We start from the raw sequence: 72089 nt of genomic DNA, 5'->3' as shown, positions 1-72089 counted from the left end.
ACTCCATGGACTTGAACACGTCAGGCTTCCCTGTCCATCCCCAACTCCCAGAATTTACTCAAACTCATGTCCATTGAGTTGGTGATGCCATCCAACCATTTCTTCTTCTGTCGTCCCTGTCTCCTTGAAGATATTTATAGCTTTTCTTTTTATAAATCTAGAGGTAAGGAATAGATAATTCAGCACACAGCAAAACTGGAGAGTAAAATGTTTCCCTTTTCCTTATCTGGTCCTTTTCTCCATTATCAAATACAAGGGCATTTATTTTTCCTTATATTGGAGTCTTGCACTCTGCCCACCTCCCACGAAAAAAATGACACTCTTTCCATTAAAACTTTTATGATCTGTCTTTTTTCCCCCTCTTCCTGTAGTTTGTACTTCCCAAATATGTCTGAAAATCTGTCACAGTGTATTGATGGCTAGTGGTGTTTTTAGCTGTTATCCTTTCCATGAGGAAATTTTATTAGGAGCATTTGGAATTTTAATCTAAATATGAGACAAATAAAAATATATTTGATTGTGAATGTTTGTAATTCTCTGATTGCTAAGGAGGAGTCTTCTTGCTTGAAGGTTAAGACCCCAAAAGTTTTACGTTCTCTGGTACCTGGGAATGAGGGGAAAATAAATATTGAAAAAGGCAGAGACTACATGGATCTATATAATAAAGAGCCAAGCCAGAGAGGATAGAGATAAGGGACTCTGGAGAAACTTACAGTAGAGCAGAGTGGTTGCCTGCAAAAGATTCAAAAGCAGAGAGAGAAGTCAGAGGGAGAAAGAGAAAGGGGGGAGAGAGAGAGAGGACGGGAGAGAGAGAGAAGACTATCAGGAATCAAAGAGAGGTTATCAGGGCAGATCCTTTAGACATTAAATAATGATAATGAAAAATTGTGAACAATTTTATGCCAATAATTTTGACCTCTGCATTTCTGTGGATATGTACTTAGTAGGAGAAATGCTGAGCCATGTTTTTAGCTTTATTATGGAGGCACAGTAATTTTATTAAGTTGATATACTTTTTACATGTTCATAAGCTGCATATGATAGTTCTACTTCTATACATCCTTCCCAAAAGTTAGTGTTGTTAATATCTCTAATAATACCCATTCTGATGGATGTGTACAGGTATAGAATTTTGACTTGAATTTCTGCTTCCCTGGTATTAATGAAGTTGAGCACCCTTTTGTACATTTATTGGTAATTTGGATAGTTTTTCCTATGATGTGCTAATTTTTGTCTCCTGCCCATTGTCTAATAGGATGCCTGTCTTCTCTTTACTGATTCATACAAGTCTTACTCATAGTCTTCATACAAGTTATTTGTGAATTATATTCACTATTAAAAATATCCTTTCTAACTCTGTGTATTGCCTTTTCATTCTCTAAATCCTGTCTTATGATGAATAATGTTCCTAATTTATTTTTTATTTAATGATTTTATTTATAGTTATTAAATTTCATATGCTGTTTGGGAACCTTGGCATATCACAAGGTCATGAACATCTTTTAAATTAAAAAAATTAACTTTAAAACCCATATTGAATTAATTTGGTTTATGATATGAAGAAGGAGCCAATATTAGTATTTTATCCATATTAATTAGACTTTCCTTTTCTGACTGCTCTGTGAGGCTATCATCACAAGAACATGAATGCTGATGTATATACGAAATTATTTCTGAACTCCTTATTTTGTTTCATTAGTCTGTGTTTCTGTTATTGTTTTTCAGTCACTCAGTCATGTCTAACTTTTTGTGACCCCATGGACTGCAGCATGCCAGGATGCTTTGTCCTTCACCATCACCCAGAGCTTTTCAAATCCATGTCCATTGAGTCAGTGATGCCATCCAACCATCTCGTCCTCTGTTTTCCCCTTATCCTCCTGATTTCAATCTTTCCCAGAATCTGGGTCTTTTCCAGTGAGTTGGCTCTTTGCATCAGGTGGCCCAAGTATTACAGATTCAGCTTCAGTCCTTCCAATGAATATTCAGGGTTGATTACCTTTAGATCAACTGATTTGATCTCCTTAATGTCCAGTGGACTCTCTAGATTCTTCTCCAACACCACAATTCAAAAGCATCAATTCTTTGGTGTTCAGCCTTCTTTATTGTCTAGCTCTCACATCCATACATGACTACAGGGAAAACCTTTGTTGGCAAAGTAATGTCTCTGCTTTTTAGTATGCTGTCTAGGTTGTCATAGCTTTTCTTCCAAGGAGCAAGCATCTTTTATGTCATGGCTGCAGCCACCATCTGCAGTGATTTTGCAGCCCAAGAAAGTAAAGTCTGTTACTGTTTGCATTATTTTCCCATCTCTTTGCCAAGAACTGATGGGACCGGATGCTATGATCTTAGTTTTTTGAATGTTGAATTTTAAGCCAGCTATTTCACTCTCCTCTTAAACCTTCCTCAAGAGGCTTTATAGTTCCCCTTTGCTTTCTGCCATAAGGGTGATGTCTTCTGTATATCTGAGGTTATTTGTTATCATATGTTTAAAATAAAACCTTATATTGGGTAGTTTGTGCTTGAGAAATCTGTATGCAGGTCAGGAAGCAACAGTTAGAACTGGACATGGAACAAAAGACTGGTTCCAAATAGGAAAAGGAGTATGTCAAGGCTGTATATTGTCACCCTGCTTATTTAACTTATATGCAGAGTACATCATGAGAAACACTGGACTGGAAGAAGCACAAGCTGGAATCAAGATTTCTGGGAGGAATATCAATATCCTCAGATATGCAGATGACACCACCCTTATGGCAGAAAGTGAAGAAGAACTAAAGAGCCTCTTGATGAAAGTGAAAGTGGAGAGTGAAAAAGTTGGCTTAAAGCTCAACATTCAGAAAATGAAGATCATGGCATCTGGTCCCATCACTTCATGGGAAATAGATGGGGAAACAGTGGAAATGGTGTCAGACTTTGTTTTTTTGGGCTCCAAAATCACTGCAGCTGGTGATTGCAGCCATGAAATTAAAAGATGCTTACTCCTTGGAAGGAAAGTTATGACCAACCTAGATAGCATATTTCAAAAGCAGAGACATTACTTTGCCAACAAAGGTCCATCTAGTCAAGGCTATGGTATTTCCAGTGGTCATGTATGGATGTGAGAGTTGGACTGTGAAGAAGGCTGAGAGCAGAAGAATTGATGCTTTTGAACTGTGGTGCTGGAGAAGACTCTTGAGAGTCCCTTGGACTGCAAGGACATCCAACCAGTCCATTCTGAAGGAGATCAGCCCTGGGATTTCTTTGGAAGGAATGATGCTAAAGCTGAAACTCCAGTACTTGGCCACCTCATGCGAAGAGTTGACTCATTGGAAAAGACTCTGATGCTGGGAGGGATTGGGGGCAGGAGGAGAAGGGGACGACAGAGGATGAGATGCCTGGATGGCATCACTGACTCGATGGACATGAGTCTGAGTGAACTCCAGGGGTTGTTGGTGGACAGGGAGGCCTGGAGTGCTGCGATTCATGGGGTCGAAAAGAGTCAGACACGACTGAGCTACTGAACTGAACCGGGCTACAACTTTCTATATTCTTTAAAATTATCTTGACTGTTGTTTCCATAATTTTATATAAATCTAAGAACTAGCTTTTCAATTTTTCTAAAAAAAAAAAAAAAAGAGAGAGAATAAACAGGATTTTTTTTTTTTCTTTTAGAATTGCATTTCATTAACAGATCAAATTTGGGGAAAGAAAAATCTTTTTGTGATACTAAAAGTTCTGATTCTTAAATATTATATTTTCCCTCCATTTATTTAGTGTTATCCAAACTTTAAGTGATGTTTTATAATAATTACCTGACACCTCTTTTGGTAGAATTATTCTAGTTATTTAATCAGGGATTATAATAGCCTCCTAGAAGAACTGAATTATTGAGAAGCCAAAAGGTATGAGTCGGAGAAGACAATGGCACCCCACTCCAGTACTCTTGCCTGGAAAATCCCATGGATGGAGGAGCCTGGTAGGCTGCAATCCATGGGGTCGCTAAGAGTTGGACACAACTAAGCGACTTCACTTTCACTTTTCACTTTCATGCATTGGAGAAGGTAATGGCAACCCACTCCAATGTTCTTGCCTGGAGAATCCCAGGGATGGGGGAGCCTGGTGGCTGCCGTCTATGGGGTCACACAGAGTCAGACACGACTGAAGTGACTTAGCAGCAGCAGCAGCAAGGTATGAGTAAAAGGTAGCTGAATAATGGATGGAGAAAGACAAGGTGATATGGGAGGGATTCAAACCACTGATAGAGTTTGAAGAAAAACAGATTGTCAGAAAATGGGCATGCTTCAGTATCACTCAGAAGTAATTTAGTATGATTAGCTATACTAATACACATTATTTGGATATAATTATTCAAATTTTTGTGATTATTTCTTGACATAATAACTGTTATGTTAGAAAGCATGATAATAATCTTTATTATCCTCCATGTTTAATTTATTCTGTGAAAGATATTTTTTACTAAGAAATATATTTAGGCATTTTTCTTTTTATAAAACAAGAAAAATAAAAGAATGTATTACTAAATTAAAAGTAACTTTCAGTTCAGTTCAGTCGCTCAGTTGTGTCCAACTCTTTGCGAGCCCATGAACCGAAGCACGCCAGGTCTCCCTGTCCACCCCAACTCCCGGAGTCCACCCAAAACCATTTCCATTGAGTTGGTGATGCCATCCAGCCATCCTCTGTCGTCCCCTTCTCCTCCTGCTCACAATCTTTCCCAGCATCAGGGTCTTTTCAAAGGAGTCATCTCTACGCATCAGGTGGCCAAAGTATTGGAATTTCAGCCTCAACATCATTCCTACCAATGAACACCCAGGACTGATCTCCTTTAGGATGGACTGGTTGGATCTCCTTGCAGTCCAAAGGACTCTCAAGAATCTTCTCCAACACCACAGTTCAAAAGCATCAATTCGTCAGCGTTAAGCTTTCTTTATAGTCCAACTCTCACATCCATACATGACCACTGGAAAATTGATAGCCTTGACTAGATGTACCTTTGTTGACAAAGTAATGTCTCTGATTTTGAATATATATCTAGGTTGGTCATAACTTTCCTTCCAAGGAGTAATTGGCTTTTAATTTCATGGCTGCAATCACCATCTGCAGTGATTTTGGAGCCCAGAAAAATAAAGTCTGACACTGATTCCCCACCTATTTGGCATGAAGTGATGGGACCAGATGCCATGAACTTAGTTTTCTGAATGTTGAGTTTTAAGCCAACTTTTCCCTCTCCTTTATAACTTTTATCAAGAGGCCCTTTAGTTCTTCACTTTCTGCCATAAGGGTGGTGTCATCTGCATATCTGAGGTTATTGATATTTCTCCTGGCAGTCTTGATTCCAGCTTGTGCTTCATCCAGCCCAGCATTTCTCATGATGTACTCTGCATATAGTTAAATAAGCATGGTGACAGTATACAGCCTTGATGTACTCTTTTTCCTATTTGGAACCAGTCTGTTGTTCCATGTCTAGTTCTAACTGTTGCTTCCTGACCTGCGTACAGGTTTCTCAAGTAACTTTATAAGCCTGGATTTGGCTAGTGTATTTTTCTAGCACTTAATTGATTATGAAAGAGATTCTGGGCCTCGTAATAAGAGACTCTCTAACTTAATATCATATGATTGGTGTATTCAGAGTACTTGCAAAATATATATATCTGAAGATTAGCTGCATTAATAAAGACATAATGCAAAGCCCTTAAAGCTATATATCATAAAATATCCTTTGCACTATATTTAATAAACACAGAGTACACTAAGAAGTTTGTACTAGATTGAAAACTTGAATTAATTATAATGGTGAGAAAATGCTAAACTCTCACTCTGAGTGTAAGCTCTAAAACTTATGTGACATAACTGCTTGTTTCTTCAATACTTTGAAAAATAAGGAAATAATGGTTTCCTGCTAAATAAGAACTATTGATGAAAACTAGATATAGATCCAGGAAGATAAGAATGATGCTCCAAGTGATTTGACATATTAGAAAATTAAAAACAAAAATAAAAACAAAACACTGCCTTAGTCTTCAGTGTGAAAGCAAACAATTGCAGGAAGCTAAATCACATATATGAGAAGGGGCATGAGGAGCTGGCCTGCATCCTTGTTTGGTGATAAAAGATACATAAAGAAAGCAAGGTTGAAATATCTTATATTGAAAAATCCTTAAAATATAATAAATAATAAAAACATTTTTGCATATATATTCAAAATGAAATATAAAATATCTTGGTGATAAGTTTGTGAGGTGTGGACTGCTACTACTTACTATTTTTGGAAAGCATTTGGTATCATATTCTTTGACTTAATAGCACAGGATCACTGGGTTGAATTCACACAGGTCAACAGGCACTGAATGGCATTAGGGTTATTCTAGAACTTGTGCATTGCTTAAACATCTGGCATACACTTTTCATCAAATACTCTAAGCAGGTGGCTGTATCATTTGATGAAATACAATGGACCTGGGGTAAGGAGAGGAATTCCAGTGCCAGTTCTGCCACAGATAAGTTGCCTGGATTTAGGTAGGCTACATGGGCTTACGGGATACTCTTGTGGCTCAGAGGGTAAAGAGTCTGCCCACCATGTGTGAGACCTGAATTCGAACCCTGGGTCAGGAAGATCCACTGGAGAAGAAAATGGTAACCCACTCCAGTACTCTTGCCTGGAAAATCCCATAGACAGAGAAGGGTGGAGGGCAACGGTCCATAGGATCATGAAGAGTCAGACACGATGGAGTATCTTTACTTTCTCATGGATTTACTGGACTTTTTAAAAATATATATTTTTAGTTACTTTTTTATTGAAGGATAATTGCTTTACAGAATACTGTTTTCTGTCAAACCTGAACATAAATCAGCCATAGGTATACATATATCCCCTCCCTTTTGAACCTCTCCCTGTCTCCCACCCCATCCCACCCCTCTAGATTGATAGAGTCCCTTTTTTAGTTTCCTGAGCAATACAGCAAATTCCCATTGGCTATATCTATTTTACATATGGTAATGTAACTTTCCATGTTACTCTTTCTATACATCTCACCCTATCCTCCTCTCTCCCCATGTCCATAACTCTATTCTCCGTGTCTGTTTCTCCATTCAGTTCAGTTCAGTTCAGTCACTCAGTCATGTCCAACTCTTTGAGACCCCATGAATCGCAGCACGCCAGGACTCCCTGTCCATCACCAACTCCTGGAGTTTACTCAAACTCATGTCCATTGAGTCAGTTGTGCCATCCAGCCATTTCATCCTCTGTTGTCCCCTTCTCCTCCTGCCCCAAATCCCTACCAGCATCAAGGTCTTTTCCATGAGTCAACTCTTCACATGAGATGGCCAAAGTATTGGAGTTTCAGCTTTAGCATCAGTCCTTCCAATAAACACCCAGGACTGATCTCCCTTAGAATGAACTGGTTGGATCTCTTCACAGTCCAAGGGACTCTCAAGAGACTTCTCCAACACCACAGTTCAAAAGCATCAATTCTTCGGCGTTCAGCTTTCTTCACAGTCCAACTCTCACATCCATACATGACCACTGGAAAAACCATAGCCTTGACTAGATGGACCCTTGTTGGCAAAGTAATGTCTCTGCTTTTTAATGTGCTATCTAGATTGGTCATAACTTTCCTTCCAAGGAGTAAGCATCTTTTAATTTCATGGCTGCAATCACCATCTGCAGTGACTTTGGAGCCCCCAAAAAAGTGTTTCCACTCTTTCCCCATCTATTTGGCATGAAGTGATGGGAACAGATGCCATGATCTTAGGTTTCTGAATGTTGAGTTTTAAAGCCAACTTTTTCACTCTCCTCTTTCACTTTCATCAAGACGCTCTTTAGTTCTTCTTCACTTTCTGCCATAAGGGTGGTGTCATCTGCATATCTGAGGTTATTGATATTTCTCCCGGCAATGTTGATTCCAGCTTGTGCTTCTTCCAGCCCAGCGTTTCTCATGAAGGACTCTGCATATAAGTTAAATAAGCAGGATGACAATATACAGACTTGACGTACTCCTTTTCCTATTTGGAACCGGTCTGTTGTTCCATGTCCACTTCTAACTGTTGCTTCCTGACCTGCATATAGGTTTCTCAAGAGGCAGATCAGGTGGTCTGGTATGCCCATCTCTTTCAGAATTTTCCACAGTTTATTGTGATCCATGCAGTCAAAGGCTTTGGCATAGTCAATAAAACAGAAATAGATGTTTTTCACTCTCTTGCCCTCTTGATGATCCAGCAGATGTTGGAAACTTGATCTCTGGTTCCTCTGCCTTTTCTAAAACAAGCTTGAACATCTGGAAGTTCACTGTTCACATATTGCTGAAGCCTGGCTTGGAGAATTTTGAGCATTACTTGACTAGTGTGTGAGATGAGTGCAATTGTGTGGTAGTTTGAGCATTCTTTGGCATTGCCTTTCTTTGGGATTGGAATGAAAACTGACCTTTTCCAGTCCTGTGGCCACTGCTGAGTTTTCCAAATTTGCTGGCATATTGAATGCAGCACTTTCACAGCATCATCTTTTATGATTTGATATAACTCAACTGGAATTCCTTCACCTCCACTAGCTTTGTTTGTAGTGATGCTTCCTAAGGCCTATTTGACTTCACATTCCAAGATGTCTGGCTCTAGGTGAGTGATCACACCATCATGATTATCTGGGTTGTGAAGATTTTTTTGTGTAGTTCTTGTGTGTATTCTTGCCACCTCTTCTTAGTATCTTCTGCTTCTGTTAGGTCCCTACCATTTCTGTCCCTCATTGAGCCCATGTTTGCATGAAATATTCCCTTGGTATCTCTAATTTTCTTGAAGAGATCTCTAGTCTTTCCCATTCTATTTTCCCCTCTATTTCTTTCCATTGATTATTGAGGAAGGCTTTCTTGTCTTTCCTTGCTATTCTTTGGAACTCTGCTTTCAAATGCATATATCTTTCCTTTTCTCCTTTGCTTTTCACTTCCCTTATTTTCACAGCTATTTGTAAGGCCTCCTCAGGCAGCCATTTTGCTTTTATACATTTCTTTTCTGGGGATGGTCTTGATTCCTGTCTCCTGTACAATGTCACAAACCTCCGTCCATAGTTCATCAGGCACTCTGTTTATCAGATCTAGTCCCTTAAATCTATTTCTCACTTCCATTGTATCGTTGTAAGGGATTTGGTTTAGGTTAAAGTTAGAAAAAATGAAAAGAAAAAAGTAAAGGAAAACTCCACAGAACTGCAAAAGCCCAACATAGATGCAGAGGTTTATAACAGCAATAAAAAATATGCTTGAAAAAGAAAATAAAACTTAAATGCTTAGTTAGATTTCATAGTGCCAATAAGATCAACTGCATCAGAGGGGGGCGGGGGGGGGGGGAGAAAAAAAAATCCAAGAGTCTACAGAGCACGTCAAAGCATAAGAATAATAAATGTTTTTCTTGAGTAATTGCTGTTAGAGTCGTTCCCCTTGCTGGGAGTCACAGTTTACCTCACCTCCCTAGGATGCCCTCCAACACTGTGCTGATCTCTGGACCTGTTCTAAGAGCAGCTCAGATTCTAATCTGATCCTACTTCTATGTGTTCTTGCCTCTAATGTCCACAGCTGTCAGAACTAGTGTGCTTTCTTTTGTGGGAGCTCTCAGTGACCTTTTATATATTCCATAGACACAGAGTCTACCTGGTTGATCATGTGGGTTTAATCTGCAGCTTATACAGCTGGTGGGAAGGTTTGGGGACTTGTTCCATAGGCTCACTGCCTCTGGGTTTCAATTGTGGTTTTATTTCCACCTCTCCCTGTGGTCGTCCACTGAGGTTTGTTCCTGAGGCTGTCCTGGAGGACTTGGGTTTGCCCTTGTGAGGGTCATGTGTGGAGGTAGTGCAGCTGCTTGGGTCGCAGGGTTTCTGGAAGCACCAGGTACTCAGGGGAGTTGGCAGCCAGGGCAGCAGGAAATATAGTGCTCTAGAAGTGTATGGCAACCAGTATTGGCCACTACACTCCAGTATTTTTGCCTGGAGAACCCCTTCCCTGACAGAGAAGCCTAGCAGGCCACAGTCTACAGGGTCGCAAAGAGTTGGACACTAATGAAGCGACCATGTGCATATAGACACAAGATTATTTTTGCCTGTGGCAACCCTGCCCCAGTGAGAGTTAAGAGTGAAAGTGCTGCAACCACTTGGCTTGAGGGGAACCTAGTGGTGTCAAGTGTGCTGGGACATGGACTGCCTCTGCTGTAGGAGGTATGGCTTTATCACACTCTTTTTGTTGAGCCTCTTGTAGCTGGTGATCAGAAGGCCTCTTAGGCCAGTCTTTCCCTATAGCTTCACCCATCCAGGAACTTAGAGGGTTCCCTTGCCTGGGGTCCTTCTCTGTTGCTCCATGCGTCAGGCACATAGGACCCCCTGGATAGGATCCTACTCTGTAGATTGGCACATTAGGCACTTAAAGGGGCACCCTGAGTGGGGTCCTGCTCTGTAGTTGGTGCCTCAGGCCTTTGATGGGCCAGCCCCTCTATTGTTCAGCTGCTGATGCTGGCATGTGGGGAGAGAGAGGCTACGGTGATGGCACCACCCCCTACACGTGACTGAGCAATATTGCCTTGCTTCCATGGCTGCTGGACGTTCCTTCACAGGCATTTCCCATCACAATCTCCTCCCCCACCTCTCCTGGATCTCTCTCTCCACAGTCAACAGCAGCCCTTGCCCTGGGATTGCTCCACACTCCCCAAACTCCAGCTCCCAGCCACTGCACCTTCCAGGGGACCCTTGTCCCTATTGGGGTATGTATGGCTGTGGCAAGGACTCATTCCATTTAGGCTGCCACAGATCAGCTGTTTCACTCTCAGCCTTTAATGTTTCTCCTCTGACTCAGACAATTGCCTTGATGTGGGGATTGGACCTTTGCTTCAGTTCCCCCACCTGCTGAGGGCAGTCTAGTCCTACTAACACTCCTGTTTTTCCAACTAGTTCTTTCATCCTAGCAAGTTTTGTGTGGGCCTATATATTCTTTTCCTCTGGCCAGGTACTCCTGTCTGCTCTCAGCTGGTGTTCTTCATGCACTTCTGTGTCTGAAGGTGTATTCCTGATGTATCCGTGGAGACAGATGTACTCCAAATTCACCTACTCCTCTGCCATCTTGTTCTCTGGAATTTTCTTAATCATGAAATGAAGAAGTTTCTTGTAAATTTCCAAGTGTATGATTAAAAAACCTGATTGCAAATTGTATTTGTTTGTGTACATTGTATAATTGTGTATGTTGTATAAGGAATTAGTTGCAATCTCAGACTACTCTCTTTACAATACATGTTGGTTGACATCCTTCCTCTATTAAGTAGATTGAGGAAGAACAAATGAGAAAACCACACATTTTGGAGCAACAAACTGCCTTGGTGAGTACAGTATTACATGACAAGTCTTAGCTGAAGATTGATGAAGTCTTTCTGGTTTTAAATTTTTTTCTCATCACCAAAAAACTGGTGATTTCAGCATTTCATCATTTGAGTCCAACTCATATTTGTAATTCAAAAAGCCTTCAAATTCGTGGCCTATTCTATCCTGATGTACATCTTACACTGCTTATATGAGCCAAACACATGGAGTGTAGACAAAGGTTCAGGCTCAGCTGGAACCAGAAGCCAGCCCTTCACAGGATATGGAGTGAGATCATCCTCAGTTTGTCAGCCTATCTTTCACAATAGAAATATGCTAGTAATACTTATTTCTACTTAATTGTCACTCCTTTCACACTCTGCTGGTTCTATTTTCTAGTCAAAACAGCTTTATTGCCTAGACTCTCTAATTAAAAACTGATCACTAAAATGGATTCTTCTAGAGTGAATTATTTAATTTTTAGTCTATTTTAGGACATGAGGGCTCATGGTGGAAAGGAAGGACTACCTTTCTCTCATTGTGGAGAGTCACAATTTAATTGTAAATCTTATGAGGAGAACCACTTGATACAGAAAAGGCCTTCAGAATAAACCACTGAGAGATTAAATAAAAACAATATTGAAAAGAAGTAGAAAAATATGCTATAAAAAGTTATTTCACATTATTTCTAGTCAAGGTAAACAGCTGATCTTCATAGCTTACATGAGAAGCATTAACTCAGTGTCTTCTATAAGATAATAAAAATTGTGTTCATTTCTACATACAAAACAATATATATTATTTTCAGTCTTACACTGGGTTTCTCAAAAATACTACTGAAGTTACTGAAGTAATCCATCTCAGAAAACATAATCAAAGACACTTCAAAGTGGCATTTGCCAAATTTGGAAAACTCAGCAGTGGCCACAGGACTGGAAAAGGCCAGTTTTCATTCCAATAACAAAGGGCAGTGCCGAAGAATGTTCCAACTACAGCACAATTGTCCTCATTTCACATGCGAGCAAGGTAATGCTCAAAATCCTTCAAGCTAGGTTTCAACAGTACATGAACCAGGAAATTCCAGATGTACAAGCTAGATTTAGAAAAGATAGTGGGGGAGGCGCCAAGATGGCAGAGGAGTAGGACGGGGAAAACACTTTCTCCCCCACAAATTCATCAAAAGAGCATTTAAACGTCGAGTAAATTCCACAAAACAACTTCTGAATGCCGGCAGGGGACATCAGGCACCCAGAAAAGCAACCCAACTCTTTGAAAGGAGGTAGGAAAAAATATTAAAGACAATAAAAGAGACAAAAGAGGGAGGGACGGAGTTCCGTCCCGGGAAGAGAGTCTTAAAAAGAGAGAAGTTTCCAAACACCAGGAAACCTTCTCACTGCCGAATCCGTGCCGAGCTTTGGAAGCACAGAGGGTAACATAACAGGGAGAAAAAATAAATAAACAATTAAAACTCGCAGATTGCGAGCCCTACGGTAACTCCCCCAGCGGAGAAGCAGCGCAGACGCCTGCATCCGCCATTAGCAAGCGGGGGCTGGGCAGGGAGGCACGGCGTGGGCTGCATCGCTGAGAGTGGGAGTCTGGCCTGAATACCCTGAGCACTATCTGAGCAAAATAATTTGGGCTAGCAAACCAGACTGTGGGATATCTACCATGCGAAAAGCCGGCCCTAACCTAGGACACCGCCAGCCCGCGCACGGAGCAAAGAACTGAACAGAGATAGCTGGCTGTGGACCTTCCCCCTCCGGTGACAGGCAGCCAGAGTCGGAGGGGGGCAATCGCAGCCCCAGAGAGACATTATCTATAAAACTGGCTTCTTTGCTAACTAAAATTTATTGGGGGTCTGGACGGTCAACATCTGCCTGAGAAGGTGCGCCGGTTTTACACCCAGATAACCGAGTGGCGGGGAGGCGATAAGTCGCTGCATTGGCGCTCGCCAAATACCTCATCATCTGAGCTGCTCGGACCTGGGAAGAACACAAAACGCAGGCCCAACTGAGTCTGCGCCTCTGAGGACTACCTGAGTGCCTGAACCTGAGCGGCTTGGACCTGGGAGGTGCATGCAACCCAGGCCCAGCCTCGGATTGTTCCCGGCGGAACAACCTAGAGCCCGAGCAGTGTGGGCAGGGAGGCTACACGCGCCATGAGCGGGGGCAGACCCAGTGTGGCTGAGGCACTGCGGGCGCACGCCAGTGTCATTTGTTTGCAGCATCCCTCCCTCCCTGCCCACAGCGCGACTGAACAAAGAGAAGAAACACAGCTCCACCCACCAGAACACCAATACAAGCTTCCCTAACCAGGAAACCTTGACAAGCCACCTGTACAAACCCACACACAGCGAGGAAACGCCACAATAAAGAGAACTCCACAAACTGCCAGAATACAGAAAGGACTCCCAAACTCAGCAATTTAAACAAGATGAAGAGACAGAGGAATACCCAGCAGATAAAGGAACAGGATAAATGCCCACCAAACCAAAAAAAAGAGGAAGAGATAGGGAATCTACCTGATAAAGAATTCCAAATAATGATAGTGAAATTGATCCAAAATCTTGAAATTAAAATGGAATCACAGATAAATAGCCTGGAGACAAGGATTGAGAAGATGCAAGAAAGGTTTAACAAGGACCTAGAAGAAATAAAAAAGAGTCAATATATAATGAATACTGCAATAAATGAAATTAAAAACACTCTGGAGGCAACAAATAGTAGAATAACAGAGGTAGAAGACAGGATTAGTGAATTAGAAGATAGAATGGTAGAAATAAATGAATCAGAGAGGATAAAAGAAAAACGAATTGAAAGAAATGAGGACAATCTCAGAGACCTCCAGGACAATATTAAACGCTACAACATTCGAATCATAGGGGTTCCAGAAGAAGAAGACAAAAAGAAAGACCATGAGAAAATACTTGAGGAGATAATAGTTGAAAACTTTCCTAAAATGGGGAAGGAAATAATCACCCAAGTCCAAGAAACCCAGAGAGTCCCAAACAGGATAAACCCAAGGAGAAACACCCCAAGACACATATTAATCAAATTAACAAAGATCAAACACAAAGAACAAATATTAAAAGCAGCAAGGGAAAAACAACAAATAACACACAAGGGAATTCCCATAAGGATAACAGCTGATCTTTCAATAGAAACTCTACAAGCCAGGAGGGAATGGCAAGACATACTTAAAATGATGAAAGAAAATAACCTACAGCCCAGATTATTGTACCCAGCAAGGATCTCATTCAAGTATGAAGGAGAAATCAAAAGCTTTTCAGACAAGCAAAAGCTGAGAGAATTCTGCACCACCAAACCAGCTCTCCAACAAATACTAAAGGACATTCTCTAGACAGGAAACACAAAAATGGTGTATAAACTCGAACCCAAAACAATAAAGTAAATGGCAACGGGATCATACTTATCAGTAATTACCTTAAACATAAATGGGTTGAATGTCCCAACCAAAAGACAAAGACTGGCTGAATGGATACAAAAACAAGACCCCTACATATGTTGTCTACAAGAGACCCACCTCAAAACAGGGGACACATACAGACTGAAAGTGAAGGGCTGGAAAAAGATTTTCCATGCAAATAGGGACCAAAAGAAAGCAGGAGTCACAATACTCGTATCAGATAAATTAGACTTTAAAACAAAGGCTGTGAAAAGAGACAAAGAAGGTCACTACATAATGATCAAAGGATCAATCCAAGAAGAAGATGTAACAATTATAAATATATATGCACCCAACACGGGAGCAACACAGTATGTAAGACAAATGCTAACAAGTATGAAAGGAGAAATTAACAATAACACAATAATAGTGGGAGACTTTAATACCCCACTCACACCTTTGGATAGATCAACTAAACAGAAAATTAACAAGGAAACACAAACTTTAAATGATACAATAGACCAGTTAGACCTAATTGATATCTATAGGACATTTCATCCCAAAACAATGAATTTCACCTTTTTCTCAAGCGCACATGGAACCTTCTCCAGGATAGATCACATCCTGGGCCATAAAGCTAGTCTTGGTAAATTCAAAAAAATAGAAATCATTCCAAGCATCTTTTCTGACCACAATGCAGTAAGATTAGATCTCAATAACAGGAGAAAAACTATTAAAAATTCCAACATATGGAGGCTGAACAACACGCTGCTGAATAACCAACAAATCACAGAAGAAATAAAAAAAGAAATCAAAATTTGCATAGAAACGAATGAAAATGAAAACACAACAACCCAAAATCTGTGGGTCACGGTAAAAGCAGTCCTAAGGGGAAAGTTCATAGCAATACAGGCACACCTCAAGAAACAAGAAAAAAGTCAAATAAATAACCTAACTCTACACCTAAAGCAACTAGAAAAGGAAGAAATGAAGAACCCCAGGGTTAGTAGAAGGAAAGAAATCTTAAAAATTAGAGCAGAAATAAATGCAAAAGAAACAAAAGAGACCATAGCAAAAATCAACAAAACCAAAAGCTGGTTCTTTGAAAGGATAAATAAAATTGACAAACCATTAGCCAGACTCATCAAGAAACAAAGGGACAAAAATCAAATCAATAAAATTAGAAATGAAAATGGAGAGATCACAACAGACAACACAGAAATATAAAGGATCATAAGAGACTACTATCAACAATTATATGCCAATAAAATGGACAACTTGGAAGAAATGGACAAATTCTTAGAAAAGTACAACTTCCCAAAACTGGACCAGGAAGAAATAGAAAATCTTAACAGACCCATCACAAGCACGGAAATTGAAACTGTAATCAAGAATCTTCCAGCAAACAAAAGCCCAGGTCCAGACGGCTTCACAGCTGAATTCTACCAAAAAATTTAGAGAAGAGCTAACACCTATCCTGCTCAAACTCGTCCAAAAAATTGCAGAGGAAGGTAAACTTCCAAACTCATTCTATGAGGCCACCATCACCCTAATACCAAAACCTGACAAAGATCCCACAAAAAAAGAAAACTACAGGCCAATATCACTGATGAACATAGATGCAAAAATCCTTAACAAAATTCTAGCAATCAGAATCCAACAACACATTAAAAAGATTATACACCATGACCAAGTGGGCTTTATCCCAAGGATGCAAGGATTCTTCAATATCCGCAAATCAATCAATGTAATACACCACATTAACAACAACAACAACAAAAAAAACTATAAGGGACTTAAAACAACTGCAGGCATGAGCAGTTGGTGCAAAAAAAAAAAAGAAAAGATAGTGGAACCAGAGATCAAATTGCCAAAATTCCATTGGATCATAGAAAAAGCAAGATAATTCCAGAAAAAAAATTCTACTTCTGCTTTATTGACTATGCTAAAGCCTTGGACTGTGTGGATCAAAAAAACTGTGGAAAATTCTTAAAGAGATGGGATTACTAGACCACCTTACCCTACCTCCTGAGAAACCTATATGCAGCTTAAGAAGCAATAGTTAGAACCAGACATGGAACAGCACACTGCTTCCAAATTGGGAAAGGACTATGCCAGGGCTGTATATTGTCACCTTGTTCATTTAACTTATGTGCAGAGTATATCATGCAAAATGCTGGGCTGGATAAATCACAAGCTAGAATCAATATTGCCAAGTGAAATATCAATAACCTCAGATATGCAGAAGACACCACCCTATATCTGGGCCTGTCACTCCATGGCAAATAAGTGGGGGAAAAAATGGAAACAGTGACAGAATTTATTTTCTTGGGCAGACAGTGACTGCAGCCATGAAATTAAAGGACATTTTCTCCTTGGAAGAAAAGCTATGACAAACCTAGACAGTGTATCAAAAAGCAGAGATATCACTTTGCCAACAAAGGTCTGTATAGTGAAAGCTATGGTTTTTTCAATAGTCATACATGGATGTGAGAGTTGGACCATAAAGCAGGCTAAGTGCTGAAGAATTGATGCTTTCAAATTGTGATGTTGGAGAAGACTCTTGAGAGTCCCTTGGACTGCAAGGAGATCCAACCAGTCTATCCTAAAGGAAATCAACCCTGAATATTCATTGAAAGGACTGATGCCAAAGCTGAAGCTCAAATACTTTGGCCACCTGATGTGAAGAGCCAACTCACTGGAAAAGACCCTGATGCTGGGAAAGTTTGAAGGCAGGAGGAGAAGGAGGCAACAGAGGATAAGATGGTTGGGTGTCAGGATTCACTCAATGGACATGAGTTTGAGGAAACTCCAGGAGATAGTGAAAGAAAGGGAAACCTGGCGTGCTGCCGTCCATGAGGTTGATAAGAGTTGAACACGACTGAGTGACTGAACAACATCCTTGATATACCTTTCAACAAATTTTTGAAAATGTGTATAGATGTGACAAAAGGCCAGAAGTGGAAAAACAGCAAGCAAGACAGGTTATATGCAATTTCTCTTTACACATCCATAACTTTTTTTTTTCTTATGAGATACAGAGTTGCTGAAGATCCATATCTCTGTAGTTCTCTGTAATGGAGAAATCTTAGATTCTGTTTGGAGAAGGAAATGGCAAACCAATCCAGTATTCTTGCCTTGGAAATCCCATGGACAGTGGAACCTGGCAGGCTGCAGTCCTTGGGGCTGAAATCTGACATAACTGACCAACTGAGCATGTATGCATGCAAGATCCTATTAGTTGTACTTAAATATCTTCCTACACAATCTTGCCCATTTGTTTCTTACCTTTCACATTCTCTGAGCAATGTCAAATTTAGTGTAGACTTTGGCAATGTTCCACATAGCTTCTCCAATATAGTGTAACTGACCTTCTGCTCTAAGGAAATAGTAAAAGTATAGGCTAATGTTAACAAAAATATTTATCATAATCTTTTTTATAATTATAAGAATTTTAAACTAGATGAAAAATAGTACTCATTATATAAATCATATATTATGGAAGAAATTTAATCATTGCATTTTATTTTTAAAGAATATGCCAAGACACATTTAACATGGTGGAGGAATAGGAGAGGAAGACCACTTTCTCCCTAGCAAATTCATCAAAAGATGAATGCTGAGCAATTCCCACACAACAACTTCTGAATGCTGGCAGAGGACACTAGGCACACAGAAAAGCAGCCCATTCTCTTTGAAAGGAGGTAGGACAAAATATAAAAGACAAAAAGAGGGACAAAAGAGTTAGGAATGGAGACCCATCCCAGGGAGGGAATTATGAAGGAGGAGAAGTTTCCAAATATCAGGAAACCCTCTCACCGTCAGGTCTGTGGGGAGTTTTGTAATCTCAGAGGGCAACATAACCGCGAGGGGAAAAAAAAAAAAAACCACCAACAGAATATGTGCCTAAACACAACTCCCAATGGAGAAGTAGCCCAGATGCTCGAGTCTGCCATCAGCATAGCCCAGATGCTCGAGTCTGCCACCAGCAAGCGGGGCTGATCAGGGAGGCGCCGGTTGCATGTTTAGGGTAAGGACCAGGCCTGAATGCCCTGAGGACAATCTGAGGGAGCTAACGTGAGACAGCAACCCAAACTGTGGGATAGCTGGACAGAGAAATAAAGAGAGAGAGAGAGAGATAACTTTCTTGCGAAAAGCTGTAACCCAAGAAGCAGCCTGGACCACTCACAGAACAAAGGATTGAGCGAATACCAAAGGAGAGCTAGCCAGCTGCAGACTGGCCCATCCCCCCACTGGAGGCAGAGAGGCAGGGAGGCGACAGCCAGAGCTGGAAGGCAAGGTGCAATCTTGGCCCATAGATGGCATCTTCCTCCAAACTGTGAGCAGGCTCCCAGTTGCTAACCAAGTCTTCCTGGGATCCTGGACGGTTGACGTCTGCCAGGAGGGTTGCAGCCAGAGATCAGCTCCCCAGAGGAAGTACACGGCACACCTGAGACGGCGCTGGTTTGGCCCACTGTGTGGCTGGGACCACGGAGGTGATTAAGATGCACAGCCCATCTGGGACAGTGCACTCGCCAAGCACCTGATCACCTGAGCTGCTCAGACCTGGGAAGGGCACAAAACACACGCCCAACCAGGTCTGTGCCTTTGTGGAGTACCTGAGAACCTGAACCTGAGCAGCTTAGACCTGGAAAGTGCACAAAACCCAGGGCCCACTTTGGATAGTTCCCCTGCAGAGCTACCTGGAGCCTGAGCAGTGTAGACCAGGAAAGCACACCCACCGTGAGCTGGGGCAAACCCAGTGCGGTTCGTACACTGCAAAGCACTCCCCACATATGCCAGCAATATTTGTTTGCAGTGTTCCTCCCTCCCCACAGCACAACTGAACAAGTGAGCCTAAATAAGTGACCACCTTCTCCCCCTTGTGTCAGGGCAGAAATTAGACACTGAAGAGACTTGCAAACAGAGGAAGCCAAAGTAAACAAAGAGGGAACTGCTTTGGAAGTGACAGGTGCAACAGATTAAAACATGTAGTTAGCACTGAGTACATTGGAAGGGGACTATAGACCCTCAGAAGAACTGAAACTGAACTGGCCCCACAATGCCTTCAACAGGTTCAGAGAAATTCTTAGAAATATTTTACTATTATCATTTTTTTAATTTTAAAGTTCTTTATTAATCCTTTTTCATTTTCATAACCTACTATTACCTTGAAAATAAGACCCTATTTTTAAAGCAAATATCATATACATATTTTTTATAGTTTTTGTGATTGATTTTGTTTTGTATTTTTAATATTTTATTTTTCAGAGGCTAACCTCTACTCTAGATTTTTAATCTTTGCTTTTTGGTATTTGTTATCAATTTTGTACCTTTAAGAATCTAATCTTCAGGACCCATTTTTGCTTCAGGGTGTGATTACTGGCTTGATTGCTCTCTCCCCTTTTGACTCTCCCTTTTCTTTCCCAGGTCACCTCTATCTCCTCCCTCATCCTCTCTTCTCTCCTTAACTCTGTGAATTTCTCTGAGTGTTCTGGGCTGTGGAGAACACTTCAGTTCAGTTAAGTTCAGTCGCTCAGCCATGCCTGACTCTGTGACCCCATGATTTGCAGCACATCAGGCTTCCCTGTCCATCACCAACCCCTGGAGTTTACTCAAACTCATGTCCATCGAGTTGGTGATGCCATCCAGCCATCTCGTCCTCTGTTGTCCCCTTCTCCTCCTGCCCCCAACCCCTCCCAGCATAAGGGTCTTTTCCAATGAGTCAACTCTTCGCATGAGGTGGCCAAAGTATTGGAGTTTTAGCCTCAGCACCATTCCCTCCAATAAACACCTAGGACGGGTTTCCTTTAGGATGGACTGGTTGGATCTGCTTGCAGTCCAAGGGACTCGTAAGAGTCTTCTCCAGCACCAGAGTTCAAAAGCATCAATTCTTCAGCTCTCAGCCTTCTTCACAGTCTAACACTTAGGAAACTAATTACTGGCTAGATTGGTCTCTCCCCTTTTGACTCCACGTCTTCTCCTCCTGGTCACCTCTATTTCCCTCACCCCTCTTCTCTTCTCCATGTAGCTCTGTGAACCTCTCTGGGCATGCCTCAATGTAGAGAATCTTTTTACCATTAACCTAGATGTTGTATCATCTGTGCTGTATGGATGGAGAAGTCTTGAAGCTACTGTAAGAATAAGACTGAAAGCCAGAGTTAGGAGGCTTAAATCCAAAACTTGAGAACACCAGAAAACTCCTGACTCCAGGGAACATTAATTGACAAGAGCTCATGCAAAAGCCTGCATACCTACATTGAAACCAATCTATACCCAAGAGCCAACAAGTTCCAGAGCAAGACATACCATGCTGATTCTCCAGCAATGCAGGAACGTAGCCCTGAGCATTAAAAGACAGGCTGCCCAAAGTCAAAACAAACCCATAGACACTTCAAATCTCACTACTGGGCACTTCATTGCACTCCACAGAGATGAGATCCAGTTCCACCTACTGGAACACAGACAAAAGCTTTCCTAGCCAGAAAACCTTGACAAGCCACTCGTCCAACCCCACCCACAGGGAGCAACCTCCACTATAAAGAGGAACCACAATCTTTCAGCATACAGAAAGGACACCCAAACAGAGAAATCTAAAAAAAATGAAAAGGCAGAGAAATATTCAGCCACTAAAGGAACATGATAAATGCCCACCAAACCAAACAAAAGAGGAGGAGATAAGGAGTCTATCTGAAAAACAATTCAGAATAATGATAGTAAAGATGATCCAAAATCTTGAAAACAAAACGGGGTTACAGATAAATAGACTAGAGACAAGGACTGAGAAGATGTAAATGTTTCACAAGGACCTAGAAGTAAAAAAGAGTCAATCAATAATAAATAATGCAGTAACCGAGATCAAAAACACTCTGGAGGGAACCAACAGTAGAATAACTGAGGCAGAAGATAGGATAAATGAGGTAGAAAATAGAATGGTGGAAATAAATGAAGCAGAGAGGAAAAAAGAAAAAAATAATTAAAAGAAATTAGGACAACCTCAGAGACCTGTGGGACAATGTTAAATGCCCCAACATTTGAATCATAGGAGTCCTGGAAGAAAGGCCATGAGAAAATACTTGAGGAGATAATAGTTGAAAATTTCCCTAAAATGGGGAAGGAAATAGCCACCCAAGTCCAAGAAACCCAGAAAGTCCCAAACAGGATAAACCCAAGGCAAAACACCCCAAGACACATATTATTCAAACATACGAAGATTTAACACAAGAAGCAAATATAAAAAGCAGAAAGGGAAAAGCAACAAATAACTCACAAGAGGATTCCCATAAGGATAACGGCTGATCTTTCAATAGAAACTCTTCAGGTCAGAAGGGGATGGCAGGACATACTTAAACCAATGAAAGAGAAAAACCTACAACCCAGATTAGTATAACCATTAAGGATCTCATTCAAATATGAAGGAGAAATCAAAAGCTTTACAAAACAAGCAAAACCTGAGAAAATTCAGCACCACCAAACCGGCTCATCAACAAATGCTAAAGGATCTTCTCTACACAGGAAACACAGAAAAGGTTTATAAACTCAACAATAAAGTAAATGGCAATGGGATCATATTTATCAATAATTTCCTTAAATATAAATGGGTTGAATGCTCCAACCAAAAGACAAAGACTGGCTGAATGGATACAAAAACAAGACCCCTGTATATGCTGTCTACAAGAGACCCACATCAAAGCAAGGGACACATACAGACTGAAAGTGAAGGACTAGAAAAAATTACTTCATGTAAATGGAGACTAAAATAAAGCAGGAGTAGCAATACTCATATAAGATAAAATAGACTTTGAAATAAAGGCCATACAAAGAGGCAAAGAAGGGCACTACATAATGATCAAAGGATCAATCCAAGAAGAACATATAACAATTATAAATCTATATACGCCCAATATAGGAGCACCACAATATGTAAAGCAAATGCTAACAAGTATGTAACGAATAACTGTAACACAATAATAGTGGGAGACTTTAATACCCCACTCACACCTATGGACAGATAAATTAAACAGAAAATTATCAAGGAAACACAAACTTTAAATGATACAAAACCAATTAGACCTAATTGATATCTAAAGGAGATTTCACCACAAAACAATGAATTTCACCTTTTTCTCAAGTGCACACAGAACCTTCTCCAGGATAGATTACATCCTGGGCCATAAATCTAATCTTGGTAAATTCCAAAAAAATTGAAATCATCTCAAGCATCTTTTTTGGTCACAATGCTGTAAGATTAAATGTCAACTACAGGGGAAAAAAAAAAAAAAAAAAAAACGGTTAAAAATATAAACATGGAGGCTAAACAACACACTTCTGAATAACCAATAAGTCACAGAAGAAATAAAAAAAAAAAAAAAGGAAATCAAAATATGCATAGAAACGAATGAAAATGAAAACACAAAAACCCAAAACCTATGGGATTCAGTAAAAGCAATGCTAAGGGGACAGTTCATAGCAATACAAGCCTACCTCAAGAAACAGGAGAAAAATCAAATAAATAACCTAACTCTACACCTAAAGCAACTAGAAAAAGAAGAAATAAAGAAACCCAGTGTTAGTAGAAGGAAAGAAATCATAAAAATTAGGGCAGAAATAAATGAAAAAGAAACAAAGGAGACCATAGCAAAAATGGACAAAACTAAAAGCTGGTTCTTTGAGAAGATAAACAAAATAGCCAAACCATTAGCCAAACTCATCAAGAAAAAAAGGGAGAAGAATCAAATCAACAAAATTAGAAATGAAAATGGAGAGATCACAACAGACAACACAGAAATACAAAGGATCAAAAGAGACTACTATCAGCAATTATATGCCAATAAAATGGACAACTTGGAAGAAATGGACAAATTCTTAGAAAAGTATAACCTTCCAAAACTGAACCAGGAAGAAATAGAAAATTATAATAGACCCATCACAAGCATGGAAATCGAGACTGTAATAAAAAAAATCTTCCAATAAACAAAAGCCCAGGACCAGATAGCTTCAAAGGTGAATTCTGCCAAATATTTAGAGAAGAGCTAACATCTATCCTACTCAAACTCTTCCAGAAAATTTCAGAGGAAATTAAACTTCCAAACTCATTCTATGAGGCCACCATCACCATAATACAAAAACCAGATGCCAAAAGATGCCACAAAAGAAGAGAACTGCAGGCCAATATTACTGATGAAAATAGATGCAAAAATCCTTAACAAAATTCTAGCAAACAGAATCCAATAACATATTTAAAAGATCATACATCATGACCAAGTGGGCTTTATCCCAGGGATGCAAGGATTCTTCAATATTTGTAAATCAATCAATGTGATACAGCACATTAACAAGTTGAAAGATAAAAACCATATGATTATCTCAATAGATGCAGAGAAAGCCTTTGACAAAATTGAACATCGATTTATGGTAAAAACTCTCCAGAAAGAAGACATAGAAGGAACATATCTAAACATAATTAAAGCCATAAATTATAAACCCACAGCAAACATTATCCTCAATGGTGAAAAATGGAAAGCATTTCCCCTAAAGTCAGGAACAAGACAAGGGTGCCCACTCTCACCACTACTATTCAACATAGCTTTGGAAGTTTTAGCCACAGCAATCAGAGAAGAAAAAGGAATAAAAGGAATACAGGTTGGAAAAGAAGATGTGAAACTCACTGTTTGCAGATGACATGATCCTCTACATAGAAAATCCTAAAGACTCCACCAGAAAATTACTAGAGCTAATCAATGAATATAGTAAAGTTGTAGGATATAAAAATAACACACAGAAATCCCTTGCATTCCTATACACTAACAAGGACAAAACAGAAAGAGAAATTTAGGAAACAATTCCATTCACCATTGCAATGAAAAGAATAAAATACTTAGGAATATATCTACCTAAAGAAACAAAAGACCTATATATAGAAAACTATAAAACACCAATGAAAGTAATCAAAGATGTCACAGATAGATGGAGAAATATACTATGTTCATGGATCAGAAGAATGAATATAGTGAAAATGAGTATACTAACCAAAGAAATCTATAGATTCAATGCAATCCCTATCAAGCTACCAACAGTATTTTTGACAGAACTAGAACAAATAATTTCACAATTTGTATGGAAATACAAAAAAACTCAAATAGCCAAAGAAATCTTGAGAAAGAAGAATGGAACTAGAGGAAACAACCTGCCTGAATTCAGACTATCTTAAAAAGTTAAAGTCATCAAGATTGTATGCTACTGGCACAAAGACAGAAGTACAGATCAATGGAAAAAAAATAGAAAGCCCCGAGATAAATGCACATACCTATGAACACCTTATCTTTGACAAAGGAGGCAAGAATATACAATGGAGAAAACACAATCTCTTCAACAAGTGGTGCTGGGAAAGCTGGTCAACTGCTTGTAAAAGAATGAAACTAGAACACTTTTTAACACCATACACAAAAATAAGCTCAAAATGGATTAAAGATCTAAACGTAAGACCAGAAACTATAAAACTCTTAGAGGAAAACATAGGCAAAACACTCTCTGACATAAATCACAGGAGGATCCTCTATGACCAACCTCCCAAAGTAATGGAAACAAAAACAAAAATAAACAAACGGGACCTAATTAAACTTAAAAGATTTTGGACAATGAAGGAAACTATAAGCAAGGTGAAAAGACAGCCTTCAGAATGGGAGAAAATAATAGCAAATGAAGCAACTGACAAAGAATTAATCTCAAAAATGTACAAGCAGCTCCTGCAGCTCAATTCCAGAAAAATAAGTGACCCAATCAAAAAATGGGCCAAAGAAGTAAATAGACATTTCTCCAAAGAAGACATACAGATGTATAACAAACACATGAAAAGATGCTCGACATCACTCATTATCAGAGAAATGAAAATCAAAACCATGATGAGGTACCATCTCATGCCAGTCAGAATGGCTGCTATCAAAAATTCTATAAACAACAAATGCTGAAGAGGGTGCAGAGAAAAGGAAACCCTCTTAGGCTGTTGGTGGGAATGCCAAATAGTACAGTCACTATGGAGAATAGTGTGGAGATTCCTTAAAAAACTGGAAATAAAACTGCCATTAGTTCAGTTCAGTTCAGTCGTTCAGTCGTGTCCGACTCTTTGCAACCCCAAAAATAGCAGCACACCAGGCCTCCCTGTCCATCACCAACTCCTGGAGTTCACTCAGACTCACGTCCATCCAGTCAGTGATACCATCCAGCCATCTCATCCTCTGTTGTCCCCTTTTCCTCCTGCCCCCAATTCCTCCCAACATCAGAGTTTTTTCCCATGAGACAAAGCTTCGCATGAGGTGGCCAAAGTACTGGAGTTTCAGCTTTAGCATCATTCTTTCCAAAGATATCCCAGGGCTGGTCTCCTTTAGAAAGGAGTGGTTGGATCTCCTTGCAGTCCAAGGGACTCTCAAGAGTCTTCTTCAACACCACAGTTCAAAAGCATCAATTCTTCGGCGCTCAGCCTTCTTCACAGTCCAACTCTCACATCCATACATGACCACAGGAAAAACCATAGCCTTGACCAGACGGACCTTTGTTGCCAAAGTAATGTCTCTTCTTTTCAATATGCAATCTAGGTTGGTAATAACTTTTCTTCCAAGGAGTAAGCGTCTTTTAATTTCATGGCTGCAGTCACCATCTGCAGTGATTTTGGAGCCCAGAAAAATAAAGTCTGACACTGTTTCCACTGTTTCCCCATCTATTTGTCATGAAGTGATAGAACCAGATGCCATGATCTTCATTTACTGAATGTTGAGCTTTAAGCCAACTTTTTCACTCTCCTCTTTCATCTTTATCAAGAGGCTTTTTAGATCCTCTTCACTTTCTGCCATAAGGGTGGTGTCATCTGCATATGTGAGGTTATTGATATTTCTCCTGGCAATCTTGATTCTAGCTTGTGCTTCTTCAAGCCCAGCATTTCTCATGATGTACTCTGCATATAAGTTAAATAAACAGGGTGACAATATACAGCCTTGACGGACTCCTTTTCCTATTTGGAACCAGTCTGTTCTTCATGTCCAGTTCTAACTGTTGCTTTCTGAGCTGCATATAGGTTTCTCAAGAGGCAGGTCAGGTGGTCTGGTATCCCCATGTCTTGAAGAGTTTTCCACAGTTTATTGTGATAAACACAGTCAAAGGCTTTGGCATAGTCAATAAAGAAGAAATGTTTTTCTGGAACTCTCTTGCTTTTCCAATGATCCAGTGGATGTTGGCAATTTTCTCTCTGGTTCCTCTGCCTTTTCTAAAACAAGCCTGAACAACTGGAAGTTCACAGTTCATGTATTGCTGAAGCCTGACTTGGAGAATTTTGAGCGTTACTTGACTAGTGTGTGAGATGAGTGCAATTGTGTGGTAGTTTGAGCATTCTTTGGCGTTGCCTTTCTTTGGGATTGGAATGAAAACTGAACTTTTCCAGTCCTGTGGCCACTGCTGAGTTTTCCAAATGTGCTGGCATATTGAGTGCAGCACTTTCACAGCATCATCTTTCAGGATTTGAAAGAGGAATTCCATCACCTCCTCTAGCTTTGTTTGTAGTGATGTTCTCTAAGGCCCACTTGACTTCACATTCCAGGATGTCTGGCTCTAGATGAGTGATCACACCATCGTGATTATCTGGGTCATGAAGATCTTTTTTGTACCGTTCTTCTGTGTATTCTTGCCACCTCTTCTTAATATCTTCTGCTTCTGTTAGGTCCATACCATTTCTGTCCTTTATCAAGCCCATCTTTGCATGAAATATTCCCTTGGTATCTCTAGTTTTCTTGAAGAGATCTCTGGTCTTTCCCATTCTGTTGTTTTCCTCTATTTCTTTGCATTCATTGCTGAAGAAGGCTTTCTTATCTCTTCTTGCTATTCTTTGGGACTCTGCATACAGATGCTTATATCTTTCCTTTTCTCCTTTGCATTTCACATCTCTTCTTTTCACAGCTATTTGTAAGGCCTCCCCAGACAGCCATATTGCTTTTTTGCATTTCTCTTCCATGCAGATGGTCTTGATCCCGGTCTCCTGTACAATGTCATGGACCTCAGTCCATAGTTCATCAGGCACTCTATCTATCAGATCTAGTCCCTTAAATCTATTTCTTACTTCCACTGTATAATCATAAGGGATTTGATTTAGGTCATACCTGAATAGTCTAGTGGTTTTCCCTACTTTCTTCAATTGAATTCTGAATTTGGCAATAAGGAGTTCATGATCTGAGCCACAGTCAGCTCCTGGTCTTGTTTTTGTTGACTGTATAGAGCTTCTCCATCTTTGGCTGCAAAGAATATAATCAATCTGATTTCAGTGTTGACCATCTGGTGATGTCCAAGTGTAGAGTCTTCTCTTGTGTTGTTGGAAGAGGGTGTTTGCTATGACCAGTGCATTTTCTTGGCAAAACTCTATTAATCTTTGCCCTGCTTCATTCCGTATTCCAAGGCCAAATTTGCCTGTTACTCCAGGTGTTTCTTGACCTCCTACTTTTGCATTCCAGTCCCCTATAATGAAAAGGACATCTTTTTTGGGTGTCAGTTCTAAAAAGTCTTGTAGGTCTTCATAAAACCATTCAACATCAGCTTCTCAGCATTACTGGCTGGGGGATAGACTTGGATTACTGTGATATTGAATGGTTTGCCTTGGAAACGAACAGAGATCATTCTGTCGTTTTTGAGATTTCATCCAAGTACTGCATTTTGAATTCTTTTGTTGACCATGATGGCTACTCCATTTCTTCTGAGGGATTCCTGCCTGCAGTAGTAGATATAATGGTCATCTGAGTTAAATTCACCCATTCCAGTCCATTTTATTCGCTGATTCCTAGAATGTTGACATTCACTCTTGCCATTTCCTGTTTGATCACTTCCAATTTGCCTTGATTCACGGACCTGACATTCCAGGTTCCTATGCAATATTGCTCTTTACAGCATCAGACCTTGCTTCTATCACCAGTCACATCCACAACTGGGTATTGTTTTTGCTTTGGCTCCATCCCTTCATTCTTTCTGGAGTTATTTCTCCACTGATCTCCAGTAGCATATTGGGCACCTACTGACCTGCGGAGTTCCTCTTTCAGTATCCTATCATTCTGTCTTTTCATACTGTTCATGGGGTTCTTAAGGCAAGAATACTGAAGTGGTTTGCCATTCCCTTCTCCACTGGACCACATTCTGTCAGACCTCTCCACCATGACCTGCCCGTCTTGGGTGGCCCCACAGGCATGGCTTAGTTTCACTAAGTTAGACAAGGCTGTGATATCCTAGTGTGATTAGATTGAGTAGTTTTCTGTGATTCTGGTTTCAGTGTGTCTGCCCTCTGATGCCCTCTTGCAATACGTACCGTCCAAGGTAAGGAGCAGCGGCTGCACTTTGCTGGAGCAGCCGTGAAGACATATCCCACGTCCAAGGTAAGAGAAACCGAAGTAAGACGATAGGTATTGCAAGAGGGCATCAGAGGGCAGACACACTGAAACCATACTCACAGAACTGCCATATGAACCAGCAATCCCACTGCTGTGCATACACACTGAGGAAGACAGAATTGAAAGGGACTTGTGTACCCTAATGTTCATTGCAGCACTGTTTACAGTAGGTAGGACATGGAAACAACCTTGATGTTCTTTGGCAGCTGAATGGATAAGACAGGTGTGGTACATATATACAATGGAATATTACTCAGCTATTAAAAAGAGTGCATTTGAATCAGTTCTAATGAGGTGGGTGAAACTGGTGCCTATTATACAGAGTGCAGTAAGTCAAAAAGAAAAACACCAATACAGTATATTAACACACATATATATATGGAATTTAGAAAGATGGTAATGATTACCCTATATGTCAGAGAGAAAAATTGACACAGATATAAAGAACAGACTTTTGGACTCTGTGGGAGAAGGAGAAGGTGGGATAGTTTGAGAGAATAGCACTGAAACATGTGTATTATCATATGTGAAATAGATTGCCAGTCCAGGTTCAATGCATGAAACAGGACACTCAGGGCCAGTGCACTAGGATGACCCTGAATGAGGGGATGGGGAGGGAAGTGGGAAGGGGATTCAGGATGGGGGAAACATGTACACTCAGAGCTGATTCATGTCAATGTATGGCAAAAAACCACTACAGTATTGTAAAGTAATTAGCCTCCAATGAAAATAAATAAATAAATTAAAAAAAATAATTGTTAATGGTGTGAGAAAATGTTCAATATGTCTTAAAATAATGGCATAGTGGAGGAGCTAAGATGGCGGAGGAGTCGGACAGGGAGAACACTTTCTCCCCCACAAATTCATCAAAAGAACATTTAAACGCCGAGTAAATTCCACAAAACAATTTCTGAATGCTGGCAGAGGACATCAGGCACCCAGAAAAGCAACCTATGTCTTCGAAAGGAAGTAGGAAAAAATATATAAGACAAAGAAAGAGACAAAAGAGGGAGGGATGGAGCTCCGTCCCGGGAAGGGAGTCTTAAAAAGAGAGAAGTTTCCAAACACCAGGAAACCTTCTCATTGCCGAATCTGTGCCGAGCCTTGGAAGCACAGAGGGCAACATAACAGGGAGGAAAAATAAATAAACAATTAAAACCCACAGATTACGAGCCCTACGGTAACTCCCCCAGCGGAGAAGCAGCACAGACGCCTGCATCCGCCATTAGCAAGCAGGGGCTGGGCAGGGAGGAGCGGCGCGGGCTGCATCGTTTAGAATAAGGATCTGGCCTGAATACCCCGAGCATTATCTGAGCGAAATACTTTGGGCTAGCAAACCAGACTGTGGGATATCTTTCATGCGAAAAGCCAGCCCTAACCTAAGACACTGCCAGGCCCGTGCATGGAACAAAGGACTGTACAGAGATAGCCGTCTACAGACCGTCCCCCTCCGGTGACAGGCAGCCAGAGCCAGAAGGGGGCGATCGCAGCCCCAGAGAGACGTTATCTACAAAACCGTAAGCAGGCTTCTTTGCTAACTAAAACTTCTTGGGGGTCTGGATGGTCAACATCCACCTGAGAAGGTGTGCCAGTTGTACACCTAGATAACCGAGTGGCAGGGAGGCGATATGTCGCAGCAATCACGCTGGCCAAACACCTCATCACCTGAGCTGCTCGGACCTGGGAAGGGTACAAAACGCAGGCCCAACAGAGTCTGCGCCTCTGAGGACTACCCGAGTGCCTGAACCTGAGCAGCTTAGACCTGGGAGGTGCAAGCAGCACAGGGCCGGCCACAGATGGTTCCCAGCGGGGCAGCCTAGAGCCTGAGCAGTGTGGGCAGGGAGGCTACACGCACCGTGAGCGGGGGCAGACCCAGTGTGGCTGAGGCACTGTGAGCACACGCCAGTGTTATTTGTTTGCAGCGTTCCAAAGTGTCCACCACCGTCCCCTTTGTGTCAGGGCAGAAACCAGACACTGAAAAGACCAGCAAACAGAAGAAGCTATAACAGAGGAAACCGCCTTGGAAGCTACAGGCAATAGATTAAAACCCTGTGGTTAGAACTGAATACATAGGAAGGGGCCTATAGATCTTGAGAAATATAAGTCGGACCAAGGAACTAGCCGAAAATGAACTGACCCCACAATACCCAAAACAAAACCAGGAAAGTCCTAGATATATTTTTACTATTTTTATGATCATTCTTTCTTTTTTTTTTTTAAATTTTTTAAAAAAATTTTAAGTCCTCTATTATTCCTTTAATTTTCACTTTTATAACCTACTATTACTTTGCAAAAAAAAAAGACCTTATTTTTTTTAAAAAAGCAAACTTCATATATATATTTTTTATAATTTTTGTGACCTTGTTTTTTTTTTTTTTTTTTTCTTCTTTTCTTCAACATTGTAGTTTTGAAATTCCAAACTCTACTCTAGATTTTTAATTTTAGCTTTTTGGTATTTGTTATCAATTTTGTACCTATATTTTTTTTTATAATTTCTGTGACTTTTTTTTGTAGCTCTCTTTCTTTCTCTTCTTCTTTTATATACCATTGTATATCTGAAATTCCAAACTCTACTCTAGATTTTTAATTTATGCTTTTTGGTATTTGTTATCAATTTTGTACCTATATTTTCTTTATAATTTTTGGGACTTTTTTTTTCCTCTCTCTTTCTTTGCCTTCTTCTTTTCTTTAACATTGTATTTTTGAAATTCCAAACTCTAGATTTTTAATTTTTGCTTTTATGTATTTGTTACCAATTTTGTACCTTTAAGAACCCAATCTTCAGTACCCATTTTTCACTAGGGAGCGGGGTTACTGGCTTGACTGCTCTCTCACTCTTTGGACTCTCCTTTTTCTCTACCAGGTCACCTGTGTCTCCTCCCTAACCCCTTTCTACTCTATGCAACTCTGTGAATTTCTGTGTGTTCCAGATGGTGGAGAACACTTAGGGAACTGATTACTGGCTGGATCTGTCTCCCTCTTTTTCATTCCCCCTTTTATCCTCCTGGCCACCTCTGTCTCCTTCCTCCTTCTTTTCTTCTCTATATAATTCCGTGAACATCTCTGAGCGGTCCAATTGTGGAGTGCACATAAGGAAGGGATTACTGGCTAGCCTTCTCCCTCCTCTATTGATTCCACCTCATCTCATTCGGGTCACCTCTAACTGCCTCCTCCTTCTTTTCTTCTCCATGTAACGCTGTGAACCTCTCTGGGTGGCCCTCACTGTGGAGAAACTTTTCATCTTTAACCTAGATGTTTTATCAATGGTGCTGTATAGAAGGAGAAGTTTTGAAACTACTGTAAAAATAAGACCGATAACTGGAAGCAGGAGGCTTAAGTCCAAACCCTAACTCCAGGGAACTCCTGACTTCAGGGAACATTAATTGACAGAAGCTCATCAAATGCCTCCATACCTACACTGAAACCAAGCACCACACAAGGGCCAACAAGTTCCAGGGCAAGACACACCAAGCAAATTCTCCAGCAACACAGGAACACAGCCCTGAGCTCCAAGATACAGGCTGCCCGAAGTCACCCCAAAACCATAGATATCTCATAACTCAGTACTGGACACTTCATTGCACTCCAGAGAAAAGAAATACAGCTCCACCCACCAGAACACCGATACAAGCTTCCCTAACCAAGAAACCTTGACAAGACACCTGTACAAACCCAGACACACCGAGGAAATGCCACAATAAAGAGAACTCCACAAACTGCCAGAATACAGAAAGGACACCCCAAACTCAGCAATTTAAACAAGATGAAGAGACAGAGGAATACCAAGCAAGTAAAGGAACAGGATAAATGCCTACCAAACCAAACAAAAGAGGAAGAGATAGGGAATCTGCCTGATAAAGAATTCCAAATAATGATAGTGAAATTGATACAAAATCTTGAAATTAAAATGGAATCACAGATAAATAGCCTGGAGACAAGGATTGAGAAGATGCAAGAAAGGTTTAACAAGGACCTAGAAGAAATAAAAAAGAGTCAATATATAATGAATAATGCAATTAATGAAATAAAAAACACTCTGGAGGCAACAAATAGTAGAGTAACAGAGGCAGAAGATAGGATTAGTGAATTAGAAGATAGAATGGTAGAAATAAATGAATCTGAGAGTAAAAAAGAAAAACAAATTAAAAGAAATGAGGACAATCTCAGAGACCTCCAGGACAGTATTAAACACTACAACATTCGAATCATAGGGGTCCCAGAAGAAGAAGACAAAAAGAAAGACCATGAGAAAATACTTGAGGAGATAATAGTTGAAAACTTCCCTAAATTGGGGAAGGAAATCATCACTCAAGTCCAAGAAACGCAGAGAGTCCCAAACAGGATAAACCCAAGGCGAAACACCCCAAGACACATATTAATCAAATTAACAAAGATCAAACACAAAGAACAAATATTAAAAGCAGCAAGGGAAAAACAACAAATAACACACAAGGGAATTCCCATAAGGATAACAGCTGATCTTTCAATAGAAACTCTCCAAGCCAGGAGGGAATGGCAAAACATACTTAAAGCGATGAAAAAAATAAAAATAAAAAAAATAACGTACAGCCCAGATGATTGTACCCAGCAAGGATCTCATTCAAATATGAAGGAGAAATCAAAAGCTTTACAGAAAAGCAAAAGCTGAGAGAATTCAGCACCACCAAATCAGCTCTCCAACAAATACTAAAAGATATTCTCTAGACAGGAAACACAAAAAGGGTGTATAAATTTGAACCCAAAACAATAAAGTAAATGGCAACGGGATCATACTTATCAATAATTACCTTAAATGTAAATGCATTGAATGCCCCAACCAAAAGACAAAGACTGGCTGAAAGGATACAAAAACAAGACCCCTGCATATGCTATCTACAAGAGACCCACCTCAAAACAGGGGACACATACAGACTGAAAGTGAAGGGCTGGAAAAAGGTTTTCCATGCAAATAGGGACCAAAAGAAAGCAGGAGTAGCAACACTCACATTAGACAAAATAGACTTTAAAACAAAGGCTGTGAAAAAGACCAAGACGGTGACTATATAATGATCAAAGGATCAGTCCAAGAAGAAGACATAACAATTATAAGTATATATGCACCCAACATGGGAGCAACGCAATATGTAAGAGAAATGCTAACAAGTATGAAAGGAGAAATTAACAATAGCACAATAATAGTGGGAGACTTTAATAGCCCACTCAAACCTATGGATAGATCAACTAAACAGAAAATTAACAAGGACACACAAACTTTAAACAATACAATAGACCAGTTAGACCTAATTGATATCTATAGGACATTTCACCCCAAAACAATGAATTTCACCTTTTTCTCAAGCGCACATGGAACCTTCTCCAGGACAGATCACATCCTGGGTCATAAACCTAGCCTTGGTAAATTCAAAAAAGACTGAAATCATTCCAAGCATCTTTTCTGACCACAATGCAGTAAGATTAGATCTCAATAACAGGAGAAAAACTATTAAAAATTCCAACATATGGAGGCTGAACAACACGCTGCTGAATAACCAACAAATCATAGAAGAAATAAAAAAAGAAATCAAAATTTGCATAGAAACGAATGAAAATGAAAACACAACAACCCAAAACCTGTGGGACACTGTAAAAGCAGTCCTCAGGGGAAAGTTCATAGCAATACAGGCATACATCCAGAAACAAGAAAAAGGTCAAATAAATAACCTAACTCTACACCTAAAGCAACTAGAAAAGGCAGAAATGAAGAACCCCAGGGTTAGCAGAAGGAAAGAAATCTTAAAAATTAGGGCAGAAATAAATGCAAAAGAAACAAAAGAGACTATAGCAAAAATCAACAAAGCCAAAAGCTGGTTCTTTGAAAGAATAAATAAAATTGGCAAACCATTAGCCAGACTCATCAAGAAACAAAGGGAGAAAAATCAAATCAATAAAATTAGAAATGAAAATGGAGAGATCACAACAGACAACACAGAAATACAAAGAATCAAAAGAGACTACTATCAGCAATTATATGCCAATAAAATGGACAACGTGGAAGAAATGGACAAATTCTTAGAAAAGTACAACTTTCCAAAACTGAACCAGGAAGAAATAGAAAATCTTAACAGATGCATCACAAGCACGGAAATTGAAACTGTAATCAGAAATCTTCCAGCAAACAATAGCCCAGGTCCAGACGGCTTCACAGCTGAATTCTACCAAAAATTTAGAGAAGAGCTAACACCTATCCTACTCAAATTCTTCCAGAAAATTGTAGAGGAAGGTAAACTTCCAAACTCATTCTATGAGGCTACCATCACCCTAATACCAAAACATGACAAAGATCCCACAAAAAAAAGAAAACTACAGGCCAATATCACTGATGAACATAGATGCAAAAATCCTTAACAAAATTCTAGCAATCAGAATCCAACAACACATTAAAAAGATCATACACAATGACCAAGTGGGCTTTATCCCAGGGATGCAGGGATTCTTCAATACTCACAAATCAATCAATGTAATACACCACAATAACAAATTCAAAAATAAAAACCATATGATTATCTCAATAGATGCAGAGAAAGCCTTTGACAAAATTCAACACCCATTTATGATAAAAACTCTCCAGAAAGCAGGAATAGAAGGAACATACCTCAACATAATAAAAGCTATATATGACAAACCCACAGCAAACATTATCCTCAATGGTGAAAATTTGAAAGCATTTCCTCTAAAGACAGGAACAACACAAGGGTGCCCACTTTCACTACTACTATTCAACATAGTTTTGGAAGTTTTGGCCATAGCAATCAGAGCAGAAAAAGAAATAAAAAGAATCCAAATTGGAAAAGAAGAAGTAAAACTCTCACTATTTGCAGATGACATGATCCTCTACATAGAAAACCCTAAAGACTCCACCAGAAAATTATCAGAACTAATCAATGATTATAGTAAAGTTGCAGGATATAAAATCAACACACAGAAATCCTTTGCATTCCTATACACTAATAATGAGAAAACAGAAAGAGAAATTAAGGAAACAATTCCATTCACCATTGCAACGAAAAGAATAAAATACTTAGGAATATATCTACCTAAAGAAACTAAAGACCTATATACAGAAAACTATAAAACACTGGTGAAATAAATCAAAGAGGACACCTATAGATGGAGAAATATACCATGTTCATGGGTTGGAAGAATCAATATAGTGAAAATGAGTATACTACCCAAAGCAATTTATAGATTCAATGCAATCCCTATCAAGCTACCAACGGTATTCTTCACAGAGCTAGAACAAATAATTTCACAATTTGTATGGAAATACAAAAAACCTCGAATAGCCAAAGCAATCTTGAGAAAGAAGAATGGAACTGGAGGAATCAACCTACCTGACTTCAGGCTCTACTACAAAGCCACAGTCATCAAGACAGTATGGTACTGGCACAAAGACAGAAATATAGATCACTGGAACAAAATAGAAAGCCCAGAGATAAATCCACGCACATATGGACACCTTATCTTTGACAAAGGAGGCAAGAATATACAATGGATTAAAGACAATCTCTTTAACAAGTGGTGCTGGGATAACTGGTCAACCACTTGTAAAAGAATGAAACTAGAGCACTTTCTAACACCGCATAGAAAAATAAACTCAAAATAGATTAAAGATCTAAACATAAGACCAGAAATTATAAAACTCCTAGAGGAGAACATAGGCAAAACACTCTCTGACATAAAGCACAGCATGATCCTCTATGACCCACCTCCCAGAATATTGGAAATAAAAGCAAAAATAAACAAATGGGACCTAATTGAACTTAAAAGCTTCTGCACATCAAAGGAAACTATTAGCAAGGTGAAAAGACAGCTTTCAGAATGGGAGAAAATAATAGCAAATGAAGCAACTCACAAACAACTAATCTCAAAAATATACAAAAATATACAACCCTGGATGGGTTGCCATCTCCTCCTCCAGGGGATCTTCCCCACCCAGGGACTGAACCCCCACCTCCTGTGTCTCCTGTACTGGCAGGCGAATTCTTCACCTCTGAGCCACTAATATGCGTGTGTGTTAGTCAGGCTTAGTCACGTCCGACTCTCTGGGACCCCAAGGACTGGGACCTGCCAGGCTCCTTTGTCCGTGGAATTCTCCAGGCAAGAATACTGGAGTGGGTTTCCATTTCCTTCTCCAGTAGATCTTCCCAACCCAGGGATCAAACCTGGGCCTCCCACCATTCCAAGCACATTCTTTAACATTTGAGCCACCAGGGAAACCCTAATACAGAACCTCAAATATGTATGCTTTCATTTTTTATTATTTATTTTGTTAGGAATAACCAAAGAAGAAAGTTTGTTACTATCTTAAACTAAGAGTATCTTATTTAAGAAACTTTCATGAACTATACAACTTGATATATCTCAGATTTAAACATGTTAATGTTGTCTAGGAATTAAAAGAGCCACCTAAAAAAGGAGATCACCTTAACGGTTATCAATTTTCCTTCATGCTCTAGTTTAGTAATATTAATTATACCAAGGAGGAGTATATCAAAATCTCCACCAGCAAATTTTAAAGTGGAAATGTGAACATGAAATATAATGAAAAGTTAGGAAATGACATTTTATCTGGGAAGTGTACTACAGACTCATAATAGATTTGGACCCCTGGGGTTGTGCAAGCAAGACTTGCTACAATGACAAGACTTTCAAAACTCTCACCTGGACAAAGAGAGGACAGCTGCTTTTCCAACACCTCTGTGAAGGCAGCCCATGCTGGCTGTAACCCATCTGCCACCGGAAATCCAGTAAAATACTCCTAGCTGAACCCAAACCTAAATGTTTCACTATTCCTTCAGAGCCCTACCTACTCCTTATATTTCCCCACCTTCCTATTAAGTTGTTATTGTTGTTCAGTCACTAAGTTGTGTGCGACTCTTTGCGACCCCATGGACTGTAGCCCACCAGGCTCCTCTGTCCATGGGGTTTTCCAGGCAAGAATACTGGAGTGGGTTGCCATTTCCTTCTCCAGTCTATAAAGTACACAGCCACAACTCTATATAGAAACACCTAGTTCTTTAATTTTTCCTTTTTACCAAGTTGCATAAAGAGTTACAGAATTAAAAGTTTAGAGCTATTTCACTTAATAGAAAACAAAACATTTACCACTATTCCTTCTAAAGTCATGGATATGTGCAGAAACCACAAATAAAAAAAAGAAAAAAAAATATACAAGCAACTCCTACAGCTCAATTCCAGAAAAATAAATGACCCAATCAGAAAATGGGCCAAAGAACTAAATAGATATTTCTCCAAAGAAGACATACAGATGGCTAACAAACACATGAAAAGATGCTCAACATCACTCATTATCAGAGAAATGTAAATCAAAACCACTATGAGGTACCATTTCACACCAGTCAGAATGGCTGCAATCCAAAAGTCTACAAATAATAAATGCTGGAGAGGGTGTGGAGAAAAGGGAACCCTCTTACACTGTTGGTGGGAATGCAAACTAGTACAGCCACTATGGAGAACAGTGTGGAGATTCCTTAAAAAACTGGAAATAGAACTGCCTTATGATCCAGCAATCCCACTGCTGGGCATACACACTGAGGAAACCAGAATTGAAAGAGACACGTGTACCCCAATGTTCATTGCAGCACTGTTTATAATAGCCAGGACATGGAAGCAACCTAGATGTCCATCAGCAGATGAATGGATAAGAAAGCTGTGGTACATATACACAATGGAGTATTACTCAGCCATTGAAAAGAAAACATTTGAATCAGTTCTAATGAGGTGGATGAAACTGGAGTCTATTATACAGAGTGAAGTAAGCCAGAAAGAAAAACACCAATACAGCATACTAACACATATATATGGAATTTAGAAAGATGGTAACAAATACAGTATGCCCTGTATACTAGACAGCAAAAGAGACACTGATGTATAGAACAGTCTTTTGGACTCTGTGGGAGAGGGAGAGGGTGGGAAGATTTCAGAGAATGGCATTGAAATATGTATAATATCATATATGAAATGAGTCACCAGTCCAGGTTTGATGCACGGTACTGGATGCTTGGGGCTGGTGCACTGGGACGACCCAGAGGCCTGGTATGGGGAGGGAGGAGGGAGGAGGGTTCAGGATAGGGAACACATCTATGCCTATGGCGGATTCATTTTGATATATGGCAGAACCAATACAATATTGTAAAGTTTAAAAATAAAATTTAAAAAATGGCATAGTGTATAAACCTATTTCACAATTCTATAAATGTATAATATATTCTTATTGTAATGATATAGTAACAAAAAATTTTAAAGTTAATTAAAATGTAACAGTATTTATATTATTATTTGATATTATGAATGACTTAGAGTTTTTCCCTTATTATGTCTTTCAAGTTTTCTATAATTTACATATTAATTTTAAAATTTAAAATAGGAATCAAAAAGGTCTTTGAGCCATAAGATTAGACCAGGTGTTTCAGATCTCTGCCAAATTTAGTGAGGTTTTATCTATATTTGACTCTGAAGAAATTAAAAAAAAATGATTCAAAGGCCCCACCACAGACCAAGTTTTAGTAAAGGATGCTGGCAGCTAACAATTTAACATAACCTCATAGGGGTTTCTCTCTCATAGAGAGTCTGGGACTCAACTAGATTATGAGAAGTCAAGTCTAAGTAGAAAGACAGTTGCTGAATGCCCCAGTCATTGAACAGCATTTTGGCATGTGCTTTAGATATTATCCCTTCAAAATATCTTATTTTTTAAAAGATATAAAATAAGACCCCATATGCACAGCTTGTGATACCATAAGAACAGGAAACCTGGTATCCTGACTTCCAACCCTTTTCTGGCCTTCCAGTACTCTGCTGTGAAATCCAAAGATCTCAGTGCTCATGATGTCTTATAAGTCCCCTAAAATTTGGCTTCTTTCTTGCTGCCATCTACATCTAATTCCTATTGGAGGATGGATAAAGTCATCGACTAATACAGCATTTTAAGCAGCCACTAGCCTTCAGACGGAGAAGCAAATGGCAACACACTCCAGTACTCTTGCCTGGAAAATCCCATGGATGGAGGAGCCTGGTAGGCTACAGTCCCTGGGGTAGTGAAGAGTCAGACATGACTGAGCGACTTGACTTTCACTTTTCACTTTCATGCATTGGAGAAGGAAATGGCAACCCACTCCAGTGTTCTTGCCTGAAGAATCCCAGGGGTAGGGGAGCCTGGTGGGCTGCCGTCTATGGGGTCGCACAGAGTCGGACACGACTGAAGCGACTTAGCAGCAGCAGCAGCAGCAACCTTCAGACAAAGACAATTCCTAGAATTACTGCCTACTTGTGTCATATCAATTTACTCAGAACTGAAAAGACTGATTTTTTTTTCTCTTGCTTGAGAGACCTGTTATTTCAGAGATTGAAGTCTTTTTAAAAGTAAAGTGTAAAATTATTGAAAATTCACTTGTTTTTGATGTATTATTTATGCATGATAATAGATACTTTGAAAAAAGTTAATTGAAAGAATGAGTAATTAAATGTCTTCATTTAATTTTTTTAAATTTATATTTTTAATTTGTAACCACTATTGAAGAGAGCAACATAAACATAATGAACCAACAACCTAAAGGAAAGATAAAAGAAAAATTTTAAGAAGAATTTCTTTATCATGTGGTAGTTCTATTTTAAAATTTTTGAGGAATCCCCAATTCTGTTTTCCGTAGTGTCTGCACCAATTTACTTCCAACCAACATTGTATGAGAAGGGTTCCTTTTTCCTCTACATCCTTAACAACACTTGTTGTTGCTTGTCTTTTTGATGAAAGCCACTCTGATACATGGTAGATGATATCTCATGGTGGTTTTGCTTCATGTTTCCCTGATGATTAGCAATGTTGAGCATCTTTACATGTGCTTCTTGGCCATATGTATGTCTTCTTTGTAAAAATGTTTATTCAAGTTTTGTTTGTTTGTTTTGGTTCATTGTTTCTTGATTTGAACTAACTCTTACATCTTATTGCATTTTGCCCATTTTTGTTCTGAGATAGTCTTCTGATTCAAAGTATTTTTTTCATATCACCAAATGACTGTGAGTGTGTGTGTGTTCAGTCGCGTCTGACTCTTTGTGATCCCATGGACTGAAACCTGCCAGGCTCCTCTATTCATGGAATTTTCCAGGCAAGAATACTGGAGCCAGTTGCCATTTCCTACTTCAGGGGATCTTTCTGACCTAGGGATCAAACCCGTATCTCCTGCCACTCCTGCATTAACAGACAAATTCTTTACCACTGAAAAACCCCATCACATATTTTTTGATCTCATTTTTTTGATACTGAATTGAATGAACTCTTAGTATATTTTACGTATTAACCCCTTAATGGGCATATTGTTTACAAATATATTCTCTCATTCATTATGTTGCCTTTTTGTTTCTGTGATAGTTTCCTTCTTTGTATAAAAGCTTTTTGGTTAGGTCCCATTAGTTGTTTTGTTGCCTCTGTCTGAGGGGACAGATCCAAAAATATATTGCTAAAGCTGATGTCAAACAGTGAACTCCTTTTAGGAGTTTTATGGTTTCAGGTCTCATATTTAAGTCTTTAATCCATTTTAAGTTTATTTTTGTATACAGTTTGAGAAAATGTTCTAGCTTCGTTCTTTTACATATAGCTGTCCAGTTTGTCTAATACCCTTTGCTAAAGAAGCTATCTTCCCCATCGTATAGTCTTGCCTCCTAGTTGACCATTTTAGCATGGATTTATTTCTGGACTTTCTATTCTGTTCCACTGATCTATGTATTTGTTTTTGTGCCAGTACCATAGGGATTTTATTCTGTAGTTTTGTGGTAGTTTGAATTTGAGAGTGTGGCACTTCAGCGTTGTTCTTCTTTCTCAGGACATCTTCAGGGTCTTATGTGGATCTACAAAAATTTTAGATTTATTTGCTCTAGTTCTGTGAAGAGAAGATGTTCATAGTGACTTTTAACATAAATTTCTTTTAACAAAGAGAATTTCTGTTTTGTAGTATCAATTTGACCTTAATTTAATTGGTCCTAAAAGTAGACACGGAGAAGGCAATGGCATCCCACTCCAGTACTCTTGCCTGGAAAATGCCATGGACGGAGGAGCCTGGTAGGCTGCAGTCCATGGGGTCGCAAAGAGTCGGATATGACTGAGCTACTTCACTTTCACTTTTCACTTTCCTGCATTGGAGAAGGAAATGGCAATCCACTGCAGTGTTCTTGCCTGGAGAATCCCAGGGACAGGGGAGCCTCTTGGGCTGCCATCTATGGGGACGCATAGAGTCAGACACGACTGAGGTGAGTTAGCAGTAGCAAAAGTAGACAAGACTTGTGCTCTATGATTTAAGCAATAGCTCCATTTGATGTATTGTCTTTTTTTTTTTAATTTTATTTTATTTTTAAACTTTACATAATTGTATTAGTTTTGCCAAATATCAAAATGAATCCGCCACAGGTATACATGTGTTCCCCATCCTGAACCCTCCTCCCTTCTCCCTCCCCATACCATCCCTCTGGGTTGTCCCAGTGCACTAGCCCCAAGCATCCAGTATCGTGCATCGAACCTGGACTGGCATCTAGTTTCATACATGATATTCTACATGTTTCAATGCCATTCTCCCAAATCTTCCCACCCTCTCCCTCTCCCACAGAGTCCATAAAACTGTTCTATACATCACTGTCTCTTTTGCTGTCTCGTACACAGGGTTATTGTTACTATCTTTCTAAATTGCATATATATGCGTTATTATACTGTATTGGTGTTTTTCCTTCTGGCTTACTTCACTCTGTATAATAGGCTCCAGTTTCATCCACCTCATTAGAACTGATTCAAATGTTTTCTTTTTAATGGCTGAGTAATACTCCATTGTGTATATGTACCACTGCTTTCTTATCCATTCATCTGCTGATGGACATCTAGGTTGCTTCCATGTCCTGGCTATTATAAACAGTGCTGCAGTGAACATTGGGGTACACGTGTCTCTTTCAATTCTGGTTTCCTCAGTGTGTATTCCCAGCAGTGCGATTGCTGGATCATAAGGCAGTTCTATTTCCAGGTTTTTAAGGAATCTCCACACTGTTCTCCATAGTGGCTGTACTAGTTTGCATTCCCACCAACAGTGTAAGAGGGTTCCCTTTTCTCCACACCCTCTCCAGCATTTATTATTTGTAGACTTTTGGATTGCAGCCATTCTGACTAGTGTGAAATGGTACCTCATAGTGGTTTTGATTTGCATTTCTCTGATAATGAGTGATGTTGAGCATCTTTTCATGTGTTTGTTAGCCATCTGTATGTCTTCTTTGGAGAAATGTCTATTTAGTTCTTTGGCCCATTTTCTGATTGGGTCATTTATTTTTCTGGAATTGAGCTGTAAGAGTTGTTTGTATATTTTTGAGATTAGTTGTTTGTCAGTTGCTTCATTTGCTATTATTTTCTCCCATTCTGAAGGCTGTCTTTTCACCTTGCTAATAGTTTCCTTTGATGTGCAGAAGCTTTTAAGTTCAATTAGGTCCCATTTGTTTATTTTTGCTTTTATTTCCAATATTCTCTTTTTACTAGACTAGGATGGGAGACGCTAGAACTTAGAGACTACATTAGACATGGCCTGGTCTAGTTATGTGGCTTTTGTGTATTTTATTCATTTCACAGATCAGAACATGAAAACTTGGGAAAAAGAGAGGGAATTTTTGATTTAACTAATTAGCATGTTGAAGGAATCCAGAACCCTTCTTTATTGGCTTCTCCCTCTTTATGCTCGTAAATATTTTTATATTTATATATCTTCAAAAAACAAAAACAGAACCAGAAAAGTAGAGGCTGATCAGATCAGACCAGATTAGATCAGATCAGTTGCTCAGTCGTATCAGACTCTTAGCGACCCCATAAATCGCAACACGCCAGGCCTCCCTGTCCATAACCAACTCCCCGAGTTCACTCAGACCAATGTCCATTGAGTCAGTGATGCCCATCAGCCATCTCATCCTCTGTTGTTCCCTTCTCCTCTTGCCCCCAGTCCCTCCCAGCATCAGGGTCTTTTCCAATGAGTCAACTCTTCGCATGAGGTGGCCAAAGTACTAGAGTTTCAGCTTTAGCATCATTCCTTCCAAAGAAATCCCAGGGCTGATCTCCTTTAGAAGGGATTGGTTGGATCTCCTTGCAGTCCTAGGGACTCTCAAGAGTCTTCTCCAATACCACAGTTCAAAAGCATCAATTCTTTGGCGCTCAGCCTTCTTCACAGTCCAACTCTCACATCCATACATGACCACAGGAAAAACCATAGCCTTGACTAGACGAACCTTTTTTGGCAAAGTAATGTCTGTGCTTTTGAATATGCTATCTAGGTTGATCATAATTTTCCTTCCAAGGAGTAAGCGTCTTTTAATTTCATGGCTGCTGTCACCATCTGCAGTGATTTTGGAGCCCAGAAAAATAAAGTCTGACACTGTTTCCACTGTTTCCCCATCTATTTCCCATGAAGTGATGGGACCGGATGACATGATCTTTGTTTTCTGAATGTTGAGCTTTAAGCCAACTTTTTCACTCTCCACTTTCACCTTCATCAAGAGGCCTTTTAGTTCCTCTTCACTTTCTGCCATAAGGGTGGTCTCATCTGCATATCTGAGGTTATTGACATTTCTCCCAGCAATCTTGATTCCAGCTTGTGCTTCTTCCAGTCCAGCGTTTCTCACGATGTACTCTGCATATAAATTAAATAAGCAGGGTGACAATATACATTCTTGACGAACTTCTTTTCCTATTTGGAATCAGTCTGTTGTTCCATGTCCACTTCTAACTGTTGCTTTCTGACCTTCATACAAATTTCTCAAGAGGCAGATCAGGTGGTCTGGTATTCCCATCTCTTTCAGAATTTTCTACAGTTTATTGTGATCCACACAGTCAAAGGCTTTAGCATAGTCAATAAAGCAGAAATATATGTTTTTCTGGAACTGTGTTGCTTTTTCCATGATCCAGCAGATGTTGGCAATTTTCTCTCTGGTTCCTCTGCCTTTTCTAAAACCAGCTTGAACATCAGGAAGTTCACGGTTCACATATTGCTGAAGCCTGGCTTGGAGAATTTTAAGCATTACTTTACTAGCATGTGAGATGAGTGCAATTGTGCCGTAGTTTGAGCATTCTTTGGCATTGCCTTTCTTTGGGATTGGAATGAAAACTGACCTTTTCCAGTCCTGTGGCCACTGCTGAGTTTTCCAAATTTGCTGGCATATTGAGTGCAGCACTTTCACAGCATCATCTTTCAGGATTTGGAATAGCTCAACTGGAATTCTATCACTTCCACTAGAGGCTGATAGTATTGCATATATTTTGCCAGGAAACGTAATGCAAGGCTTAGTGTTTTCTCTTTAAGGAATATGCCTCTTTTGCTGCATTATTCCTCTCTTTGACCAGGATATTGAGGCTTCCTATGTAAGGGAGCTGGGAAAGAGGAAATGGTTAACTGGGAATTGGCAAAATATAATCACATAAACAGAAATTTTAAGTTTCTAGTAAATTAAAAATATATTAGTTCCCCTAAAAAAGGGGGAGTACAAATGGAGGTATTATATTAAATGTAAATATATATATATATATATATATATATATATATATATATATATACACACACATATACTTTTACAAAATATCTATTGGCAATTTGATGTTTAATTCATCCTCAAATATTGATTGAATATGTACTGTACTCTACACACAATAACCATTATAAAACAGACACAATCCTTATATTCATGGAAATTATAGTCTAATAGAATTGATGAATGTATAACAAAGAATGCTAAAGTAAATAATGGTGAAATATGGGGTGCAGTGAAGGAATAGTACTATTCATTATAACAAATTTTAAGAGATTGACCAAACTTAGACTGAGAGTTAAAGAATTTTCTTAAATGTTGAGTAGAAATTTCTTTTTAAAATATCATAAAAGGCTTGTGTGTGTTTCAGGAAGGAGGAAAAATCAGAATATTTTAGCCAGAGGAATTGGACTGCTTAAAAATCCTGATGGCAGAATTCAATCATTTGGAGAAAGCAAAAAATTAAATAAGATAAAGTGTGAAGCTGAAACACCACAAAAATAGCAATATAGGCAGTCATTATATTGTGTAAAATCTTATGGATTTTTAAATATGTAAAGTTGAATGTGATGAGGTGATTGACAATGTTTGCATAAGTATGGTTTAATTTATGTTGGTTAATTATACTGTTACATCAGTTCAGTTCAGTTCAGTTCAGTCGTTCAATCATGTCCAACTCTTTTTGACCCCATGAATTGCAGCATGCCAGGCCTCCCTGTCCATCACCGACTCCTGAAGTCCACCCAAACTCATGTCCATTGAGTTGGTGATGCCATCCAGCCATCTCATCCTCTGTCGTCCCCTTCTCCTCCTGCTCCCAATCTCTCCCAGCATCAGGGTCTTTTCCAATGAGTCAGCTCCTCGCATGAGGTGGCCAAAGTACTGGAGTTTCAGCTTTAGCATCATTCCTTCCAAAGAAATCCCAGGGCTGATCTCCTTTAGAATGGACTGGTAGGATCTCCTTGCAGTGCAAGGGACTCTCAAGAGTCTTCTCCAACGCCACAGTTCAAAAGCATTAATTCATAGAACTCATTAAATAATAAATTATTTAGTGAATCATCCAAATCAATAGAAATCTAATAAAATGTGTCAAAACTTCAAAAATACTACTCATTGTGGTCAGAGGTACGGATCCTAACCTGGACATCAAGGTTTCAATAATAGCTGTGATAATTGGTCCACTCTTGTCTCAGAAAGCTTTCTGGCTCTGACTTACCAACTACATATGTAAATTGTATTGCTGTTGGGCTCTCTCTCACTGATCTCTTGCCCTCGGGAGATTTGTGCAAAAAAGCATACTATTAGTAAACATGTATAACCAACCTTTTCAGTAAACCTTTTCATAATAACGATCAGTCATAACAGTCTACTTGGTTGTTGTTTCCTTCACTTGTATTCTCTCCTGCTAATTCAAGGGAAACCATGGAATCATCCCTCTTGGAAAATACTAACATTCTTGAACATATCAGGGAAAAAAAAAAAAAAAAATCTTTGCAAACAAGAAGATAAATGACACAGTCCAGTATCAGATTACATGGTCCTTGTGTATTGTGTCTGTGGAAAAAAAAAAAAAATTACACTTCATTTTCTTAAGCCTTTGCAAAATAAACATTCTGAATAGATGCTCCCACCTCACTCAAAGTCCACAATGCAACACCTGTAATACATAGTTTTTATGTGTTTGCAGCTGAATAGTTTTATCAGCTTGCTTTGAGCCAGTAGTATTTTCAAAGTCCAACAGGGTCCTGCCCTTTTGTTTTCTCTGTCAATTTCAATTCCTTGTAGTAGTGCCTCTGCTCAGACAGTTTTCTTAAGATCTTTGGGGGTCTGCAATATATTTTAACTTTCACTTTGTTGTGCAAAGACCACATCCACGTTTTTTCTTTTCTTTCTTTTTTTTTTTTTTTTTCATTATAATCCCTTCTCTATCTTTGGCTCCTTTTGAAATGATTAAGGGGGCAATGCCCTTAAGATTCCCAAAGACCTTCTGGTTTGAGAGGATATGTGAGGCACAAGTTAATCTTCTAAAAGGGCTTCAGGGTGACTGTATATAGTGAACTTTAGATCTTTCTATGGTTTAAGTAAAAGGTTTTATAGGTACCCCACTTTTTCTCTTGTCCACATTTTTAGAAGCAATTTCTTAATTTTAATTGTTTTTGCCTGAGTAGAGACAGGATTTTCTAAACCGTCAAGCCTTGGTTTCATTTTATTTACTAGTTCTTCCTTCAAATAATCTCTCTTTATTGTAAGCAGCAATAAGTAATCAAGGTGACATTTTAAATATTTTTGCTCTGAAATTTCCTTAGCTATATATAACAAGTTCAATATTTAAGTTCATTTCATATGACTACAGGAGACAATTTTACCACATTTTCTGTCACTCTGTAACAAGGACTTCCCTTCCTCCAATTTGTGAAAATTTTTTCCTTTTCTTTTGAGCCCTTGCCAGCAATGTATTTCAAGTCCATATTTTTAATAACAGTTGTTTAAGGTAATTTAGGCTTTCTATAACATGCTCCTCAAAATTATGTCGACCTCTACTGACTGATTTCAAAGCTGCTCTCACATTTTTAGGTATTTGACAAGAACACCCACTTCCAGACATCAAAAATTTTGCTTCATTTTATCTTTTACCCAATTACTTAAACCTAACAGCTAAGAAAAAAAACAAAAACAAAAACCATTTATTATCTCAAATTCTGTGGGCTTGAGTCTGAGCACAGATCAATTGGGTCTTCTCCTTCAGTGTCTAACAAGTCTCCAATATAACTCTGATATAACACAGAACAGATAAATACTATAAAATGGTGCAGTTAAATGCTAGCGGAGCTCAGAGAAAGATGATTTTACTCTGGCTAAAGAAATTTCATTAAAAAGAGAGTATTTATGCTGCTTATTGTAAGGAATAGGTAAATTATAGCATGTGATGATGTTGAAGGGGATTGCAAATGGAGAGGGCTTATAAGTCATTTCTCAGAGACGGGAGATGATCAGTTCAGTTCACTTCAGTTCAGTCACTCAGTCATATCTGATTCTTTGCGATCCCATGAATTGCAGCACGCCAGGCCTCCCTGTCCAGCACCAACTCCCGGAGTTCACACAAACTCATGTCCATCGAGTCGGAGATGCCATCCAGGCGTATCATCCTCTGTCATCCCCTTCTCCTGCCCCCAATGCCTCCCAGTATCAGAGTCTGTTCCAGTGAGTCAACACTTCGCATGAGGTGGCCAAAGTATTGGAGTTTCAATTTTAGCATCAGTCTTTCCAAAGAACACCCAGGGCTGATCTCCTTCAGAATGGACTGGTTGGATCTCCTTGCAGTCCAAGGGACTCTCAAGAGTCTTCTCCAACACCACAGTTCAAAAGCATAAATTCTTCGGCACTCAGCTTTCATCACAGTCCAAATCTCACATCCATACATGACCACTGGAAAAACCATAGCCTTGACTAGATGGACCTTTGTTGGCAAAGTAATATCTCTGCTTTTGAATATGCTATCTAGGTTGGTCATAACTTTCCTTCCAAGGAGTAAGCGTCTTTTAATTTCATGGCTGCAAACACCATCTGTGGTGATTTTGGAGGTCCCCCAAAATAAAATCTGACACTATTTCCACTGTTTCCCCACCTATTTGGCATGAAGTGATGGGAACAGATGCCGTGATCTTAGTTTTCTGAATGTTGAGCTTTAAGCCAACTTTTTACTCTCCTATTTCACTTTCATCAAGAGGCTTTTTAGTTCCTCTTCACTTTGTGTCATAAGGGTGGTGTCATCTGCATATCTGAGGTTATTGATATTTCTCCCTGCAATCTTGATTCCAGCTTGTGCTTCTTCCAGTCCAGCGTTTCTCAAGATGGACTCTGCATATAAGTTAAATAAGCAGGATGACAATATACAGACTTGACGTACTCCTGTTCCTATTTGGAACCAGTCTGTTGTTCCATGTCCACTTCTAACTGTTGCTTCCTGACCTGCATATAGGTTTCTCAAGAGGCAGGTCAGGTGGTCTGGTATGCCCATCTCTTTCAGAATTTTCCACAGTTTATTGTGATCCACACAGCCAAAGGCTTTAGCATAGTCAATAAAGCAGAAATAGATGTTTTTTCTGCAACTCTCTTGCGTTTTCCATGATCCAGCAGATGTTGGCAATTTGCTGTCTGGTTCCTTTGCCTTTTCTAAAACAAGCTTGAACATCTGGATGTTCACAGTTCACGTATTGCTCAATCCTGACTTGGAGAATTTTGAGCATTACTTGACTAGCATCTGAGATGAGTGCAATTGCGTGGTAGTTTGAGCATTCTTTGGCATTGCCTTTCTTTTGTGTTGGAATGAAAACTGACCTTTTCCAGTCCTGTGGCCACTGCTGAGTTTTCCAAATGTGCTGGCATATTGAGTGCAGCACTTTCACAGCACCATTTTCCAGGATTTGAAAGAGTTTAACTGCAATTCCGTCACTTCCACTAGCTTTGTTCATAGTGATGCTTTCTGAGGCCCACTTGAATTCACATTTCAGGATGTCTGGCTCTAGGTCAGTGATCACACCATCGTGATTATCTGGGTCATGAAGATCTCTTTTTGTACAGTTCTTCTGTGTATTTTTGCCACCTCTTCTTAATATCTTCTGCTTCTGTTAGGTCCATGCCATTTCTGTCCTTTATGGAGCCCATCTTTGCATGAAATGTTCCCTTGGTATCTCTAATTTTCTTGAAGAGATCTCTAGTTTTTCCCATACTGTTGTTTTCCTCTATTTCTTTGCATTGATCACTGAGGAAGGCTTTCTTATCTCTCCTTGCTATTCTTTGGAACTCTGCATTGAGATGCTTATATCTTTCCTTTTCTCCTTTTCTCTTCACTTTTCTTCTTTTCACAGCTATTTGTAAGGCCTCCCCAGACAGCCATTTTGCTTTTTTTGCATTTCTCTTCCATGCGGATGGTCTTGATCCCAGTCTCCTGTACAATGTCACGAACCTCGCTCCATAGTTCAGCAGGCACTCTATCAGATCCAGTCCCTTAAATCTATTTCTTACTTCTACTGTATAATCATAAGGGATTTGATTTAGGTCATACCTGAATGGTCTAGTGGTTTTCCCTACTTTCTTCAATTTAAGTCTGAATTTGGCAATAAGTAGTTCATGATCTGAGCCACAGTCAGGTCCCAGTCTTGTTTTTGCTGACTGTATAGAGCTTCTCCATCTTTGGCTGCAAAGAATATAATCAGTCTGATTTCGGTGTTGACCATCTGGTGATGTCCATGTGTAGAGTCCTCTCTTGTGTTGTTGGAAGAGGGTGTTTTCTATGACCAGTGCATTCTCTTGGCAAAGCTATTAGCCTTTGCCCTGCTTCATTCCATATTCCCAGGGCAAATTTGACTGTTACCCCCCGGTGTTTCTTGACTTCCTACTTTTGCATTCCAGTCCCCTATAATGAAAAGGACATCTTTTTTGGGTGTTAGTTCTAAAGGGTCTTGGAGGTCTTCATAGAACTGTTCAACTTCAGCTTCTTCAGCATTATTGATTGGGGCATAGACTTGCATTACTGTGATATTGAATGGTTTGCCTTGGAAACAAACAGAGATCATTCTGTCATTTTTGAGACTGCATCCAAGTACTGCATTTCGGACTCTTTTGTTGACCATGATGGCTACTCCATTTCTTCTAAAGGATTCCTGCCCACAGTAGTAGATATAATGGTCATCTGAGTTAAATTCACCCATTCCAGTCCATTTTAGTTCACTGATTCCTAGAATGTCAACGTTCACTCTTGCCATGTCCTGTTTGTCTACTTCCAATTTGCCTTGATTCATGGACCTAACATTCCAGATTCCTATGCAATATTGCTCTTTACCGCATTGGACCTTGCTTTTATCAGCTGTCACATCCACAGCTGGGTACTGTTTTTGCTTTGGCTCCATCCCTTCATTCTTTCTGGAGTTATTATTCCACTGATCTCCAGTAGCATATTGGGCATCTACTGACCTGGGGAGTTACTCTTTCAGTATCCTATCATTTTGTCTTTTCATACTGTTCATGGAGTTCTCAAGGCAAGAATATCAAAGTGGTTTGCTATTCCCTTCTCCAGTGGACCACATTCTGGCAGACCTCTGCACCATGACCCTCCCCTATTGGGTGGCCCCACACGGCATGGCTTAGTTTCATGTTAGACAAGGCTTTGGTCCATGTGATTAGATTGACTAGTTTACTGTGATTATGGTTTCAGTGTGTCTGTCCTCTGATGCCTCTCGCAACACCTACCGTCTTCCTTGGGTTTCTCTTACCTTGGACGTGTGGTATCGCTTCACGGCTGCTCCAGCAAAGCACAGCCTCTGCTCTTTACCTTGGAGGAGGGATATCTCCTCACAGCCTCCCCTCCTGACCTTGAACTTGGAGTAGTTCCTCTCGGCCCTCCTGCATCTGCGCAGCCACCACTCCTTGGATGTGGGGCCTTAAACGTGGGATTGCTCTTCTCGGTAACAGCCCTGATATTGGCCGAGGGGTAGCTCCTCCCGGCCTCTGCCCCTGACCTCAGGCATGGGATAGCTCCTCTCGTGTGCTGCCCCTGACCTCGGACGTGGGGTAGCACCTCTGGGCACTACCCCTGACCTTGAGCGAGGGGTAGCTCCTCTTGGCCACACTTCTGCACTGGGTCCATTGCAGCCGGAGTACTTCTGCTGCACAGTCCAGTAGTTAAGTCCTATTAGAACTTAGGTGGCAAAAGTAAGAGTTGGAAGATATAAGATTTTTAAAAAGGCATGAATTGCCAGGTTAGGGTGCTCAGTTATTAAAGTATAGGAAAGATGGATTTAATTGAACTTTGTTGTTTGTTTTTAGTATGTCTAATGGAATTAAATGTCTGCAAAAGGAAGACAAATATGGTTAATGGAGTTCAGAATGGATTGGGGCACATGAGTAGTGACCGAAAAACATAAACAACAACAACAAAAAAACTTTAATAATTTATGTGAGAGTTAAACAGGACGTGAAATAAGAAAATGGTGATGGAAAGGCAAAATAAATAGTGATTATAACAATATCAAAGAAATAGATATAAATTTGAGAATGGTTTTGACCATACACACCTATGGGATTGGTACATGGGTAGTGATCTTATCAGAGATAGTGAAGTCATGACAATAAACTGAGTTGTTTAATTCCCCCCCCCACCCCCCCCCCCCAGAGGAATGATGATGTGTGCTGTGTATTGCAAACATATAGTTTGAATTGTATATCATATTGAGCATTGAGGACATCCCTGGGCCATAGTGTGTGGTGAGATTAGAATTCTCAGGAGAAGTCTTATTGAAAATGTGAATATTATTCATAGGAAAGGAAGCTCTGAAGTCATGAGTATGATACTGAGTGGGATTGAAAGTGATCTTCATTGAAGCAATGTTAAGAAAGATTAAAAAAAAAAAGACAAGGCAAGATACTTAGAGAATCCCTGTGTATAGGAAGACTGAGTATAAGAAGACCAGAAATAAAATAAGAGAAGGAAAAAAAAATGAAATAGAAGAAAAACAGACATAAGAGAGTCTATAGATACAGGAATTCAACAAGGATCTAACCATAATTACTTGTATTTAAAAGGCAAAGTCATTTTCATTTGTTGGTTTCTGTTTTACTTTAAATTGAATTCTATTGATGCACTAAAGGGTTTTACAATATAATGGATTATGAATAATCAGTTCAGTTGCTCAGTCATGTCCTAATCTAACACCTACTCCCTGAGCTTGCTGAAACTCATGTCCTTTGAGTCAGTAATGCCATCCAACAATCTCATCCTTTGTCATCCCCTTTTCCTCCTGTCTTCAATCTTTCCCAGCATCAGAGTCTTTGCCAATGAGTCAGTTATTTGCATCAGGTGGTCAAAGTATTGGAGTTTCAGCTTCAGCATTAGTCCTTCCAATGAATATCCAGGACTGATTTCCTTTAGGATGGACTGGTTGGATCTCTTTTCAGCCCAAGGGACTTTCAAGAGTCTTCTCCAACACCACAGTTCAAAAGCATCAGTTCTTCAGTGCTCAGCTTTCTTTATGGTCCAACTCTCACATCCATACATGACTAGTGGAAAAACCATAGCTTTGACTGGATGGACCTTTGTCCACCAAGTAATGTCTCTGCTTTTTAATATGCTGTCTAGGTTTGTCATATCCAAATGGCTGATGGCTCAGATGATAAAGCATCTGTCTGCAATACAGGAGACCTGGGTTCAATCCCTGGGTCAGAAAGATCCCCTGGAGAAGGAAATGGCAATCCATTCCAGTACTCTTACCTGGAAAATTCCATGGATGGAGGACCCTGGTAAGCTACAGTCCATGGGGCTGCAAAGAGTCGAACACGAAAAAAAAAAATAAAAAATAAATAATAAAAATAATTAAAAAAAAAAAGAGTCAAACACGACTGAGTGACTTCACTTTAGATTTGTCATAGCTTTTCTTCCAAGGAGCAAGTGTCTTAATTCCAAGGCTTCAGTCACCATCTGCAGTGATTTTGGAGCCCAGGAAAATAAAATCTGTCACTGTTTCTATTGTTTCCCCATCTACTTGCCATGAAGTGATGGGACTGGATGATCCCAAGATCTTCGTTTTTTGAATGTTAAGTTTTAAGCCAGCATTTTCACTCTCCTCCTTCACTTTCATCAACAGTCTCATTAGTTCCTCTTCGCTTTCTGCCATAAGAGTGGTGTCATCTGCATATCTGAGGTTATTAATATTTCTCCCCACAATTTTGATTGCAATCTTGATTCCATATGAGTATACTTATATGCAAATATATTCAAGCTATCAACTAACTTGGAATGGTCTCTAGGGATGTATGGTACTCTTAAATCCTACATACATATGTAAAAATGTTTTTTAAGCATACATGTCTATACAAATATCTTTATTGTCTTATCAAATTTTCATGTGTTCTTCACAGTCATATCATCTACAACTAAAAATATATTTGATTGCTCTTTCCCCAGTTTATATATTCTTGCTATTGCATTAGCTAGAGCCTTCTGTTGTTTCTTGGCCTTTTGGCTAAGATCAAGTGTAGCTAGAGCCTTCTAAACAATTTTATAAATTTTATCGAAGTATAAATGATTTACAAGTTGTTTAATTTCTGCTTACAGCAAAGTGACTCAATTAACAAAAATAAAAATATCTTGTTTTTCATTTCCTCTTCCGTTATGGTTCATCACAGGGTATCAAATATAGTTCCCTATACTCTTCAGTAGGACCTTGTTTTTTATCCATCATATATATAATAGCTTGCATCAATTCCCTCCCTCACCCTCACTTGGCAACCATAAGTCTTTTCTCTATATCTGTTTGTGTGTTTTATGTTCATTTGTGTTGTATTTTATATTGCACATGGAAGTGATAGCATATGGTACTTTTTTTTTTAATAACTTACTTAGTCTGATGATAATCTCCATCCGTGTTGCCACAAATGGCATTATTTCATTATTTTTAATGGCTGAATAATATTCCATTGTTTATATATATACAACATCTTCTTTATCTACTCATCTGTCGATGGACATTTAGGTTGTTTCCATGCATTGATTATTGAAAATAGTGCTGCTGTGTAAACAATTTTATCACCTAAGTCTTCTTTTTTACTTCAAAGGGGAATGGTCTTCAGTTCAGTTCAGTTCAGTCGCTCAGTCATGTCCAAGTCTTTGCGACCCCATGAATAGCAGCACGCCAGGCCTCCCTGTCCATCACCAACTCCCGGAGTTCACTCAGATTCACATCCATTGTGTCAGTGATGCCATCCAGCCATCCCATCCTCTGTCATCCCCTTCTCCTCCTGCCCCCAACCCCTCTCAGCATCAGAGTCTTTTCCAATGAGTCAACTCTTCACATGAGGTGGCCAAAGTAGTGGAGTTTCAGCTTTAGCATCATTCCTTCCAAAGAAATCCCAGGGCTGATCTCCTTCAGAATGGACTGGTTGGATCTCCTTGCAGTCCAAAGGACTCTCAAGAGTCTTCTCGAACATCACAGTCTTCTTTCTACTTCAAAGGGGAATGGTCTAGTAAGTCATAATTAAATGGAACTTGTTTAGAATTTTCTATGAAAAGTCTTATCATATTTTAATAAACATGTGTTTATTCTCTTGAAAGTTATTATTTAGAGTCTTTTAATTTTAACAATGGTTATTTGGAATCAATTAGTATTATGTTATAAAATTATATGATGAGATGCAAAGTTAATGCATTTTGATATGCTAATTTCCCCCTAACTCTTTACATTACTCCATGATACTTCTTTTATTTAAGGAAGATCTAGATTGTTCTATGCTTACCTTCTTTATAAAAGGAGGACACAGCAAAATATAGAAATCAACAAAGTCAATACTATGCTGTTGAGTTTCAAAAGCTCAATCTCTGAAGGATTCAGGACATAAACAATAGATTTGGAAATAAAGTAGATGAAGAGGCAAGCTGTCTCATTTCCAGGTCAAATAAAAATTCTTTGGAAAAAAGGAAATCATAAACTTGGGAGGAAAACACAAAATTATGTCTCTATATTCTTACTTGACCCCATCCTTGGGTCAGTTTTTATATGATGAGGTTAAAGAGCAGCAGGACATTCCAAAGCAGAGGAGATCTATGTCTTCCCTGGAAAAGCAACTCTCTGCCTTTTTTGAGGGAAAGCAATTGCACAGGTTATGGGCAGTAGTTTAGTGTAGTAGGCAACCTCTGACATGGCCTCCAGATATCTGAAGCATTGACTGTCAGGCCCTGTGCTATCCTATCACCTTAAGTGTGGGCTGGACCTAGACATTTTCTTCTATTAAGTAAAATATAGCATTCCTGAGACTATGGCTTTCATCTTTCCAGCTTTTTTCTTTTTGGTGAACTCACTTTAGAGAAAAAGTTGCCATGTTATGAGGGGTCCTATGGAGGAACCCAGAAGAAAAGGAACTGGCCTCTGGTCTACAGTAAGTGAGGACTTGAGTACTGCCAACAGTCATGTGAGATGGTTTAAGATATCTGCAGCCTTAGACATTATCTTGCTTGCAGCCTTGTGAGAAGCTCTAAACCAGAGAAAGAGCTAAGCCTGGATTCCTGATCCCATGGTGATATGATAATATATGTCTGTGGTTTTAATCCACTAAATTTCAATATGATTTTTTTTTCACAAAGCAATAGAAAATTCATATAGATATCATTATGTGAAGCATTTCTACAGATAGATTTCAAATTGGTTGTCACCTCAATGCAAATATATTAAAATACTATATTTTTATCGGTGACTAGTACCGTCTTTAAAAGCTGGAGATTCAACCAGTCCATTCTGAAGGAGATCAGCCCTGGGTGTTCTTTGGAAGGAATGATGCTAAAGCTGAAACTCCAGTACTTTGGCCACCTCATGCGAAGAGTTGACTCATTGGAAAAGACTCTGATGCTGGGAGGGATTGGGGACAGGAGGAGAATGGGATGACAGAGGATGAGATGGCTGGATGGCATCACTGACTTGATAGATGTGAGTTTGAGTGAACTCCGGGAGTTGGTGATGGACAGGGAGGCCTGGCCTGCTGCGATTCATGGGGTCGCAAAGAGTCGGACATGACTGAGCAACTGAACTGAACTGACTGAATTGAAAGTTTAATTTAGACCCAGAAGGACATAAGAGTAATAGAAGCAACCAAATATATCTGTACCTTTGACAATGGTATGATATTTACTGTCATACCAGTAAGAGAAAGCTGATACTTTAGAGGTCTTGCAGAAGGTAAAAGGGGATGAGTTACCTGTCAGTTAATTTGATAAAAGACTGAGCACAAAGTGTTAAAATGCATATCTCAAAGGATCCAGTGTGTTCAGATAGCAAAGACTAGCTAGTACTTCTACCTTACAGACACTTTAAACACATAAACTTCTCAAATATCCCATCCTTCATCTTTAGGAAATCATTGAGAATTAAGGTGACTCAATGGAGAAGGAAATGGCAACCTACTCCAGTGTTCTTGCCTGGAGAATCCCAGGGACGGCAGAGCCAGGTGGGCTGCCATCTCTGGGGTTGCACAGAGTCGGACACGACTGAAGAGACTTAGCAGCAGCAAGGTGATTCAGATTAAATTCCTACAGTGAGGGAGAACTTGATCTCAAAATATAATTCACAATAATTTCAAACAAACAAAGGAATAAACAAGTGTTCGTAGGCAAGTTCCATTTCATATGGGTACTAGAATTTTTTAGCTGAAAGTCAAACTACAATGATAAAATAATGCTTTTTTTCTCCCATAATTTGGAAATAGAATAAACTATTGATATATTGATAATTCGGTGATTTGAATTATCTTTACTTCTTTCAAATACGGACATTTTGTCTTTGTCTACCTTTGAATAATTATCTGTCAAAATAAATGGGGAAAATTCTGACAATAAAAATTAACACAAATTATAAAGTAGCCTTAGTTAATTTTAACAGAGAAGATCTAGGGCCCCAAAAAATATTTTCATAAATATTTTATTAAATTTTAAATTCATATACTATTAAATAACATAGGGAAGATCCTTTGTGCCTTTTTCTTCTAAATGTAATTTCTTGTAAGACTATAGTATAATACCAAAATTCAGATTTACCCAGTTTTTCTTGTGTGTATGTTTGTGTATTTAACTCTATAAACTTCTATCACATGTGAACACAGGTTCGTATATCTATTATCACACAGTCAAAATATAGAACACCCCCATAATCACAAGTAGGTGGTAAAGCCAAAGGAGGCTGGAACTTCCAGATCAAGGAATTTTCAGGTTTGACTTTTTCTGAGGCCTCTCTCCTTGGCTCACTCTGCCTCCATATGATCTTGACTTTTAGTCTGTGTGTGCCTGGTGTCTCTGTATGACCTCATTTCTTCTTACAAGGACACCAGTTAAGATTTGATTAGGGCCTGCCCTAATGACTTTCTGTTAACGTAATACTTCTTTAAGGACTTATCTACAAATACAGTCACATTCTGAGGTAATCGGGGTTAGGGCTTCAACATATGAATTTGAGGGAAAACAATTCAGCCCATAATAGAGACATTTCAGAAATGTTATATAAATAGAATCATGCATGAAGTAACCTATTGGGTTTGCCTCTTTTCTTCTGTTCAGCATAATTCCCTGGAGTTTCATTCAAGTTGTTGCATGTATCAGTGTTTTTTTTTTTTGTTGTTGTTGTTGCCAAGAAGTATTTAGATTAATTAACAATTTATTCTTTGAAGAACATCTGGGTTGCTTCTATGTTTAAGGTTATTTTGAGTAAAGTTGCTGTGGACATTTGTGTGCAAGTTTTATGTAAACATACATTTTTACTCCTCTGGAATAAATATCCAAGAGAGCAATTTATGCTTCATATTGTAGTTGCACATATAAGTCCCCTAACTTTTTTCCTGGGTGACTGTACCATTTTTACATTCCCACCAGTAATGTATAAGTAATTCCATTTCTCTACATTCTTACTATAGTTTGGTGTTCCCACAATTTTTTCATTTTTGTTATTCTGGTAAGTGTACAGTGATATCCCTGTGGTTGCATTTTCTTGATAGCTAATGATGCTGAAAATCCTTTAACTTGCTTCTTTGCTATCTGTATATCCTTCTAAGTAAAAGATATGTTCATGCCTTTCACTCATGTGCTCATTGAGATTTTTTAAAACTGATGAGTCTTGAGAGTTCTTTATATATTCTAGGTACTAACCCTATGTGGATATATTGGTCTTACATATTTCCCAAGTCTGAAGTTTGTCTTTTCATCTTCTTCCCATGGTCTTTCCTAGTGTTGTCAAGGAACTTCCTTTGAGGCACTGAAATTCTATATTAGACTAAAAGTTCTGAAATGCTATGTTCTGAAGTATGACAAATTATCAAGATCTACAGCTGCTGCTGCTAAGTCGCTTCAGTCCTGTCCGACTCTGTGCGACCCTATAGACGGCAGCCCACCAGGCTTCCCCATCCCTGGGATTCTCCTGGCAAGAACGCTGGAATGGGTTGCCATTTCCTTCTCCAGTGCATGAAAGTGAAAAGTGAAAGTGAAGTCGCTCAGTCCTGCCCGACTCTTAGCAACCCCATGGACTGCAGCCTACCAGGCTCCTCCATCCATGGGATTTTCTAGGCAAAAGTACTGGAGTGGGGTGCCATTGCCTTCTCCCCAGTCAAAAATAATGCAGCAGTTACACCATAGATTTAAGTATTATAGATTACAGAAATAATTTTTCTGTTTTCTGAAGATTTCCAGAGAATGGTGTGATTTGTTCATTTATAATAATAACAGCTAATATTTATAGTGAATTTAGCAAGTTCTAAATACAGCTTTACATTCATTTATTCATATAATCCTTCTAACTATATTATATAGCTACTTATTATTTATTTTTTTCCTTTTAACAGAAATGTAAAATGAGGCTTAGAATGATTGACTTTCCTAAACCTTGAGATATTATAACCAGAATATAAAGGGATTTCAGGGAATCAAAAAGTACAGGATTCTTTTTCAGCTATTGTAACTAAAAGTACACTTTTTACTGACCTGGTGAAAATTTAGTGTCTGTTAATTGGAATTTTAAAAGTCAGTGCGATATTTAACAGATGCTGGATATTTGTTTGTATACATGTAAGCATATGAATTTCCTTTATAATGTACATAAACTGTATTTTGGTTTCATTATACAACCTACATGTATTTTCAGAATGACTATTTCTGTATACATTCTTTCTCTATTTTACTGGACACACAGAATTACCAGAATGGTTCTTAAACATTCCTTAGTAACAGACCCCTTTAAAATATTCATAAAACTATGGATGCCCTCAGTTATACTTCACATGCAAATATAATCACAGTCTTACTATGCTGATAGAATTTCAAATGATCTGCTGGTCCCCTACTGCTCTCTCTAGGTTAAATAAGTCCATTTTCTTTCTTAGTTTCTAGTTCGATTTTGTTGAGTTAAAGTTGAAGTCACCAAACTTGTACATTCCCCAATAAACTCCCTGATGTGGATAAAGATATGAAAATTCTAAATTCCTTATTTGGTTATCTTAACTTATGCTCTACAATGACTTTTGTAGTCAAGTGTTGAAGTAAATGTTTCATAAATGAAACTTTTATAGACTTTAGTAAATGCACAGTCTACAGTATGGACTTGAATGGATAAATTACGGTATTTCTGACCAAACCCTGTCAACCAATGTTGTCTTCAAGCAAAAGGGACTTTTTTCACCAAAATGTTTTTAAATAGGAGTTTCATGGCTCCAATGTGTGGAGGATGCTGAGATCAAGACAGGCAAAACCATATGCCAACAGAACAGAGAGATGGCTCATGGACAAAGAATTAAGCTTCATGCAAACATTCTTGAGATCAGTATGGAAGCAGGAGAACAGTAGTTTGAAATATCTATTGAAAGGAAAATCATTATTCCTTGGAAATCAATTTTAAAAGGCTCTGTATTAAAATTCTTGTATTTGTCCTCTGAATTATGACAAATGCTCAATGTCTGCATGTACCCAGCTATATTCTGCAATGCAACAGCTACAGTCTGCCTCTAATTACAACCTTGAAAAAAAAAATCTGATGTCTAAGATAAGATGGTATTGAATACAGCAATGAGAAAATACAGTCCATGAGAGAAAGATAACCAACCCAGTTCAGATCAGTACTATTTTCTGTCATATAGGTTAAAGTTGATCATGAAATTGTTGGTGAGGATGAACTGAAGACTGATGCCAGAATTTACTACATCTCCTTGATGAGTCAGTATAAAAAAGGTCATGTTTTAAATAATATATTATCACCATGCTCTCCATAAGTTATTTTCACATATTCTCAAATGCACATTAAGGAACTATTTCAAGTACTATCATACATAGATGACAGGATCGTGACACCATGGAGTCTAGTGTCCAAATATGGCAAAACTGATAAGCAGTGCTCTTTGTGGAATCATCTCTCAGCAAAATTTGATTCTCCCTACTTCACTATACTTTAAATCCTGTCAGCGCTCTTTGTTCCGTGTTACATATGATGGATGTTTCCCTTTGTTCTTCCTAAACTTATATCATACAACACTGCTAGATATTAAGACACACAAAAGCATTTTCAATTTTTCTATGAGTGTATATTTTGGATAAAAACCCACATGAAGACATATATAATTATAATGTATTTTTTCAGTCCTTGAGTTACAGAAATGTGCACTAGTTTTCTCCTGCCAATGAAAATTGTGCTATTATTTAGTATGATTTTGATAATCAGAATTCAAACATTTTTGTAATTACATTTTTGTAATTAGAATCTTGCATTGAGTATAGCAGAAAAAATCAACACTTAACAATGACAAAAGCAAAGCTTAAAAATATTCCACAGAATGAAGGATCTGTAGATCCTCTAAAGGATCAATACATAAGTGCTTTCACTTTCTAAGAGAAATAATCTTATTATTATGTCAAGTCAAAGTGATTTTAGTGATCTTATATTTAAAATAATTTCCCTTAGACTTGTTGTTATCTTTCAAATAATTACTCTTCTTCTCAAAAAAAAAAAAAATACTGTATTTGCATCATTTCACATTACTACTAGATTCACGTTTTTAGTAACTACATGACTTCAAATCATCATATCAAGTAGGTCTCAAAAGTGGGAAATCCAATCAACTTTCAGTGAATAATCAAGTTATGTTACTGTTGTGGTTTCAGCACGTTCCAAACTCACTTTAATATGCAGGAGAAAAACCTCATGTTTTGTATCAATACACTGATGGTTAATTATACAATTGGTGGTTAAACCAGGTGTCATTTTGTAGGCCTCTTAAAAATTCAATGTATAATTATTCCCATGTTAAGGTTCTTACTGCTGAAGATAGTATAATAATGTCAGTTAGCAAATGTCATTTTTCCTAATATCAGACTTAGGTACTTTTGAGTTGTATTATTTTAAATTTAAAATAAAATATGTATCCTTTTATACAATGCTTGATCATATCCACTCTAGGTTACATATTTTGCAATAAAATGGGTTAAATAGTCCATCTAAATCTCTCTGAGATTGAGAAGCTACTTCTTCTGTAGTTATATAAATGGGTTCTATGCACACTGAAAGTATTTAACATAAATAAGAATTTTAACAACAGCCTAGCAATAATGAGAATGATGATCATTACAATAAGAACAAAACATATAATACTTTTTACACATCAGGCAGTATTCTAAGCACTTCTTGTTAAGAGGCTCAGTCATGTCCTACTCCTTGTGACCTCATGGATTGCAGCATGTCAGGCTTCCCTGTCCTTCACTATCTCCTGGACTTTGCTCAAATTTATGTCCATTGAGTTGGTGACACCTTCCAACCATTTCATCTTCTGTCACTCCCTTCTCCTCCTGCCCTCAATGCACTAATGCAATTCATTAATAATTTAATTCTCACAACAATTCTGAAACATAATTATTTTACATATTTACAAAATTATTATTATTTTACATATGAGAAGCCTGAAGTACAGAGTCGAAATAATTTGCCCCAAGAAGACAGTTCATGAGAAGCAGAATGAGAAATTAAATCTGGGCAATCTGTCCCTATTTTCAAATATGATGTATTTGTACAGTTCTTTTTATCCAATGCATGTTAATTTCATATTACTCTGATAATACACTTCAAAAACAAATAAGCAAACTCATAGAAAAAAGATCAGATTTGTCATCACCAAAGGTGAGAGGTGGTAAGGGGGCAGGAGCTGGGGTGGAGGATTGGATCAGATCAGATCACATCAGTCACTCAGTCCTGTCCGACTCTTTGCGACCCCATGAATCGCAGCACGCCAGGCCTCCCTGTCCATCGCCAACTCCCGGAGTTCACTCAGACTCACGTCCATCCAGCCATCTCATCCTCTGTGGTCCCCTTCTCCTCTCGCCCCCAATCCCTCCCAGCATCAGGGTCTTTTCCAATGAGTCAACTCTTCGCATGAGGTGGCCAAATAAAGGTGGTCAAAATGTACAAACTTTCAGTTGTAAGATAAATTAGTACTAGGGATGTAAACGATAATATGATTCATATAATTAACACTGCTACAAGTTATATATGAAAGCTGTTAAGAGTAGATCCTGAGTTCTCATCACAGGAAAAAAAAAAAAATTTTTTTTTTTTCCTATCTATATGAGATGATGGATGTTCACTAAAATTTCATGAAGTATGTAAGTCATATTATCATAGTACACCTTAAACTTATATAGTGCTGCATGTCAATTATATCTCAATGAAACTTGAAGGGAAAAAAGAGAGAAGGAAAAAGAAGCTTCCCATAACTAGGGGTTTTCCATTCAGTTAATTGATTCTTATAACAACTGGGCAGCATGATAAGGACATTATACCATATATTTCAGATCAAAAACAAGCAACAGTAACATTAACATCATTTGGGGCTATGTTGGTAAGAAATGGAAAACTGAAATAAAAACAAACCCCTTGGCGAGCTTCTTAACACAACTAAATGAAATGAAATATTAGATTTCTGTATTTTATTTTATTGTCCATAAGATATTTTCTTAAAAGTAGCATTAAACCAATATTTTCCTGTGAATTTAGTAGGCTTTAATATACCACCCCAGAGAACAAAAGTGTTTTGCTGAGGAATCCTAAATTCTGGGTCCAAGTTTAGAGCAAAAACATCTCTCTTTTTTTGGACAATAAATACTAAAAGTATGTGCAGTAGGCACCTGTGGATTTCCTGTAGTCAACATCTATTTCTCCTTTCTTCTATTTTAGCAACTCCAGTATCAACTCTTCCCCAACACACACACACACACACACACATACATTTCTTTAGAAAAATTGCTTCTCCTCATTACGTTCCATGACATTCTGATAGATCTTCTAATCATAGTGTTATAGGAATTGGCCATTGTGAATGGTCACAGTGACTGAGCTTATGACACAAACTAGCCTGATCAGATCCCCATTCTCATGTTTATGTATCCTAAATCGGAAAAAGAAGAGTTTCTTTACTCTGAGATTGCTAAATTGTAATAATAAAAACTTGAAGTTTACTGTGGCCATTTTATCCCCTCCTCCCATTCCATACAGAGCTAAGGAATAGAGTTGTGGAAACAGAGTATTATTTGTTTCCTTTAATCCCAGTTGTTCTGAGTTACATGAATTAATAAGTCCCCAGTTTGTCTCAATTGGACTTCTTCACCTTTTAAATAATGAGGAGAAAAAGGATAAGGAGGAGATCTTAATTCCAATTACAGATGCTTGTAACTTCCTTGGACAATAGTGATATTTTAATGACTTTTCACAATAGCTTCTTGCCTAACATCCAGTAGGTCATAACAATAATAAAACTTGGGAAATAGATTCAAATTTAAAACTGCAACAAAAATGAACTCCATGAATTAACTCTCAATGTAACAAAATAGAAGAATTAATTACCAGTCCTATCTGCCCAAGTGTATGTATTTATTCCCACAAAGCCAATATTCTATAAATCCTGGAGAATCTCTGACAATTTCTACCACTCTGTTGACAATGGGTATGAAATGGAATGGAATGTTTCCTGATATATTTTAACTTCTGTTTGCAACATTACTCAAGGAATGCATGTTTCAGCAGAATATTTCACTATTTACTTGAAATTATGAGATTGGAAAAGGCACAAGGAATCGTGGACTCAATCTGTCTGGAACACTTTTGAATATAATATCCAGATTTAATCAGGCATGTCTTCCAAAAATCACATAAGAATAACTTAATGGTCTGTACTACTCAATTCTTATTCCAGGACTTCTCAACCTTGGGAAAGCACACACAGGTATGTGCATTGGATAAAGTTCCTTAATGCTGATATTCATCCCTGCTTAAAAACATCTGCTCTGCATAGATTAGTTTTACCTGTCAGTGTGCCTTAGCAAGTGCTCTAAGACTAGGGCCTCTGCAATTAACTCTAGAGAATATGGGTCTGGTGCAATGGAGGAACTCAGTAAGTTTTTATATCATAAACAAATCATAAATCAAGCTCATTTGTTGTTCTTTATTAACTTGAGAAACAGGAAAAAAATCTGAATTCCTTGTGCCATGATTTATTTCTTATGTAAAATGCAACCCTGTAACTAAGATAATGCATCTTCTTTTCAATCACTTGTTTTATAAAGAGAACATATTAAAATCAAAGAATAGATATGTACTGTTCAACAAGCTAGTCACTATTTTCCTATAATTGGTGATGCACTGTTCAGGAAGCTGACAGAGCAAGGTTGAGGGCCAGAAAAGGAGAAAAGGCCCAGCTTTTAGTAAACATGCAATCTTGAATTTGCCATCATTATTAGTGCCCTATATAAACAGATAAGGCCTATCTAGATATATCCTATAAAACAAAGCATAAAAGTAATGTTTCTTAACCATAGCTTCAGTGCTTAGAGGCAGAGATGATGATATAATTAGTCCAAAAAATAATATCAAGTGTGTCCAAAGATATTTAACACCTTTCATGTGGGATAGGTAAAGTATAGCTATTACTCTGAAGAAGCACAAGTTTTTTTCTAGACTATAACTATCCACGTGTGCATGCCAAGTTGCGTCAGTCGTGTTCGACTCTTTGTGACCCATGGACTGTTGCTCACAAGGCTCTCTGTCCATGGGATTCTTCAGGCAAGAATACTGGAGTGGGTTGCCATTTCCTCTTCCAGGGGATCTTTCTGACCCAGGGATCGAACCTGCATCTCCTGCGGCTCCTACATTTCAGGTGAATTCTTTACCACTGAGTCACTGAGGAAGCCCTGAATATAACTATACTGGATATAATTTGTTTCATTTGTAGAAAAATAACATTTTTCTAATTACAAAAATTCCACCCCCACTTAATGCATGTAGAAAATAATTTATAACTTGAACAGAAAAGCGAAATAGTACACAGCTGGGTGTTTAATTTTCCAGCACCCATTTCCCCTTAATCATCCTTATTTCCTTCAGGAAAGCACTAGCCGCCAGCTCTCTATCTATCTTTGGCTTAGCAATATCACTTTGTAAATCCAAGGATGAACAATTGACTGTGAGGCTGGCAAACTAGAATTTCCTCTATTTCTGACCATGGCAATTGGTAAATAAGCATGTGACTCAAGTTATCTCAATAAGAATCAGCCTTCCACCTTTCGCTAGTACTACTGGCAAAGAGAGGTTCACTAGTTTAATGTAAGCCTAGAGCTTCTTGTGACTTATTTGTCATCACAGTAAATGAGACTACTTGAGAAAAATGAAGGCCATACAGAAAACAGCAGGCAACTAAGAGAGAAAGAGGAAGTTGCAGGGGGAAATGGAGAGAATACATGTTAGAATACATGCTAATGACTTTGTTGAGGCTCTGGATCCAAAGGTGGTGATCTCAATTATGTGATTAGTTTAATTACTTTGTTGCTTTAAGTGAAGTTTAGTCAAGATTTTGTGACTTGAAATGATACAAATTTTACCTAAAACAGATGGGCCTGGTGCTTTAAGATTAAAATCAAGACAGCATGAAGAGGTTTTAGGGGTTAGACTGGGTCTAGGATAAGGCAATGGCACCCCCACTCCAGTACTCTTGCCTGGAAAATCCCATGGATGGAGAAGTCTGGTGGGCTGCAGTCCATGGGGTCACTAAGAGTCAGACACGACTGAACGACTTCCCTTTCACTTTTCACGTTCATGCATTGGAGAAGACAATGGCAACCCACTCCAGTGTTCTTGCCTGGAGAATCCCAGGGACGGCAGAGCCTGGTGGGCTGCCGTCTCTGGGATCACACAGAGTCGGACACGACTGAAGCGACTTAGCAGCAGTAGCAGCAGCAGGGGGTGCTCAAAATGTCTCTCTACCTCTTTGTATACTGAGATCATGGAAATATTCACAAGCCCTTAAAAAAGGAAAATGTGCATGTATATGTACTGACACAGTATCTGAATTTCCTTTATAGAAAGAGAAATGTCACACTAAATCAGAGATTTCAAATCAATACATCATGGGGAATGTAGCAGAGAGACATGAGGGTTTATACTTGGTTTGCCAGAGGCTCTAAGTAAGATGACTTTATCATTCAAACAGAGACACTTGATAGTTTAAGAACCCACTAGTAATAAGGACAACAGGACAGCAATGGTCAGAACTATCCCAGGGAAATCAAGACATATTTATTTTACACAAAAGGAGTGAAAACAATAGTTTATTTTTAGTTCAAGCATCTCAAGTTTAAAGCTTTCCTCTGTCATTAATGGATTAATCATTGCAAAAAACGGTTTCAAAACTTATGTGTTATAATGAATGTATATATAGTTAAACTTTATTGAAGTAAAATTTTCATATAAGAACTACAAAGGCATTGTAAGAGCTGTAGTGAGACAAAAAAAAAAAAAAATCAAAGGGTGAAAGTGGTCAAAAGCATACCTAGCATTGAATTTTTATTTAATGGCACGGGTGGTAAGTCAGCTGACTTTTTGAAGGCTGAGGGCACCACCTGGAGGTAACGAGGATGCATTAGCACAAATTGGCATAGATTCTATGAATCTGTAATAAGAGCGATTTTGCAAGCATTTCCATCAAGAGAATTGATCATTGAGAATCTGGCAGTCTGCCCAGCACATTATCCAGAGTAAACTCTGGAAACACTGATGTGTTTAAAATATTATATTACCTTCCAAAAATTCCTTGCAAGTAAACTGTGAGTGTTTCTTGAGTCTGCTTTACTCATTAGAAAAAGGTTGGTGTAGATTGTGATTCATGAATCTTAAGACACTAGTCTCAGGTCAATATGCATGGAGCTGTTCTTAAATTTTTCCTTATAATAAGGGAGCATGAATATAACCAATCTGATTTCGCTGTTGACCATCTGGTGATGTCCATGTGTAGAGTCTTCTCTTGTGTTGTTGTAAGAGGGTGTTTGCTATGATCAGTGCGTTCTCTTGGCAGATTGATTATATTCTTTGCAGTCAAGCATGGAGAAGCTGTATACAGTCAGCAAAAATAAGACTGGGAGCTGACTGTGGCTCAGATCATGAACTCCTTATTGACAAATTCAGACTGAAATTGAAGAAATTTAAGAAAACCACTAGACCATTCATGTATGACTCAAATCAAATCCCTTATGACTAAACAGTGGAAGTGAGGAATAGATTTAAGGGACTAGATCTGACAGACAGAGTGCCTGATGAACTATGGATAGAGGTTTGTGACATTGTACAGGAGATAGGAATCAAGACCATCCCCAAGAAAAGAAATTCAGAAAAGCAAAATGGCTGTCTGAGGAGGCCTTACAAATAGCTGTAAAAAGAAGGTAAATGAAAAGCAAAGGAGAAAAGGAAAGATATACCCATTTGAAAGCAGAGTTCCAAAGAGTAGCAGGGAGAGATAAGAAAGCATTCCTCATGATTAGTGGAAAAAATTAGAGGAAAACAAAAGAATGGGAAAGACTAGAGATCTCTTCAAGAAAATTAGAGATACCAAGGGAACATTTCATGGAAAGATGGGCTCGATAAAGGACAGAAATGGTATGGACCTAACAGAAGCAGAAGATATTAAGATGAGGTGGCAAGAATACACAGAAGAGCTATACAAAAAAAGATCTTCATGACCCAGATAATCACGATGGTGTGATCACTCACCTAGAGCCAGACATCCTGGAATGTGAAATCAAGTGGGCCTTAGGAAGCATCACTATGAACAAACCTAGTGGAGGTGATGGAATTCCAGTTGAGCTATTTCAAATCTTAAATGATGATGCTGTGAAAATGCTGCACTCCATATGCCAGCAAATTTGGAAAACTCAGCAGTGGCCACAGGACTGGAAAAGGTCAGTTTTCATTCCAATCCCAAAGAAAGGCAATGCCAAAGAATGCTCAAACTACCGCACAATTGCATTCATCTCACATGCTAGTAAGTAATGCTCAAAATTCTCCAAGCTAAGCTTCAGCAGTACATGAACCGTGAACTTCCAGATGTTCGAGCTGGTTTTAGAAAAGGCAGAGGAACCAGAGATCAAGTTGCCAACATCCACTGGGTCATCAAAAAAGCAAGAGAGTTCCAGTAAAACATCTATTTCTTCTTTATTGACTATGCCAAAGCCTTTGACTGTGTGGATCACAATAAACTGTGGAAAATTCTGAAAGAGATGGGAATACCAGACCACCTGACCTACCTCGTGAGAAACCTGTATGCAGGTCAGGAGGCAACTGTACATGGAACAACAGACTGGTTCCAAATTGGAAAAGGAGTATGTCAAGGCTGTATATTGTCACCCTGCTTGTTTAACTTAAATGCAGAGTACATCATAAGAAACACTGGGCTGGAGGAAGCACAAGCTGGAATCAAGATTGCTGGGAAAAATATCAATAACCTCAGACATGCAGATGACACCACCCTTTTGGCAGAAAGTGACGAACTAAAGAGACTCTTGATGAAAGTGAAAGAGGAGAGTGAAAAAGTTGGCTTAAAGCTCAACATTCAGAAAACTAAGATCATGGCATCCAGTCCCATCACTTCATGGTAAATAGATGGGGAAACAGTGGCTGACTTTATTTTTTTGGGCTCCAAAATCACTGCAGATGGTGATTGCAGCTTACTACTTGAAAGTAAAGTTATGACCAACCTAGATAGCATATTAAAAAGCAGCGACATTACTTTGTCAACAAAGGTCCATCTAGTCAAGGCTATGGTTTTTCCAGTGGTCATGTATGGATGTCAGAGTTGGACTATAAAGAAAGCTGAGCACTGAAGAACTGATGCTTTTGAAATGTGGTGTTGGAGAAGACTTTTGAGAGTCCCTGGGACAGCAAAGAGATTAAAGTAGTCAATCCTGAAAGAGACCAGTCCTGGGTGTTCATTGGTAGGACTGATTTTGAAGCTGCAACTCCAAAACTTTGGCCACCTGATGTGAAGAGCTGACTCATTTGAAAGACCCTGATGCTGGGAAAGATTGAGGGCAGGAGGAGAAGGGGACAACAGAGGATGAGATGGCTGGATGACTCAATGGACATGGGTTTGGGTGGACTCCGGAAGTCGGTGATGTACAGGGAGGCCTGGCGTGCTGCGGTTCACGGGGTCACAAAGAGTTGGACATGACTGAGCAACTAAACTGAACTGAAAGGATCAAGATAGTGTAACAGAGCTGGTAAGACTATGAATGGAACTCAAATATGAATTCGAAGTGTAAATCCATCATATACCTATGGAAAATTATTTACCTTACTTAATCTTTGTTTTCTAATCTACAAAATGAGAAAAACTTTAGAAAGTGTCTCATAAAGTTATTGAGAGAATAACATAAGGTGCTGTGCTTCACATATTTAACACAAGATGCTGTGCTAAGGGATCAGTAACTTTTCTGAATTCCCATGAATTCTTCAAACCAGAACATCATAATATTAAACCTAGTTGTCAAATAAGTTAAATGAATCTCAAGAAGTAGGCTTAATCATTTACAGAAAAATTGTATTTTCCAAAATATTGCTCTTCCAGTACATGAATGCATGCATGCTAAGTCGCTTCAGTCATGTCCAACTCTTTGCGACCGAATGGGCCATAGCTGCTTTGTCCACAGGATTATCCAGGAAAGAATACTGAAGTTGCTTGCCATGCCCTCCTCTAGGGGATCTTCCCGATCCAGGGATCACACCTGCATTTTTAAAGTCTCCTGCATTGGCAGGTGGGTTCCTTACCACTAGAGCTACCTGGGAAGCCCCGTACCAGTATATATCCCATGTTAAATATTCTTGAAATGTGACACTAACTTTCTTCAGATGGAGAGATAGAGATCTAAATTTTCTCCCCTCAGGTAAACTTTGTAACTGTGTTGACCAATACAGTACAGCAGAACCAATGCTACCTGACTCCCAAGACTAATTCTAAGCAGTCATCATAGTTCTGTGTGGTTCTTTCTCACAGAACAAGCACCACTGGATCCCTGGGCCAACACATAAAACGTCTGGTTCCCTGAAGTTTCTGTGCTGAAGATATCACATGGGGAGACCACATAAAGATTGGGCTGTCCAAAAAGCCCCAGTCTTTTCCAGTCTCTAACTATTTGTGTCATCCCAACATTAACTGTCAGACATGCGGTGAGTGAATATTCAGATGACTTTATCCTCTGCTTTTGAGCCACTACGCAGAATAAAGGCAAGATGCCCATGCCAAGTACTACCCAAATCAGAGATTCATTAGCAAATTAAATAATTAGTGTTTCCTATTACTAACACTGGGAGTGATTTGACACATAGCCGTAGTAACTGGAATAACATCTAGTGTTTAAAATGTTTACTTATATGGTTATTGATTTTCCAAAAAATAAGTTCAGCCTCCTCAATTTAGAGTTCTAATTCAAATGTTTAATCAAAGATCCCAAACTATTTTTTTTTTCAAATGCTTCTGTTTTAATTTACTGATAC

This window comes from Bos indicus, chromosome 26 (genome assembly GCF_029378745.1).
Source record: "Bos indicus isolate NIAB-ARS_2022 breed Sahiwal x Tharparkar chromosome 26, NIAB-ARS_B.indTharparkar_mat_pri_1.0, whole genome shotgun sequence".
Classification (NCBI taxonomy): Eukaryota; Metazoa; Chordata; class Mammalia; order Artiodactyla; family Bovidae; genus Bos; species Bos indicus.
Note: the sequence above shows the minus strand (reverse complement) of the source record.